Source organism: Carlito syrichta, unplaced genomic scaffold (genome assembly GCF_000164805.1).
Source record: "Carlito syrichta isolate Samal-C Ts95f unplaced genomic scaffold, Tarsius_syrichta-2.0.1 Scaffold309265, whole genome shotgun sequence".
NCBI lineage: Eukaryota > Metazoa > Chordata > Mammalia > Primates > Tarsiidae > Carlito > Carlito syrichta.
Genome location: NW_007253361.1, coordinates 401,284 through 473,372, shown reverse-complemented (window position 1 = coordinate 473,372; position 72,089 = coordinate 401,284). Strand labels below are relative to the sequence as shown.

The window sequence follows — 72,089 nt, the reverse complement described above, 5'->3', positions numbered from 1 at the left end:
CTAGAATCTTGTTGTGAATTTTTAAATCTATGTTCATTAGGGGTATTGTCCTGTACTTCTATTTTTTTGTTGGATCTTTACCCAGTTTAGGTATCAGTGTGATGTTAGCTTCATAAAATGGGGAGAGTTCTGTGTTTCTCAATTGCCTGGAATACTTTCAGTAGGATTGCTATCAGCTCCTCCTTATATGTTGTGTAGAATTCTACTGGAAACATGTCTTGTCCAGGGCTTTTTTTTGGTTGGTAGTTTTCTTATGGCGGAGTCAATTTTCTCTGTTGTTATTGTTCTATTTAGTGTCTCAATGTCTTCTTGTTTCAACCTTGGGAGGTTGTGTGATGTCAGAAAATCATCCATTTCATTTAGATTATCAAACTTGTTTCCATACAGGTGTGCATAGTAATCTCTGATAATCTTTTGTATTTCTTCAGGATCAGTTGTGATTTTATCTTTTGCACTTCTGATTGAGTTTATTTGGGCTTTTTCTCTCTTTTTCTTGGTCATTCTGGCTAGGGGGTCCATCAATCTTGGTTATTCTTTCAAAGAACCAGCTTCTTTGTTTTATTATTATTATTTTTTTCTATGACACTTTTGTCTTCTATGTCTTGATTTTGGGCTTTTACTTTGGTGATCAGGATTCTTCTGCTAAAGTCAGAGTTTTGGTTGTCTTCTCTTTCTAGTTCCCTTAGGTAATTTGTTAGGCTGTTAACTTGTGATCTTTCCAGTTTCTTGATGTATATTTGTGGAGATAGAAATTCCCCTCTTAGAACTGATTTCATGGTATCTGAGAGGTTTTGGCAGGATATTTCTTCATTTTCATTTGTTTCCAGGAATTTTTAAATTTCTGTTTTGATTTCTGTGTTGACTCAGTAGTCATTCAACATCATGCTGTTTAGTGCCCATGTCTTTTTGGATTTGGGGAGGATTTTTTTTGGTGTTGATATTTATTTTCATTCCACTGTGATCTGTGCATGGCAGTATTTCAATCTTATTAAATTTGTTTATACTTGTTTTATGGCCGAGGAGGTGATAGATCTTGGTGTGGTGATGAGTAGAATGTATATTCTGTGGTTGTTGGGTGGAGTATTCTGTAGTTATCTATTAAGTCCACTTGATCAAGTATCCAGCTGAGGCTCCAGATCACTTTGCTGATTTTTTGCCTGATGATTTATCTAGGTTGTTAGTGGGGAATTAAATCCCCAGCTATAATAGTGTTAGAATCAATATCTTTCTAAAGATTACTTAGTAGTTGATTTATAAATACTGGTGCTCCTGTGTTGGGTGTATATATGTTTAGAATGGATATTTCTTGTTGATGGACTGAACATTTGATCATTATGTAGTGTCCTGCCATATAGTTTAAAATTTTTGTTAGCTTAAAGATTGTCTTGTCTGATATTAAGATCACAACTCTTGCCCTCTTTTGTGATCCATTCACCTGGAAATACGATTTCCATCCTCTGACTTTGAGTCTGTGTGCATCCCTTTGGTGAGATGAGTTTCCTGGATGCAGCAGATTATTGGGTCATGGTTTTTAATCCAGTTTGCCATTCTGTGTTTTTTCAGTGGTGCATTAAGTCTATTTATGTTTAGGCTGATTACTGAAATTTGATTGTTTATCCCCATCATGGGGTTCTTATAAAAATTTTATTTGTTTGTTTTCTTTTATTCTTTGTTGATTTTGTTGTCTGTTGTTCTCCTGGGGAGTGCATGGTCATTCTTGTTTCTTTCTGCTGTGCTTAGTACCTTTTTAAGTATCTCCTGTAGAGCTGGTCTGGAAACTGCATAATCTCTTAGTTATTGGATGACTGGGAAGGATTTTAATTCTCCATTGCTGATGATGCTGAGATTGGCTGAGTAGGAAATTCTTTGGTGAAACTGTTTATCTTTGAAAACTTTGAATATTGTACTCCAGTTCCTTCTAGCTTGTAATGTTTCTGCTAATAAGTCTGCTGTGATTCTGATTAGTTTTCTCTGATATGTAGTCTGATCTTTCTCTCTTGCTACCTTAGAAGCTTTTCTTTTGTGCTTACATTGTGTAGGTGAATTTCTATGTGTCTAGAGGTTGGTCTTCTCATTTGATGTCTTGTGAAGGTTCTCTGTATCACTTGTGCTTGGGTGGTCACATCTCTTTTGTGATGGGTATAGTTTTCTTGAATAATTTCTTGGAAACTTGCTCCAAGGTGTTATCCATTTCCTTTTCTTCTTCTGGGATACCAACCAGGCATAGATTCATCCTCTTGATATAGTTGCACATCTTTTGGAGGTTTTGTTCTTTCTTTCTGAGTTTTCTTTATATGCTTTTTATGGTAGGATTAATTCCATGTTTTGATCTTCAAGTTCTGAGATTCTTTCTTCTATTTGATTAATTATGCTTTCCATGCTTGTCATCTTGTTATTTATTTCCTGGATGAAATTTTTTATGGCCAAAATTTCTGTTACAAGTTATTTCAGTGTTGCATCTTGTCTTTCTTGAGTCCTATTCACTTCTTCATCCATTCCCTAATCCCTGTTATATTCAGGTCCCTGTCATTGGTGACTTCCTTTGTTGGGCTCTGAAGCCTGATTTTTTTCAGGTGTTTTCTCTTTGCAACACTGGGGATTACCTGTGCTCTTCTGTTGATTTTTTCTTATTTGTGACAGATCTCTTTCTTCTCTCTTTAGCTCCATTATTCAGTGGCAGTGGGAGAGACATTCATTTCTGATGTTTGCTCAGCCTTCTATTCTTCCCTGATCAGGACTCTGAATTTGTTATATTTTGAAACAGGACTGTGGGTGGGAAGTTTTATTGTCTCTTACAGTTTTGAGAGTTGAATAAGTTGGAGGATGGGGAGCAAGGATTTCTTAATTACTTGCAAATCAAAATGTTCACTGATTATGGTATGGGTTCCCTGAGACTCACTCTCCATTGCCACTCTATATGACAATGCAGTGGGTGTGTGTGTATATCCCCTGAGTCCAAGATACTGTAACAGCAATGAGGATAACAGAGAAAAGTAGAATGGAATAAGATGAACAAAAATTAAAATTAAAATTAAAAAATGTGGAACAACAAATGCAGAAACCAAAGCAGAAACAATTAAACTTACACACACCAAAACAAACTTGAATAATAACAAAGCAAAACAAAATAAACAACAACAACAGGAAAACCAAACACACACACACACACACACACACACACACACACACACACACACACGCCCAACCCAAAATGAATGGAGAAGAAAAAGAGAAACAGAAAAAAATAATAGAAGAAGAAAAAAAGAATTCAAATTGAACTCTTGCACATGTATTCATACACACATTAAACTAAAAAAAGGGAAGAACAAAAAGGTAAAAACAAAGAAACAACAGACCTGAAAGATGAACATTCAATCTTTCATGTAAACACATAAACAGAAAGCAAAACAAAAAAAGAAAGAAACTAAGAAAGAAAAAAAAGGGGGGGGTGAGGGGAAGCAGATTGAATCCTCATATACACATTCATGCATAAAGGAAAATATAAATAAATAAAAAATAAGCAAACAAACAAGCAAACAAAAAACCTGACCTTTTGTGGCAGATTCTGTAATTATTCTCTCAGCTGCCCCTCTGCTGTCTTCTGCAGAACTTTGGACTCCTTCACAATCTCCCCAGTGTCCAGCCCAGGGAAAGAGGAGGGGGCAGTGGAGGTGGGTGAGGCTTCAGTCCTCCCCTCCCAATTTATTATGTTCAGGTGATCCTCTCTACTGGGGAGGAGTAGATTGTCTTTTTCCCAGGTATTGGTGGGGAACATCCCAGCCAGATTTATCTTGGAGTGGAGTCCTCCTATTGTGACTGATGTCCAGGCTCCACCTGGGTTTATCCCTCTCAGTTATGCCCCAGCCATATGGGTCGATGTTCAGAGGTTTGCAGGGGAGGAGGCGGTTGGGGAGGTGGTGGAGTACCTGAGACTCATCCTATCCCTCTGGAGTTTGTTCTTTCAGGATATTCCTTCTGTGCCATGATCAATTCCTGAGTTGTTAATCCACTGGTCACAGAGACCAGGTCAGGTCTGTTGTTCCATTTTGAGCAAGCTGGAGCTCTTTCCTGCCCAGGGTGTTCCTTTCATCTTCTCCAGTGGGGTGCTGCCTCTTGGATCCCTTGCTGTGCTCCCTCCACAGTCCTTGCTGCCAGTGTCTGGTCAGGCACTGCAGTGGTGAGACTGAACTAGAGCTGGCTGTCTCTACTGGTAGCTTCTTCCTGAGAAGGGCTTTGCTAATTTTTAAAAAATGTTGCTTGACTCCTGGCCCTGGGAAGAGCTGGGGCCAAGAAAAGCAACTGTGGCACCAGGCACTTTATCAGAAGATCCCTGGCCACTTGCTCCTGCATCCCTACTCAGTCAGCCACTCACATGCCCACTTACTCACTGACACATATGCAAAATTTTCCATTTACTCACTCACTCACACTAGGACTCACTTAGTCTGATTGACTCCACCACCATCTTCTGGAAAATTCAAGGTTATCTATTTCTGACATAGGTTCCTTGCAACTTTTTTTTATGGATATGGAAAGTTCTTTATTTTATTTCCTAAATACTAGTGATAAACTTTTGGTAACATTTTAATGTTTCATCAGTTTATTTTTTAACAAATTACTAATCAGAAAATTATTAATCAGAAAAGAGACTTTTCTGATTATTTAGCTGAAAAACATATATCTGAAAAAAAAAGTCTGAAACTCCACCTAATACTAGAATTTACTGGATAATTTTTAATATCCTTCACCATGTAAGAGCTTTCTTTATGTTGGAACAAAGAAAAAATTTTTGTGTGTGTGTTGAGAGTTAATGATTATATGTTTAAGAAACAATATATGTGTGTGTGTATGTATGTATGCCAATATTGCTACTGGAGGACTCCTCCCAGACCAGGAACAAGACTGCCTCTTGGGAGATTTCTAAGTAGGTTGAGTGAGGGTGACATTGGCATCCCTGGTCCACATCATACTCTTCTCTTTCCTCTTCATTCTGCTCAACATTTCCTAAGAGATCCTTTGCCTACAACGAATATCCTGAAGAGGAGGATAATATCCTAAAGGTAATATCGAATATCCTGAAGAACTGGAAACTGCCAGCCAGAGAGTAGTGTGTGAAATGACAGAATGATTTAAGTGGTGCTGTGGGTCAGCACACTGCAAGGACAGGGAGATCCAGGCTTTCTTTTAGTATCAGTTGGCTGCAATATCTCCTTCTGACTACCCTCTTACATAGTAAAATTTAGGATTTTGCCAAATCATTTTAACTCTACTGTTGATAGCTGGGATTGGTAGCATAATATTCAGAAAATAAGAGCTTTGTGTATTCTCCTTTGCATTTTCAATTCTCTGTACTTGCTTAACCAATTACCTGTGTTAAAATTCTTTTTATTTATAAACTGATAAGTTCCTGTTTTTTCAGAGAGCAAAAAAAGATAAATATTATCTAGGAGCTTGGTGCTCCAGAGTTCCTGTTCCAATACCATAAACCACTTCCAGAACCTGCTTGAATCTCTTCTTTGGGTGTTTCTTCCTGAAAATGAACCCTACCATTGTGTGTGCACACCTCTACTGAGGAAGTGGTTGATGGACACTGTATCTAAAGTGGACAAAATCTGAATATCTGGGCAACAGGGCCCACATTCATATTTGGAGACCCCTTATGATGAAGTTTGGAACAAGAGAAGAGGTGACCTGTAGGCTGAGGGCCAAAGACCTGCTCTGTTCACACTGATATGTTCTGGTGCATAAATTCAAGGAGTCTGAGGGTTTGAGATTGGCAACTGGCCTTCCAATAATTATGAGGTTATGAGAAGATATTTTACTTATATTTTGTTAGCTTGGCTCATGGCTTTTAGACATATGTTACTTGGGCCTCTTCATTTGTACTCTTGCCCTAGGTCCCACATATATTTGGGGTGAATCTGTCTCTTCTCTCCAGCTCTTGTGGCCCTCTAGGGTACTGAAACAACTTAAAGGAGACAAAGATAAGTATAATTTAAGAAATCATAGGAGAACTGTCAACTTCATTTTTCCAAGACACAACATGGGAATCTAAGGCTATGCACATTTATAACCTAGCTCTAACATACACGTTGTGAATGGGTCAATATAAATTAAGAAATTGTACCCCTTCATTGCCAAAGTTTTCTCTCTGTGTCTTGGAAACTAGAATATATTGTTAGAGAGGAGTCAGCAGACCATTACAACATTTACTCTCAAGTCAGAGAAAATATTTCTTGGCGATGTTCCTCTAATAAACAACTGCTTGTGATTTTTAGGTATTTTAGTATTCATTATTACATTATTATCAATTTATTAATTCAACAGCTATTACTGTGTGCCTTTTGTGTGCCTGGAGATATAGTAGATATCTTGACATTTGAGTCTTCCACTAAGGACTATTCAAATATCTAATTATAGAGTCTCTCAATATCTACTAGAGGGAGGTGAATAGCGTTCTAAGGCAATATGTGAGGCTGGATGATTGGGGGGAGTGGAGCAGGGAGGTCTAAATTGTGGATTCTGTAGTCAAATGATCTCACCATAGTGCAGCTCCTCTACCTGCCAAGGGCAAGTCTTAACCACTCAACATTTTGTCTGTACACTGAGGTCAATAATATAATCCAGAGAGTAGTGTGTCTGTACACTGAGGCCAATAATATAATCCAGAGAGTAGTGTGTGAAATGACAGAATGATCCCTCATAGGGATATCTCAGAAAAACTAAACAAAATGATACTTGCAAAGCTCTAATCAAACAATTGTACAGTTTTCTTTCAGCCTTGTTTCCCTTTCACTTTATCAGAACAATTAATTAATAGTAGCAGCATAGTTATTCAAAATGTAGTGAGTTCTGACCATATGTAGACACTTCTTAGGTGATATACATGTCATCAAAATTATGTAAAAATAATATTTTAAGTGATTTTTTGAAATTTTCTGGTTAAAAACATACTTTTAAGGCTTTTTATACAATCATTTAAAAATGTAAATAATTAAAAATTAGAATGGTTTTAGATTTATAGGAAAGTTGCAAAGATAGCACAAAGAGTATCTTTAAACCTCATGCCACTTTCCTTATTGCTCCTTTACATTATTATGACACATTTATCACAATTAATAAATGAGTAATGATGCTTTATTGTTAACTAAACTCTATCTTTTGTTCAGATTTTATTAGTTTTCCTTAATAGAATGGCTTACTCAAGTTGTTCATTAAATTTATTATTATACCAGTTAATGATTTATTGTCCTTATGTGTTTTGTGTCCCCCAAAAGCTTTTCGTGATTATTCTATAAATAAATACCTTAAAACACTGGATGAGCTTCTGTTAGTTAGAGGAAATAATAAAATCTATAATGCAAATAAAGTGCAGTTCTAGTTTTTGTCTCTTTAATGAACATTTGAATCCTTCTCCCCCCATTTCTGTGCACAGTTTCTTATTTATTTGACAAGTAACCATTGTATTATTTGTCATATACAAAATAATGTTTTGTAGAGGTGTAATTCTTAGCTTTAGTCAGGCTCTCATGCAATAATAAGACTGAGTCAGAGTCTTGATGGTGCCAGTGAATTATACATTTTGCTTGCCAACTTGAACTGCAGCAAATTTTAAAATAAAGTAAAATATTTTAATAGTTTTATAAGTAAATAAGTGTTATTTTATTGATTAATGGTCCAATGTAATGACACATAACCAAAGCATCACTTACACTTCCATCAACTTTGAATAAATTGTGCAAAATTGGAAATGGCCTGACAATTTGCTAGCTAGTTTTCAACATAGCTTTACAAACAGTTATTTAGTGGGATTACATGTGCTCTTTCTCTTTCTAACAATACTCTCCAGCTTCTACTTATTCACCTGCCCAGCAATTCCTTCAGGGTTCTGATGATGCATAAAGACTGCTGAGAGTTTCTACTTGTGGACCAAGATCAGAAGCCATGGCATGGTTGCAAACTCTATCTGTTTGAAAGAGAGAGAGAAGAGAAGAGAAGAGAAGAGAAGAGAAGAGGAAGAAAGCAGAGGGGAGAAGAGGAGAGGAGTGGAGAAGGCAAAGGAGGGTAAGGAGAACACACTCAGGACTTTTTCTTTGGCTGTAGGACAGGAAATGTGGCACAGACATACAAGAAGAATCATTATAGATATCTCAATCTTTTAGTGTGTATATCTGGGTATAGATCACATTTTATATCAGAAGGTGTTTTTGATCTAAAGATCTCAGGTTGTTCAAATTCATGTGGTGGGACCATACTCAAGAAGATAGCCAGGGTAAGATAGCCAGGGTAAGTTTCCCTCTGGAATTAAACCTTCACCATTGCTGAAAGAGGCTAGGGCAATTTTCATGGATGATAATTATATTTAAGAATAAAGTGGAGACTTTAAATTTGTCATCTGCTTTACATCTCTTCTAATAATTCTACTAAGTAATTTAGAAAATATTATATTAGGGTTTAGAGTGCATATCAGTGTTATTGCAATAGGAATTTAGCTCTAGTTTTACCATTGATTGTAAGCCCAGGTAATTCAATTTATTTTCTGTGCCTGATTTGTTTCACTAGTAGTTATATGTATGGGATAAAATCAAGCATTCACTAAGATTCTTTATATCTGTGTAAGTGTAGGACTTAACATAAGCTATACTCCAGGCTAGGAAGATTTGGGGAGATAATTGAAAAGTTCCTCTAAAATAAATGACTTTATGTCAGGAATTAGTTTTTATACATCTTTTTATATTCACAACACAGTACCAGTCATGTAGAATGTACTCACTAAATATTTATTAAGCAAAAGGGCAAATTAATATCACTGTTGTATGAAATATAGAAGATCAAAAAGATATCTTACTCTCTACATGTGTTATATTAACTCGTTTTCATTTGTTTTGTAAAACTTGACTTGCCCAGGTTATTTTTCTTTGTCTTTCAGTTCCACAAACAAGAAGTAAATTTTTTCTCAATAGTGGCCTTTTAGAGGAAAGGATAGGATTAATAGGTAATAATGATACTGAGTGACAAGTGACATGAAAATATGCCCATGTATCATCATTCCTTTATGAGGGATACTGGAGTCAGGGACACTATTGCACAAAAAGATTTCCATAGGATGCAGCTTGCTGTGAGGAGAGACCTGGAATTTTTTATCTCTGCCGTTTGTACATCACTCACAGAAGGAAACAAGTCTAAATCTCTTTCACAGAGGATTTCAGGAGCTGCATTCTTTGCTGTTTTGTCTATTGGGAATAATTTAGGGGGCTTATGAAGTTAAATAAAGACAGCCTTGCTACTTTAACTGCACAGATTCTGTTATAATTAATGTATATTCCTTGGCACTTTCCTGTAAAATTTAACCTTAGAACATGAGAAGACCAGCACAACTAATCAGACCCATAGAAGTTCTGGTCCACAGAGTTTGGATGTCTGGTATTGATATTCCTAAAATTCCACCACTAAAATGGTCATGACTTGAGTTTGGAAGATTTCTTATGTGTGTTCATTATCTTTGTGTTCATTATCTAATTTGATCCTTACTATGGGTAGCATTATTTCACAGAGGAGAAATCTGAGGCTGATAGAAGTTAGGAAAATTATGTTGATGTTACACAGTCTGTAAGGCGCAGTGCTGGGGGTCAAGCCTAGATGATTTATCTTTAAATCCTGTGCTCTTTCTCCTACTGAAAATAGTAGAAAGATCTTGGATGCTAGGTTTTTATTAATTGTATGATCTTTTAAGGGGAATCTTAAATGAAGCTGAGTTGTTACCTCTCAGGATAAATATAGTAGCTGTCCAAACATTTTTGGATATAAGTGCTTGAACTCTTAAAGAAAGCTATGCAAGGGTATGGATAACATGTTGTTGCTACTCCAGTCAAATAAATATATTTGAGAGGATAGTTGTCAACAGTAGATACACTCTCTAAGACTTTGACAAGCATGGATATATGTATCATAATTTATATATATCATAATTTTTGCTGTCTTCATTTTAAAGGGCAGAGCACCAAAGACTGATTAGGTAAATTGTCCTACATAAGTGTGTGCATATATTGGACAATCATATATATATATACATATATATACACACACACACACACACACATACATATATGAGATTTCTCATATATATGAGAATTATGAGATGAACATGGTAAGGAGGTTAGTGTTCTAAGATAACTTATATCTGGGCTTCTGTCTTTCCTTTTGTCCAGCATGTTCTCTGGTAGCTAAGATGGATAATGATGATTACATACTTAACATATGTGATGAACACAGTGCTTTATATTAACATATATTTAATCATTATAACTCTCTATATAGAATTACTTGTCCACATTTTACACTTGAGTAAACTGAGGCAAAGAGAAGTTAAGTAACTTGACTAAAGTCATTCAGTTGGCAAATGGTAGAGCTGGAATTTGAACCTGAGCAAGCTGGGTACCTGGAGTCCTCTTCTTCACAACTTCTTTTCACCACCCTCCCCCGCCATAGTTGCCCTCCTGCTGCAGGAGTGATCTTTCTTTGTTAACTCAGATCATTCAGGATACATTCCTAACTCTTCAGCTTAGCCCATAAGACTCTATGATCTGCACGTGTCTTCTTTTTAGCTTAATCTGATTCTTCCCTACATGGTTTCTGTGCTGAATCATATCAAACCTGTTGGCATTCTCTGTAGAGGGTACCATAATGACTCATACCTTTTATTTTCATATATCCTATTCACCAAAATTGAATGTCCTTTCTGCCCTGTCTACTTTTTTTTGTCCCCACGTTGCAATTTTCTTTGTCATCAGGTTAACTCTAACTCATCTTTCAAAATTCCACTTAGTGATGACCCCTGGAAAGGTGACACTGACTTGCTTAGGCTTTCTTAGCCCTTTCACAGAGAATTGTGATAGTTACTTTACATGCAAACCTCCTCCATTTGACTGTCAACACGTCAAATAAAATAATGTCTGAATTAATGATCAGTATCACATTACTTGTCATTTCATCCCCACTGTAAGTTTAATTTGAGCATAATTGGGCACAAACTGTATATTGTGATGATCTTGCCAGTTGTAGCCATAGTCTTTGTGTTTAAATAGTGTATACAGTTGAAAAACCCAACTCTTCATTCATGATTTGAAGGAAATGAGTCTTTTGACTTTTGTAAAGTTTTAAGACTTTCAAATGAGAAAGAAGATATTTGGTAGCTTTGATGCCATCAGATCCACCACATGCATAATTATTAAAAAAAAAATCTTGAGGTCTCATTGCCTACACTCAAGTACCAACTCTACCAATCACTAGCTCTGTGACCCTGGGCAAGTTACTTTCTGTTTCAGTTTTCTCATTTCTGAAGTGGGTATAATAATAATAGTCTACTTTATAAAATTGTTATGGGAATTAAATGCTATTATATGTCATTTTTATAGTGATAGCTATTATTTCAGAAATAAAATTATATATGAATTTTAATAATTCACAGTGGTTATACTAACTTTTGTATAATAACTGAATAGATCAAATTACAAATTCTATACTTAGAATATTCTTGGTACATAGTAAGTAGTATCTAAGTGTTTTCTATTTACTTAAATGTTTTTCAATACTTATGGCTTTGCCAATTGGTGATGACTGAGTACAATTTAGCTTTGCTGGTATAGTGCATAGAATATTCAAAGATTTTAGGGACATGGAGCATATTTTCCAACTAATGTATCTGGCACCATAAGAAAGGAATTGGTTGTTTAAATTGAGTTCTTTATTTATGAGTTCATGTATCATCTTTCTATCTACATATTTATTTAAGAAGATGTGTATTTGTATTTTCTGGAGTAAGAATACCACAATTCAAATACCAGTCCTTACACTGATTATTATATTGGATAATCTATCAAACCTGTCTTTGGTGCTCTGCCCTGTAAAGTGAAGATAATAAAAATTATACTGTTGTGAGGAGAGAATGAGGTAATATATACAAAGAGTTTAGCACACTACTACACATAGTAAAATGCTCAGCAAATGTTAGCAACTATTAATAGTATGTCCACAATGGAGATGGGAAATAAAATTATATATGATTGTAGTACTGACACTATGTAAATTTTATATAATAGCTGATTAGATCAAGTTGCAAATTCTACTTAGTGGATCTACTTTACAGATTCAAATTATGAAGTAAAATGCTTTGTAAATACATAAAACTTTTCATAGAAGTTCTCATTTTAATTCTGAAATAACTTTCTGAGGCAAATATATGTTATTATCCATCTTTTATAGATGAGAAAACAGATTCAGAGATGACAGATTTGCCCAAAGTTATGGTAGTTGAAGGTGCTCAAACTTATACAACTCAGATTCTGGGCATTGCTCTTTCCACTATCCATGCAGAAAATAAGTGCTCTGAGTAAAAATGACAAACAGCCAGTAACTTGCAATATTTCAGAAAACCCATGTCTATTTCAGGGAACTTAGATCTTGTCTCATAATTCATCTCTTGTAAGATTTTTTCTCTGTTTATTCTTATTCAATATTTTTCTCTGTATGTCTTAAGCACTCCCATATATATATTATGAAATGGTGTCAGACATATTTTTAAACTATCATTTTTAGCATTATTTATATGGAAAATTTTTATCCCTAACTTACCTACAAAGACGGAGACTTATCTGGATTTTTTTCCAAGGTAAAGGCATTGGGAATGGTAGGGACTTCAATAATTTTTAAACTTTTCAACTCTTTAAAACAACACATAAAAAAGTATTTCTCTGTAATAGGTTGATCACTTCTTACTGTCAAGTCAAATGGAACTTTCACATGATAGTCAAGGTTTAGGTCAGACTTCCTCAATGTTGATTTATAAGCATGAATTGTTGATAAGCAGGAAGTCACTGTGTATGCTGTTCTCAGTTACTAACAATGACTCTGTTTTAAATTAAATTTAGATTTTTAATCTAGTTTTGAAATTGGAAGCTGAGTCTTCCTCTTTTTGATTTATTTTTTAACAGGTTACTTTTTAATAGGTGATCTGCATACATTATATCAAAAAAATTCATCTGAAATTTTAGACATCAGATCTTAGATTCTGACTTTATGTTTTTGACTCAAAATTAATTAATCTATTTAATAAACAATTGAAATTTTCACTCCAAGTGAATTTCAGTTGAGAAGAGTTGGGTGAACTGGGGTGTGGGGTGAGTATTATAGAAAGAGAGCACTGGTTACGGAAAAACATTAAATTCATTAGAGAAAAAAATCCCAGGTTTTCTGTATTCTTGCTTGGAGTATAGGAACTGTAATACTAATTGTAAGAGAAATTCAAATGTGAGTCAATAATATGGAAAAAAAATGAAGACAAAAACAACCATGAACTACTTATGTTCAAGAAATATGAAGAATTCCCTCTACCATATTTAACATCACTTAGATATTTTTATAAGACAGTTCCTGTTATGCTTCACCATGCTTACACTGGTTTATAGCATTTGTTTATTTTTGCAGAGAACCAAAGCCACTCCACCAGTCCTGCCTGAGGTCCCATGGAAGTGGCCAACAATGTCACTGAGTTTATATTCTTGGGACTTTCTCAAGATCCTGGAACACAATTGATGTTCTTTGCTCTATTTCTTTTCTTTTATACTGTGATTATGGTGGGAAATTTTCTCATTTTCTTACGGTCTTTTCTGATCCCCGGCTTCACACACCCATGTATTTCTTTCTCAGTAATCTGTCTTTTGTAGATGTTGCCTATTCCTCAGCCACAGCACCCAGGATGATTGCAGATTTTGTTTCGGAAAAAAAGACTATTTCCTACTGGGGTTGTATAACTCAGATGTTTACCTTCCACTTTTTTGGCTGTGAAGAGGTTTTTGTTTTGACTGTCATGGCTTTTGATCGCTATGCTGCTATCTGCCATCCCCTTCGTTATACTGCCATCATGAGTGCCAGTGCTTGTACTCTACTGGCAGTACTGTCCTGGTTAGGAACCCTGGGCCGTTCTTTTGTTCAGACCCTCCTGACCTTCCAGCTACCCTTTTGCAATGCTCAGATCATAGACCACTACTTTTGTGACGTTCACCCAGTCCTAAAACTTGCCTATGCTGATACAACTCTGGTAAATATGTTGGTGGTTGCCAACAGTGGTCTCATTTCTCTGGGGTGTTTCCTCATTCTTCTGGCCTCCTACACAGTCCTTCTGTTTAGTCTTCGGAAACCATCCGCAGAAAGTCGACACAAAGCTCTCTCTACCTGTGGATCTCATCTGACTGTCGTAACTTTCTTCTTTGTCCCTTGTATCTTTATCTATCTTCGTCCATCCACTACTTTTCCACTGGATAAGGCTGTGTCTGTGTTCTATACTACTATCACACCAATGCTAAACCCATTCATCTATACTCTGAGTAATGAGGGTGTAAAGAAGGCCATGAAGCGACTATGGAGTCGCAAGGTCTCCTGGATGGAAAAGCAAAAGGGATAGTTTGTCAGGATTGCAAAATCAGATTATTAGTGTATTCCTCCAATGGTCCCTAATGTATGAATAATTTTAAGGACTGTTCCCTAAGATTCAACTATCCTTTACTTTTTATCTAACAGGAAATAATTGGAGGCTATTGTAGGTGGGCTAAACTTAAACCTTTCCGTCCTGACAAAGCTTATCTTTTCCATTTCTAGAGTGAAAAGGTAAACACTGCTACAAAACATCTCCTTTAACTTCTTTGGATCATTTCTACTCACATCAAATTCTCTTAAACTAAACTCAGTGATTTAGAATGAAGTTATAAGAGAAAAACATTCCAACATAGTCAGAGCATTGCTTTTTAAAAAATAAGTCTAACTTCCAGGAGTTGCATTCTTGATACCTCCTTTTCTGTCTTTCTTTTTTTGTTGTTGTTGTTCTTACTTAGTCTTTTCCCATGGATAGTGCAAAATCCAGCAGGAGAAACAGATTTGTAAGGAAATGATTATAATACAATATAACAAATGCAGCCATGGAAATGTACACTGCATGCAAAAAAAAAAAGGAATTGGTATAAATTGACACATTTTCTGAAGAATGGTTTCTGTAGAAGAGAAAAAAAGAGAGCATTTTACATATGTTGAGGTAGAAAGAATTTTTTACAAGAGTCTCTTGAAAAATTTGAATACTTTTCCACCCTGATACTATGATACTGTTTTCACTGGAAGCAATTTTATTTTTTGAAAAAAGTTTGTAGTGCACAGACTACGTTAATTAAAGAAAATAAAATGAACTGGCACTTGAACTATTGAAATGGCTAGCAAGATGTAGTTCTATGACAAATATTTAGTTGATTTGTTTTCAATTTTTTATTTTTATTTTTATTTTTTTGAGTTGGAGTCTCACTCTGTCACCCAGACTGGAGTGCAGTGGCCGCTCCTGGCCACCGCAGCCTCGACCTGCTGGGCTCCGGCGATCTTTTCGCCTCAGCCTTCCAAGTAGCTGGAATTACAGGCATGCGCTACCATGCCCGGCTGATTTTTTTTTTTTATGTATTTATTGTAGAGATGAGGTCTTGCCAAGTTGCCCAGGGGGTCTCGAACCCGCGGGCTCAGGCAATCCACTCACCTTAGCCTCCCAAAGGTGCGGGATTACAGGCTGAGCCACCGGGCCTGGCTGTTTTCAATTTTTTAAAAGAACAAAACAGAGTAGGCATATTTCCTTTTTATTGTATTCTTAGTAAAACTGGAGGATAACTGGATATTCCCTTTTTTTTTTGGAAAAAAACTTTTTTATTCCAAGGAACTCCTTTAGGTATTATCTCAGGACTCATGTCATTCAATAATTTTTCCCTGATTAGTTTTATTCAGCATTTATTTTCTGTATGCCTTAAGCAATTTTGCATGTAATTTATAAAATAATATAAGCCACTTTTTCTTTTTAATGGATTCTTATCTCATTTCCACAACTTATGAAGAATATAAGTAAAATATATTACTTCTTTTCTACTCTCCATGTTTGGCACAGAGATGGCGGCACAGTAGATATTTGTCTGAATCTGTTGGTTGTCACCCCAGTATTTATTGTTCCTTTTTTTCCTTTAGTAACAGAGACCTGACATTATTTATGGCAGCCCAGCTAAAGTATCGTGTTGGCCTGTCTCAAGTTCTTTTAAGTTTCAATTCGATAATTGAGAATGGAGTCATAAGAAAGATATCCCTTTTGAAACTGGATGTGAGCAATATGATAGTAGTTGGTGGGTGGACTTTTAAAAACTCTTTAAAATGGAATCTTTGTTCTTTAGCAATTCTGTACATGATTACCATGGACATTTTATTGCATCTCCTCCATATTTATTTTTATATTATCTTTTCTTTGCAAAAGTATCATTCTGTTTTTTAAACTCCTGATTTTTAAAAGACAAGCAATAAACAACATTGAAATTCTATTTAAAATGGCAGGCTGCAATCGTTTTTCTTTTCTCCCCTAAGAGCTAAATATAACAACAACATCAACAGTAGTAACAACAGCAGCAGTAACAGCAGTAGTAGCGAAGAGAAGAAAGTTTAGACTCACAAGAACAAAGAAAACAGGACAGAAGTTAGATGCAGATGAGAGGTTCTAATATAGAAGACAAAGGAGTGGTGACTGATTTGGTAGGGTAGAGAAGGCTAAATCTAAAGTACTAACAGAGAGGAATACTGAGAAGAAGAGCACAGTTTCATCTTCTGGAATCCCTGAGCTATTTGGAATACCAGGACACAAGGTCAGAGTGTTATGAAGTTCAGGGCTGGTAATGCAGATTAAAAGAAGGGAGCAGTTCAACTGCCCATACCTCTCTTTCCACATCTTACTCCCAGAGGTTAACAGAGGCATATGCTTCACAAACTGAACATTAGCATGTTTGCTTAAGAAACTAAATTATATTAGAGAAAAGTCACATTCCACATTTGGAGATCACAAATGGAATGTCTGCCTCTCTACAGAAATCCTGGACAGAAGCCCACCAATTAGTAAGCTCTGCCCTGTTGACCCAGAGACCAAGAGATCAATTTTTGGTGCATCATTTTTTTAATATACATAAGACATTTGAAGAAAAAAGTAAGCTTTTATGAAAGCCAAAAGAAATCTGGTGGAATCAGAGCTAACATAGGAAAATAAATTACTTTAGAAAACACTTATGTCTTCATATCAATAAAAAAAATTTGTAGTCTTGAAATGATAACATAATGCTTTGGAAAAATAGAAAAAAGTCTTTTTGAAAACTAAATTAAAACTAAACTAAATGAAAACTAAATTAAAAAGAGCAATAAGTAAAATTAAAACAAAAAACCAACCATGCTGCCCATCGAAGCTGGACTGGATCAAAAAAAAGTGGTACATATACACAACGTTACACAGCCATAAAGAAGGATACCATATGGACTTCGCAGCAACTTGGATGGATTTAAAGTCGATCATACTCAGTGATCTATCACAGAAACAAAGAACAGAGTACCATATGTTCTCACTCATAAGTGGACCTTGAACAATTACAATACTATAAGAAAGGGATTGACAGTAGTGGGAAACTGCCGGGGTGTGGGGTGGGATTGGCAGTTGAGGGAAACTGCTAGGGGAGGGAGGAGCACACCTCATCAACTAGGGTACCTGCATAATCAATGTTTGTATACCTAACCCTGAATTATACCCCACATTCTTATAATAAAATAAAATAAACAACAACAACAAAAATAAGTTAGCAGAAGATTGAAAGACATAAGAGTAGTCAAAGAAGTCATAGAAGAAAATAAGTCTTTATGAAGATAGAATAAAAAAAATCAAAGAAATGAAAAATAGAACAGATAAAAGTAAGAAACCTAAGGAATCAAATCAGGAGGTAGACCATTCAGCTACTCACCATGTGTTCCAGGAGAACAGAGAAAACAGAAGGAACGAATTTAAAGCAAACAATAAAAATAAGTCTCTCAGAACAGAAAGGAATATGTCTCTAGATTTGAAAGATTTACTGAATGCCCAGCACAATGATTAAAGAAAATACAAAGGAACATTATTATGAAATTTTATTATCCTAAATATTAGAAAATTTTTAAGAAAGAAAGAAAGAAAATACATAGACCACAAATGAGCAAAAATCCGAATGACACAAGTATGTTCCATAGCAAAACTGGATTCCAGAATACAATGGAAAAGTGACTCAAACTGATTTTCAACTTAGAATTCTATACAGAACAAAACCATCAATCAGTTTGGAAGATAGAATAAAGCACTTTTAGTCATGCAAAGATTTATAAAGTTTACTTCACAAGTATTTTTTTTTTAAATATGGGATAATGTGTCTCAGAAAAACAAGGAAAAGCAATAAACTCAATAAATCAATGTATGCAATGCAGAAAGAGGCTGAAGACACTTTCCCCCTGTTTTTCCTTTTTTTCTTTTTCATGTGTGATGAGTAATGTGCTGTTGTTATAACAAGGTTTGAAGGAAACAAATCTCAAGCGAGTGTGAAAGCGAAGTTACCATGCATATTAAACACAGAAGAATCAAAAGACACTTTCAAGATGACAGTTGTACAGTAGGCCTAGGAGGAAACAAAAATGAATGGAAGCAGAGGATGGAAGCACCCAGGGTGGAAGGTTTCCAGAAACAGAAAGGATAGGGTGAGAATTTATATTATCTGATATGTTGGAGCATCTTATTGGTAAAGATACAGTCAATAAGATGGAACAAGTTGGTACATTTAAGGATACATTTATTGAAAATTATACCTTGTAGGGTTCTAACAGGAAATTGATGACACATTCAAAATAGGATGATTTGGTGAAGTTTATTTTAAAAAGATATTCTGTAAAGTTGTAAGTATAACAGAGCCACACAGGTCAGTGCCATAATCAGCGGTAATATGCAGCAGAGCGGTTAACATCATTATGCTTGAAGGGACTGAGAAACCCCAAAGGAGACTTAAGAGAGCCATTTGAAGGGAGCAGTGACCTTCAATGGGAGGTCACCTGACAGATGGCCAAGGGAATAAATATCTCTGATTCATTTTCTTCACCTCCTGCCCTCCCTCTAGTTTTATTGAGGTGTGATTGATAAGTAGCTATTGTATATATTTAAGTGTGTAACTTGATATTTTGAAAAATATGTATACATCATGAAATGATCACCACACTTAAACTGATTAACATATCCATCACCTCGCATAGGTATCTTTTGTGTGTGTGTGTGGATAGAACATTTAAGATCTACTTTCTTAAAAGATTTCAAATACACAATACAGTATTTTTTTCCTGTTTTATGAATTTTATTTATTTTTCTTATAAAGTTACTTGTTTTTAAGTTTTAGAATCGGGGTACAAGTGCGTGTTTGATATATGGACGCATTGTGTAGTGGTGGGAGTAGGAAATAGGAAACCCTAGCCCCCCTCTCCTCTTCCCTACTTATTGGTACTCCTAGTATCTATTATTGGTACTCCCAGTGTCTATTAATATGGTGTTGTGTTGTAATACAGTGACCATGTTTTACATTAGTGGTTCAGAATTCATTCACCTTGCTTAACTGAAACTTTGTAACATTTGATCAATATCTTCTCATTTCCCTCTCCCTCTCTCCAATGCTGGAAACTACTCCAAGTCTGAATATTTTAGATTCCACATATAACTGAGATCATGCAGTATATGTCTTGCATCTGTTCTTTAAGGCTGAATAATATTTCATTACCCATATATACTACAATCTCCCCAGCTTTATTGAGATATGATTCACAAATAAAAGCACATATATTTAGGATGTAAAACATAACATTTTTATATATGTATACTTAATTGTGGAAATGATTAACACAATTAAGCTAATTAAGATAATCATGTTGCATAATTACCGTCTGTGTGTGTGTGTGTGTGTGTGTGTGTGTGTGTGTGTGTGTGTTAAGAACACTTGTGATCTACTCTGTTAGCAAATTTCAATGTATGCAATACATTATTATTAACTATAGTCACCATGGTGTACATGAGGTCTCCAGTACTTATTCATGTTATAGCTGAAGGTTTGTATCCTTTGATCAATATATTATCTTTCCCTTCAACCTCCAGCTCCTGGTAGCCACAACTTTACTCTGTTACTTTGAGTTCACATCTTCACCTATAAGTTATATTATACAGTATTTGTCTTTCTGTTTCTGACTTATTTCACTTAGCATAATGTCCCCCAGTTTCATCCATGTTGCACAAATGGCAGAATTTTGCTCTTTTTTAAAGACTGAATACTCTTTCGTTATGTATATATGTACTACATTAAAAAAAACTATCCATGGATAAAAACTTAAGTTGTTTCTATATTTTGGTTATTGTTATAATGCTGCAATTATTGTGGGAATGCAGATATCTCTTTGAGATAGTAGTTTGAGATAGTAGTTTTATTTTTGTTACATATATACCTAGAAGCAGAATTGTTGTATCATGTGAAAAGTTTATTGTTAATTTTTTGAGGGCCCTTCATACTGTTTTCCATAATGGCTGCACCAATTTACACTACCACTAAAAAAAAGAGTTGGTAGCCACGACTTTACTCTGTTTACAAGGGCTCCCTTTCTCTACATACTTGTCAACATATGTTATCTCTTGATTTCTTTTTCTTTTTTTTTTTTTGGAGTTGGAGTCTCACTCCATCGCTCAGGCTGGAGTGCAGTGGCACACTCACGGCCACCACAGTCTCCACCTATTGGGCTCAGGCAATCCTTCCACCTTAGCCTTCCAAGTAGCTGGAATTACAGGCGCGCGCTAGCACTCCCGGCTGATTATTTATTGTAGAGACGAGATCTCGCCAAATTGCCCTTACTGGTTTTGAACCCACGGGCTCAGGAAAACCACTTGCCTTGGCCTTTGATTTCTTAATAATAGACGTTTTAACAGGTGAGATGTCATATCTCAGTAAGATTTTTATTTGCCTTGATTATTACTGATATTGAGTATGTTTTCTTACAACTATTGGTCATTTGTGTGTTTTCTTTGGAACAATGTCTATTTAGATCTTTTGCTCATTAAAAATATCAGGTAGGTTTTTTTTTTTGCTATTGATTTGTATACATTTCATATATATTTTAGATACTAACCCCTTATTGGATGTATGGTATACAAGCATTTTCTTCCATTTTGTAGGTTTTCCTTACACACGCACACACACACACACACACACTCAAGCTGATAACAATGTCAAAGAACTTTTCTACATGTTTTTCTTCTAAAAATTTTACAGGGTCAGATTTTATATTAAGTCTTTAATCCAGTTTGAATTGATTTTTGTGAATGGTGTAAGAGAAAGGTCCAATTTTATCATTTTTGCCTGTGGATATCCAGTTTTCTAACACCATTTCTAGAAGAGTCTATCCTTTTTTATTGTGTATTCTTGGTACTTTTGTTAAAAAAAATTAGCTGAATATATATGTACTATATATAATATATGGATTTATTTCTGAACTCTCTATTCTGAACTCTGTTGGTCTATGTGCTTGTCTTTATTCAATAACATTTGTTTTGATTACTATAGTTTTGTAATAGAGTTGAGATAAGAAAGATACCCTCAGCTTTGTATTTATGCTCAAGATTGCTTTAACTTTTCATCGTCTTTTGTAGCTTTACATGAATTTCAGGATTGTTTTTCAATTTTTATGAAAAACGCTATTGCAATTTTTATAGAAATTGTATTCATCTGTAGATCATTTTGGGTAATACTACTTTTTAACAAGACTTTTTAACAATACTGGTTCTTCTAATCTACAAACATGAGATATCTTTCCACTTATTTGTGTTTTTCCCAATATAGACTATTAATATTCTATGGTTTTCAGTGTACAGATCTTTCTCTTCATTGGTTAAATTTATTACTAAGTGTTTTATTCTTTTTGATGTTTTCATTATAGGGGTTGCTTTCCTGATTTGTTTTTCAGATAGATCGATATTGTTGTTAAGAAATGCAACTGATTTTTTCATGTTGATTTTGTATCCTGCAAAATTATTAAATTTGTTTATTAGTTCTGACAGTTTTTTTGTGTGAAGTCTTTAGAATTTTCTATATACATAATCATGTCATCTTCAAATAGACATAATGTAACTTCTCTCTTTCTGATTTAAATACTTTTAATTTCCTTTTCTTGTCTAATATCTCTGGCTGGGACTTTCAGTCCTATGCTGAATAGAAATGGAAAGAATGAGCACCCTGGTCTTGCTCTTAATCTTAGGAGAATAAAATTTGTTGAGAACTTTTACCATGAAAGGATGTTGAATATTGTCAAATTCTTTTTTCTGCATTTGTGGGAATAATCACGTGATTTTTATTTTTCACTGTTAATGTGGTGTAGCACATTTATTGATTTGCTTATGTCGAGTAATTCTTATATCCCAAGGATAAATTCCACTTGTTTATGATATCTAATTCTTTTAATGTGTTGGTAAATTTGATTTCCAAGTACTTTGTTGAGGATTTTTGAGCATTTATTCATAAGGGATATTGGCTTGTAATTTTCTTTTTCTTGCAGTAGCCTCCGCCTCCTCAGCCTCCACCTCAGGCGATCCTTCCACCTCAGCATCCCAAGTAAGTGACTTTTTTGTAGAGACAAGATTTCGCTATGTTGTCGAGGCTAGTCTGGAACTCCTGAGCTCAAGCACTCTGCCAGCCTTGGCCTCTCAAAGTTCTGGAATTACAAGCATGAGCCACAGCACTCAGCCTCCAGTATAGTCCTTATCTCACTTTGTTTAGAGAGCAATGCTGGCATTGTAAAATGAGCCTGAAAATATTCCTTCCTCTTCGATTTTTTTTGGGGGGTGGGGAAAATTCTAAATGGATTGGTAGTATTTCCTTCTTTTTTTTTTTTAAATTATGGTATTATTTCTTAAACCTTTGCTAGAATTCAGCTGTGAAGGCTTTGGGTTCCAAGCTTTTCTTTGACAGGAGATTTTATTATTGATTCAGTCTCTCTTACTCATTACTGTTAAGATTTTCCATTTCTTCTTGTTTCAATCTTATAGGTTGTAGGTGTCTAGGAATTTATCCATTTCTTCTAGATTATTCAATTTTTTTGGCTTATAAATATTAATTGTTATATCTTATGATTCTGTATTTCAGTGACATCGATTGTAATGTTTCCTCTTTCATTTTGAGTTTTATTTGAGGCCTCTCTTTTTTCTAAGTGTAGCTAAAGTTTTGTTGATTTTGTTTTTATTTTAGAAAATCAACTCATAGTTTTGATCTTTTCTGTTGTTTTTCTAGTCTCTCATTTATTTCTTATTTGATCTTTGTGATTTCCTTTTTTCTACTAGCTTTGGGGCTAGTCTACTATTTTTTTTAGTTCCTTGAGGTATATTGTTAGGTTGTTTATTTGACATTCTTTCTCTTTTTTTGTTAGAAATATTGATTACTATTAATGTCTCCTAAAAGTGCTTCTCCAGTATCCCATATATTTTTTTATGCTGTGTTCATTTTTATTATTCTTGAGATAGTTTTACATTTCCCTAGTAATTAATTTTGTGGCCTACTGGTTATTGTTTTTTTATATGTCCATGAATTTTCTATTTTTCCTCCTCTTATCGAAACATAGTTTTATACTATTCTGGATAGAAAGCCAGATATAATTTCAAAAATTTGTTAAGATTTGTTTGTAGCTTAACAAATGATCTCTCCAGAAGAATATTCTGTGTTGCTTGTGAAGAAATTGTATTTTGATGTTGTTGGATGGAATGTTCTGTGTATGTCTGTTTGATCCATTTGGTCTGAAGTTCAGACCAATGTTTTCTTAATAATTTTCTGTTTGAATTATTCTTACTGTTAAAAGTAAGATATTGGAGCTCTTTTTATTATTGTATAACTGTCTATCTCTTCTTTCAGATCTGTTGATGTTAACTTTCTATATTTAAGTGCTCTGATGTTGACAGCATATATATTTATAATTGTTATGTCATCTTGATGAATTGATCACTTTATCATTATATAATTACCCTCTATGTCTCTTGTGACAGTTTTTGAAAATCAATTATGTCTGGTACTTGGTTTTTATTTTCATTGAATATTTTTGTTGTTTATGCCTTCACTTATAGTATATGCATGCTCTTAAAGGTGAAGTGAGTTTCTTGGAGGAAACATATAGTAGGGTCTTATTTTTTTGTCCATTCAACCACTCTATGCCTTTTGATTGGTGAGTTTTGTTTATTTGTATTTAAAGTAATTATTAATAGGTAAGGATTTACTGCTGTCAAATTGTTAATTGTGTTCTGATTGTTTTTACAGATTCCTTATTCTTTTTTAAAAAATTTATTTATTTATTATAAAGATGTGGGGTACAATTTGGGGTTAGGTATACAAACATTGATCATGCAGGTACCCTTGCTGCTGAGGTATACCCCTCCCCTAGCAGTTTCCCTTAACTGCCAGTCCTTTTTTTTTTTTTGCTGCTTATCTTTGTGATTTAATAATTTTCTTTGGTAGCAAGCTTGGATTTCTATTCATCTTTTGTGTAATTACTATAGGTTTTTGTTCTGTGGTTGTCTTGAAGCTTATATTTTTCATAGCAACTATGAACTTACAGTTATGCCAGTTTATTTGAAGCAGGTAACATCTTAGGTTTGATTGCTGCAGAACCTCTGCACTTTTATTTCCCTTACGCTACAATTTTTTTTGATGCTACAGTTTACATTTTTATGTGTGTCTTTTAAGAACTTATTGTAGCTACAGTTTTTTAAAAAACTTTTGTCTTATAACTTTAAATCAAAGCAATTTACATGTCACCATTACAGTATTTGAGTAGTATAAATTTGGTTTTATACTCACTATTACCAGTTTGCTTTATACTTTCATATGTTTTCATGTTAGAAATTAGCTGTCTTTCATTTAATCTTGAAAGCCTCCCCTTAGCATTTTTTTGTAAGGCAGTTAGTGGTGATGAACTCCCTCAGGTTTTTTCTCAAAAAGTCTTTGTATCTTTATTTCTGAAGTACAACTTTGCTGGCTAAAATTTTGTTGATTGGCAGTTTTTTTTTTCTTTCAGGTCTTTGAAAATGTTATTCCACTTTCTCCTGACCCTCAAGGTTTCTACTGAGAAATACATTGACAATTTTATTTGGGTCCTTTTATATATGAGATGCTTCTTTTCTCTTGCTGCTTTCAAACTTCTGTCTTTGTTTTTGATTTTTGACAGTCTGATCACAATGTGTTTTTGTGGATTCTTTTTTTTGGTTGATACATGAGAGAACTTTGAGTTTTACATAACTGGATATTCATAGTTTTTCTATTAGTGGGTAAATTTTCTGCCATTATTTCTTTAAATAAGTTTTCTGTACAGTTCTCTCTTTTTTCTGAGACTACTATAATACAAATGTTAGCTCTCTTGATGGCATCCTATGGATTCTGTAGGCTTTACTCACTTCTTTTCATTTAAAAACATTTCTTTCTGCCCATGGAAAGTGAACTGGATAAAGAAAATGTGGTACATAAACATGATGGAGTATTACACAGTCATAAAGAAGAACAAAGTCATGGACTTCACAGAAAATTGGATGGAGTTGGGGACCATCATTCTAAGAGATCACAGAAACAAAGACCTGAATACCACATGTTCTAACTCATAAATGGAACCTGAACATTAATCACACTAACACATGGGAAGGATTGACAGTCACTGGACACTGCCAGGGGAAGGAGGAAGCAAAGGGATACACAACAACACAAAGCATACCTGGTCCTAAACCAGAGGAAGTGAGGACCAGTTGGAGGCTCAAACTTCACCTGCATGCAGCCTATTTGTGCAGTTAATCTTGACCTGCACCCCCACATCTCTTTAAAAAAGCCAGAAACTTTTATTCTCCTTGGACTAAATGATTTCCATTAATTTGTCTTTAATATGAATTATTCTTCATTCAAATTTTCTATTTGTTTCTTTTAAAAAATGTTTTCTGTTTCCTTTTTGAACTTCTTATTTTGTTTTTGTATTGTTTTCCTGATTTCTTTAAACTCTTTTTCTGTATTCTTTTGTGGCTCACCAAGATTCTTTAGAAAAATTATTTTGAATTCTTTGTTGACAATTTGTGGATCTTCAATTCTTTGGCATTGGTTATTAAAAATATACTTTGAACGTTAGATTATGTCATATTTCCCCGCTTCTTGGAGATCTTTGGTTGTTATTTTTCTCAGTAGTAAAAGCCGTTGGGGTCCTTTGTGGAGTTAGATGTGGTAGTTTGTGACTAAAATCATTGTGAGTTCCTTGGTGGTGAAAGCTGTGGGATATGTGCAGCCATGAAGGCCACTGAGGTCTTCAGTGCAGGCCACTGGGAACTGCATTGGTTCCTAGCACATGGCTAATACTGATAGTCTTCATCCTTCTTCTTTATCATCAGCCATTTCCAGTTGTGTCAGCTAGGCTGGGCTCCCAGCAATCTAGGAGAGGTGAAAGTTAAGCTGATTGTTTAGTAATGTCCCAATAGGCTGGGTAAATTGGTTCACCCCACTCCTCTTTGCTATGCAAAAGGCACTTGCAAGCTGAGTTGCTCCCTTTCTATGCTGTGCCTGGAGGATGGAATAATGCAGGCAAAATAAAACTGTTTTTCTTTCTTTTTTGTCCAGTTATTCTCCATTTTTTCTTCCATTGCATTACTTTAGCTTCATAAGTGAACGCCTGATCTCTCTAGCTATTTTTATTCATGAGTCGTTGTCCAGTTGTTCCTTTTTGTGGGGTGAATGAAGGCTATGATTTCCTTCATTACCATTGTTGAAGATGTCTACCATATTTTCTTTATCCATTCATCTGTCTGTGAACTTTTAGGTTGTTTCCATATCTTGACTTTTGTGAATAATGTTGCAGTAATCATGAGAGTGTAGGTATCTTTTTGAGATCCTGACTTCAGTTCTCTTGGAGATATACCTAAAAGTGGATTTCTGCATTATATGGTAATTCTGAGTTTAAAGTTTTGAGGAATGAACATACTGGTTTGTTTGTTTTTTTTATAGTGGCTGCATCATTCTACATTTCCACCAACAGCGTACAAAATTTCTTTTATTTTTATTTTAAAGATGTGAGGAACAATTCAGGATTAGGTATATAAGTGATCATTGTACAGGTAAAGTTTGGGCCTCCCTTTGGTCCCTATTTTGCCTAGTTTGAGATCAGGTAACTTTTCTGATAATATGTGCCTCTCCCATCCCCTAGCAGTTTCTGGCTACTGCCAATCCCTTTCTTATTGTATTATAGCAAATGTTCAGAGTCTACTTATGAGTGAGAACATGTGATACTCATTTCTTTGTTTCTCTGATAAATACTGAATATTATAGACTATAAATCCATCTAAATTGCTGCGAAGTTCATAATTTAGTCCTTCTTTATGGCTATTTAATTTTCCATTCTGTATATATACTATGTTTTTTAAAATCCAGTTCACTTTCAATGGGCAGTAGGGTTGGTTCCATGCTTTTGCTATTGTGAATAGAGCTGCTCTAAACATGCATGCTCTGGTATCTTTTTTGCAGAGGGATTAAATTCCTCCAGGTATATACCCAGAAGGGGGATTGCTGGGTGGTATGGGAAGTCAATTTCTAGTTCCTTTAGGAATCACCACACTATTTTTCATAGAGGTTTAACTAGGTTGCATTCCCACCGACAGTGTTGAAGCATTCCCTTTTCTCTGCATTCTCACCAGTATTGTTTTTTTCTTTTTTCTTTTTTTTGAGTTGGAGTCTCACTGTCGCCCAGACTGGAGTGCAGTGGCCGCTCCCAGCCACCGTAACCTCGACCTGCTGGGTCCGCGATCCTTCCGTCTCAGCCTTCCAAGTAGCCAGAATTACAGGTATGCGCTACCATGCCCAGTTGATTTTTTGATTTATTGTAGAGATGAGGTCTCGCTGCCCAGGCGGGCCTCGAATCCGAATCCGCGGGCTCAGGCAATCCACTCACCTCAGCCTCCCAAAGGCGCGGGATTACAGGCTGAGCCACTGAGTCCGGCTGTTTTTTGTTTTTAATGATGGCCATTCTTACTGGAGTTAGATGGGGTATCTCAATGTGATTTTGATTTGCATTTCTCTGATGATTAGCAAGATTGAGGCTGAGCATGTTTTCATGTGTCTGATTGTGAAGTTTCTATTCATGTCTTTTGCCCACTTTTTTTTCTTTGAGTTGGAGTCTTACTCCATTGCCCAGGCTGGAGGGCAGTGGCACACTCATGGTCACCCCAGCACTGACTTGCTGGACTCCAGTGATCCTTCCACCTCAGCCTTCCAAATAGCCGGAACTATAGGCGCATGCTACCACACCCAGCTAATTTTTGATTTATTGTAGAGATGAGGTCTCACCAAGTTGTCCGGGCTAGTCTCAAACCCGTGGGTTCAGGCAATCTGCTCGCCTGGGTCTCCCAAAGTATTGGGATTACAGGCTGAGTCATCGAGCTCGGCCTTTTGCCCATTTTTAAATAGGGCTGTTTGTTTTTTTCCTTTTGACATGTTTGAGTTCCTTGTAGATCCTAGATATAAGGCCTTTGCCAGATATGCAGTTGACAAATATTTTTTTCCCATTCTATGGGCTGTCTCCCTACTCTCTTGATGGTTTCTTTTGCTTTGCAAAAGCTTTTCAATTTGATGAGGTCCCACTTGTCTATCTTATCTCTTATTGGATGGGCTTTTGGGGTTGGGGTTTTAATTAGGTATTGGTTGCCTATTCCAATTTCCATAAAGGTGTCTCCTATGTTTTCTAGAATTCTTAAAGTTTGGGGTTTTGCATTTAGGTCTTTGATCCACTTGGAGTAGATTTTAGTGTATAGTGATTGGTAGGGGTCCTATTTCATTCTTCTGTATGTGGTCATTCAGTTTTCTTAGCACCATTTATTGAATAGGTTCGTCTCTGAATAGGTTGATGGAAGCTCTACATTCTTGCCAACACTTGTTATTTTTTGTTTTTTGATAAGGCCGTACTAGTAGGTATGACGCTATAGTGCATGGCTATTTGGATTTGCATTTCCTCGATGATTAGTGATGTTGAGCATATTTACATATTCCTATTGTCCATTTGCATGTTTTGTTTGGAGAAATGTCTTTTCAAGTCATTCATCCACTTTAAATTGCATAGTAATCATTATCATTATTATTATTTTTGGAGTTGTGTTGATTGATTTTAAGTACTACTGATATATTAGTTACTGTAAATGTATTTTTCCTGTATAATATTTGCCTGTAAACTTGTCTTTATTTTTTAATGGTTTCAAATTGCTTTAAATTTGTAACTTTCCCCCATGTGTGTATTTGCAATTAAGTTTTAAATTTATTATTACCAAATGTGCTATACTTATTTTTCTATTCTTTTTTGGGAGACAGTATGCTTAAGAAATTCTTATGTATAGCCGAGCTCGGTGGCTCAGCCTGTAATCCTGCACCTTGGGAGGCTGAGGTGAATGGATTGCCTGAGTCCGCAGGTTCGAGACCTGCCTGGGAACCTTGGCAAGACCTCATCTCTACAATAAATCAAAAATTAGCCAGGCGTGGTAGCGCGCGCCTGTAGTTCCAGCTACTTGGAAGGCTGAGGTGGAAGGATCTCCGGATCCCAGCAGCTTGAAGCTGCAGTGACCGGGAGTGGCCACTGCACTCCAGTCTGGACGAGAGAGTGAGACTCCAACTCAAAAAAAAAAAAAGAAATTCTTATTTATCTCAAGACAATTTAAATAGTGTCTCTACATTTTTAGTAATTTTTAAAAAATTAACACTTTTAAAATATAATGTTTTTAAAAACAAGGGCAATTTGCCGGTTGTTCCAACACAAATTTATAGAAATGATTTTTCACTTCCAATTTAATTTAAAAGGACAATATACTAATCTGTCACCTACTAAATCCTAGAATACTCAGATATATTATTGTACTTGTTCCTTTTTTTTTGAGTTGGTCTCTCACTCTGTCACCCAGACTGGAGTGCAGTGGCCACTCCCGGCCACCACAGCCTCGACCTGCTGGGATCCGGCGATCCTTCCGCCTCAGCCTTCCAAGTAGTCGGAATTACAGGCATGTGCTACCACGCCCGCCTGAATTTTTGATTTATTATAGAGATGAGGTCTCGCTGCCCAGACGGATCTCGAACCCGTGGGCTCAGGCAATCCACTCACCTCAGCCTCCCAAAGGCGCGGGATTACAGGCTGAGCCACTGAGCCCGACTGTACTTGTTCCTTTAACTTATCTTTATCTTTTGTTGACAGAACCATCTGATGCCTTTATATTTAATTATTTTGCCCTTATAAATATTCTTGATTTTTTTAGTATAGTTGCTTTTCTAGCTGAAATTTAGAATCATTTTGTCCATGTCTCCAAAATCCTATTGAAATATTTATTTGTACTGCTTAAACTTATATGTTAATTTAAGAAAAATTATTATCCATTAATATTACTTCTGACTAGTCAGTATCATATTGTCTTTTATTTATTTAAATTATTTTTGCTTTAATAAAAACTTGTTTTTTGTTCTATCGACTGCCACTCCTTATGAATATAGATACAAAACTTCTCAAAAAAAATTCTAGAAAACCAGATTCAGCAATTCACTAAAATGATTACATACCATGACTACATACCACATAGGATTTAATCTAGGAACATGAGACACAAAATTTAATCAGCATTAATATAACAAATGGAAAAAACAGCACATATGACTATCTCAACAGATACCAAGAAAGCATTTGACAAAATGCAACCGCTTTTCAAGATAAAAATAACAAACTAGGAATAGAAGAAGACTTTCTCTAGAAAAAGGAAAGACTGTTTTCTACAAGCACAATAATTAAAGATCTTTATCCCACCCAAACTCCAATTACACTTCTGTGGTTATTTTGCTTTCTATAAAAGGAAAAATAAAAATAAAAACGGAAAAGTATTTTATTCCAGGCTAATCCTTGCTTGTTGTTTTTCATTATAGGTATGATTACAGATCTCTGAAATAAAAAAGACATATCAGTTAAAAAAAGACTTGCTTTTGTTAATTTAAGCCCTTTGTGCTTTTAAAATTAAGCATTTTTTAGTTCCTTATTATTTTGTTTACATTGGTTAAAATATTGCAGAGTTCTCAAATACAGTTACATACAAAAAATGGATACATGCTATCATGTTTGTTGATCAAACTTTGTATAAGTACTTAGCCAAAATAATAAGAAAAAACATGGTAACTTTTGTAAAATTTAGAATTAAATTAATATTATTTGCATATAATGTGACCTTAAAACTCCAGTTTTTAAAAATTGTGTAGAATATTTCTATGTATAATGTCGTCTATAGAATGTTTCATGTACTCCTCCTTTTCAATTGTTCTTAATTGCTTTTGTATTAACCTCATATTGATTATTTTATTCTTTTATCTCAAATAAGGAAATAAATACTCAGACTCTATATCCTGCTTGGGTATAATCCTCTTCTTTAAAGAATACCTGAAGAAAAAATTTTAGCAACTAGTCCAGATTTTAGGAATTGACATGCTCCTTGTCTACTTTGTCATTGATCTGCCTTTCTCCTGTCTTAGCTGGGGGTTCTATTGTCTGTGCATATCTAACACAAGAAAAATAGATTTCTCAGCATGCTTTACTGTACAATTCTTCTTGCTTTAACTTGCATCTATAGCACTTTAATTGTAGGGATTATCGTTCCTAGAATATATGGGCCACTTCTAACTTTTTTCACTTGGTCTTCTGAAACTTTAATTGTTGTGATTGTTTCCAAATGTGTAAGAGTACATTTGGAAGTGAAAGGCAGGGCCGGTTGCTCAGATTCTCAGAGCCAGAGAAAGTGCCATAAATTTTTAATTGGCCTTGATCTTAAGAAGCAGTTTTAGGATATGCCATGGACTAAAATCTAGGCCATTAAAAATAATTTGGCATTATTTTCTCAGTAATCACTGTTTATTCTTGCAAGAATTTAAAATTCATTATGTATTAGTCTTATTGACACTTTTATTATTTCTGTATCTTCATGTACATTTATAATAATCTGAAGAAGTTCAATGTAATTTTTACAACCATTTAAAACTGAACATAATCTAAACTTTTAAATTTTTTTATGTTGAACCAAACCCTCTGCAAATATGTATTTGTTCTGATTTACCTTTTGAGGCCATTTAGAACAAAGCACATTTTAAGCCCTGTCTGAATCTTTTCATCTTCAATTTAAATACAGGGCTTTAGTAGTTTCAGGAAGAATACTTCATAGACTTTTCATGGATCACTAAAGAGGAAATTATTTTTTTAATTAAAAAGTAATTCTGCTGTCTTCACAACTTTTAAGTTTGGCCATTGAGAATATAATATCCAAGTCATTTTAGGCGAACCATTTCTGAAAAATGTGAGTTAAAAACAGGCTGATAGAATAAAATTGAGATAGAAGTAAATGTTATTTATTATACAACATTTAATTTTTTAAAGTAAGCCCTGTACGAAATTGTTAAATTAGTGTGAGGCTGTGGAATTAAAGATGGCATATGTAATAAAATACTATTGAGTTCACCACACATTCACCTAATATTTACAATGTGCTATTCACTATGGTCAGTGTGGGGATTAGCCCAACACAATTCCTGACCTTCTGCAACTGATTATCTAATTTAGGATTCACATATTCTTATACAGAAGGGTAACTGAGAATGTAAATCTGTTATTTCTAGATGAGAGGTACAGACAACCATTTATATCTAATACTGTAAATGTTAAGTGAGTGTGTAATGAACTAAATTGTATTTTACTACATACAGAATAGATGGAAGAGTCAATTATAGATTTATATATGAAAATAAGGACCCTTTTTTCATCGTTGTATGTCTAGTGTCCAGTATAGTGTCTGAGTATAGTAGAAAATCATTAAGCACATATAGAAGACAATGAATAAAGTTAAAAATATAGTTTAATTAAGGAGTCATTACTTAAGAACTTCTTTGAAAATGGATGAACTGTTCAAACAATGGCACAGTATTGATATTGGATATGAACAGATCTCCATTTCTTTCAAAAATCTAGCATCACTAAGTGATATCATCAGTAGACTTGGAAGTGCAGGTCATACCCTAGAGAGCATATTGCACATGACAACATTTTTCATCCCTAATCCTGGGAAATTAACCATTTTTCTTGCTTGTTTCTGTAACTCAAAAGTTTGCTTCTGTACTCCTTGAATGAAGAACACATCCACTTTTAAATTATTCCCTCAAGGCTTTTATTCCTACCTGGTTTCCCAGGGCCTTCAGAGAATTGATTTTGTAGTTACAACCCACAGTGCTAGTTAGCTCATTGTTACATCAGGGCAGGAGCTGATATATGCCAAAATATAGATGACAAAGCCCTCTGATTTAGATGAGAAAAGAGGCTTCTTCTACTCCTTCCCCATAGCCCCTAAATACTTCAAGATTGGCACAATAATTGGTAGGTGGAATGTTGCTATAATATTTACATAAGCCACTCTATTTCTGAGACAATGGGATAGGTATGATGGTGGGAATAGTTATGTAAAATGCCCAAAGACCAGTGGTAAGAAGCAGAAAGTCTCATATTAGGAAATGACTTAGAGAAACATGGTGGTAGCATAGAATAGATCTTAACAGTGGAGTTGTTGCACAAACTGTGATCCCAACAACTAAAGCACTTTTAAGTTCTAGGCTGAACAGGGCATTGAGAATGCATTTTGATCATTTTTATACTTACAGAATGAGTCATTCTTGAACAAGTTCAGAGAAGGCCGTTCTGATTTATGGGTCTTCAGACAGTGCCAAATCATTAAAATAAACCTCCAAAATTTGAATCCTACTACTTCTGAAAGAAAGTCAGGAACAACCCCAAGATCTTTAGTTATTTCTTATTATGATTCTTCAGGATGAGACCTATGAAGGGCATAAGAAAGGTGGGGCCCGAGATATTTCATTTTGAAGGGAGGTTGGTAGTAATAATGACTTTGAAAATAAATAGAAAAATACAAAAGAAACTTTAAAGAAAAGAGACTTTGAATAAAAAAAGAGACTCTTGCTTGAAAGTAATGTGGGTGAAATAGATATTTTAAAAAGAGGATTCTAGAAAACAAAATTAGGAGTCATAAAACAGAGTCAGGAAAGATTCTAAATGAATTAATAAAGCAGGTAGGTTGGAAAGTATTTGACCTTTTTTCTTTCCACATCGTTTATTTATTCATCTAAAAACCACTTAATCATCCATCCATCCATCCATTCAATAGACACATACGAGAACCAGGGTACTAGGAGCTGCCTTAAGCATTAGATAAGCATATAAATTAAACATAATTTATGACCTCAAGGAACTCAGAGTTTCTGTTGTACTTTGGTCAAAACATAAACTAAAAAATTACAGGGTAGTGAGTTAAAACTTTTACTGGAGGTGTAAACAGAGTACTATTATGAGAGATACAATAATATAACATTTCTGTGGAGCTTGTTCATACAAAATTTATACAAAATGTTAGATACTCTAAAAATAGGCTTATGAGAGTAGCAGAAGGATTTAATAACAGTAATATATTAATATCAACAGTCACATAGGACTTTGGTCCTGGGAAAATGGGAGAAGATGATGATACTTAGAAGTCAGATGTTCTTGTCCTGTCCTTCTTGCCATTTCTTAGACTTAATCTCCCTTTTTGGGACTTTTAATCTCAGCCTACTTTTATTTTCACAGAATCATAAAATTTTAGAGTTAGAATATTCCTCAAAATGCTAATTAAAATCTTATGTCGTTAGAAGGAAATTATTAGGAGAAAAGTTGAATGACCTCAACACCTACAGATTCTTGTTTTTCTCTAAAGAATTGGTTCTCTTGAGGAGAGTTCACAGTTCACCTACCTGGGTGGACTCTTATTGTCCCAGGTATTTCTGCAGTCATCCTCTAGATACTGCATTACTGCAGATTGAGAATGGCAGTTGCTGAGCTCGGTGGCTCAGCCTGTAATCCCGCGCCTTTGGGAGGCTGAGGTGAGTGGACTACCTGAGCCCGCGGGTTCGAGACCCGCCTGGGCAGCGAGACCTCATCTCTACAATAAATCAAAAAATCAGCCTGGTGTGGTAGCACACGCCTATAATTCCGGCTACTTGGAAGGCTGAGGCAGAAGGATCGCTGGAGCCCAGCAGGTCGAGGCTGCGGTGGCTGGGAGCGGCCACTGCACTCCAGTCTGGGCGACAGAGTGAGACTCCAACTCAAAAAAAAAAAAAATGACAGTTCACTAGATGCAGTTACAGTAGGAACAGGTTTTCATCCAAAAACTTGGAGTAGGTGGATGAATGTAGGAAAAACTTAAACCAAGTTGGTCTAAATTCTTTAAAAGTTAGTGTTGGTTTACAACAGATAACCCCTCCTAAATTACAACCTTGGAAAGAAATTCCCTAAAATTCAATCTCCATGGATGGCTTATCTCTTTCAAGAATTCCTTACAAAAAAAAATTTCCTTACTCTCAGTTTTCTTGGCACAATTCCCAGCCTTTTTAAAAGAGTGTGACAGGGAATATCTAAATATGTGTAGTTCATTCAGCCACATTCTAATAAGGATCTGGAATATGCTGAATGAACCTAATTTTAGACACAGAAGATATAAAGTCAATTTTAAAAATTGTCATTATGGAGTTCAAATTCCGGCTGCCTTTGATAGTATGACACTAACAACATAAAATTCACCATTACATCCTGTCAGTTACATCTTCTAAATATGTCCTAAGCAAACTATTCATTCTCCAAATAGCTATTGCTGTATCTTTAATTTAAACCACATTTTTCCCCCTATAATCTTGTCTCCAATTTATTCACATAGCAGCCAGGGTGATACTTAAACATGGCAAATCTTGTTACGCTATTCCCCAGGTTTTATTCTAAAATTTATTGGAAGAAAGATGGAAATCCAGTTTCCTTACTGTGACCTACATTACTTGTTCTTTGACTATCCCTTTATTCAGTTCTTGTGTCACTGCTGATTGCAGGTCTTCTACAGTTCCTAGAAACCTTTCCTCACCATAAAGCCTTTTTGTTTGTTGTTCCCTATTCCTACAATGCTTGTCTTGGAACTTTCAGTTTGTGAAATGTCACCAATTCAGAGAAGGTTTTGTGAACAACTCTGTCACTGCATAACACCCCTTACAATTTACTCTAGCATAATCCTCTTTTAGTTCCTACTTGTATCTTATCACTAGTAGTAATTATTTTTACTTTTTATATTTTATTTACTTATTATTTGCTTATTTATTTTCTGTCTATATAAATTTAGGATGGGTTATTTTATCTCCACTTGAACATGGGTATACTGATAAAAACTTCAAAATGTCACCTATGGAAAAGCCCATATTTAAAGCTCATATGTACCATTAAATATAGAAAGAATGGGGGTTCAGTGAGGCAGAAGTTGTCTTCCTTGTTCATTGTATCTAAGCAGTTAGCATGTAGTAGATAACATCCTAAATACTTGTTAAATAAACAAATAAATAACTTCTTTTCAGAAGTGACACAGAAGCTATATATCTGGAGATAGACCTTTCAATGAAATACATAGGTAGACAGCTTTATCTTGACATGTGTTAAATGACAAATGCTGACTAGAGTCACAATTCTTTTCAACATGATGGTTGTGAGGAGTGAAGGAGAGAAGCATTCACAAAAGACTAAGGAGGGATGAATGCTTTGTACTTTTTCCCCAAGGAGTAAATGAGATTAATTTGGGTTTTTGATGCAAAGTATCTGTCACTAATTTCTAATTTCATGTAGTGTCTAGAACATTGAGCTACAAAAGGAAATCCCTTTGACAACTTTTCTGGAAAAATGACCCTTTTAATTTCATAATACATGATGTGTGTTTGTCTTTCCAAGAAGTCAACACTCATTTATCTACATTCTTTGTAGACTAGTGCCATATTATCTCCTCTTTGGTGACATGGGTACAGAAGAATAGAGGAAAAAGGAATGACGCGTGTGGCAATAATCAGAATCACAATACTACTGTCCCCATGAAAATGAAAATGTTGAAAAAACTTAGGATATTATAATAGCACTTACTGTTTTGAAATAGTCACCTCCTTTCAATAATAAGAGGATAAATTATTTAATTAAGAACAATCAATTCACTTCCGTGAACTGCACTGCAAAATAGCAAGATATATAAATGAGCTAAGTAGTCATAATTTTTTTTGTGTTTTTGGCAGAAGGTTTTTTATTGTTATTTTACTTATCGGTAAATATGAATGAGTTAGTAGGCTGAAAGCTCTAGTTATATACTTCTATATTGGTTATGAAGGCTATGAATCATGTAAGTACAATAAAATAATTGCTTCTGGAACCTTAGAAAATATATTCTGGATAGGCAAATTTTTAAGAAAGTTCAGGAGTAAAAATTGGCAGCATTATCTTTATTTTGGTTAAAATTTTTCTGTCACACTTTACTCTTTCTTGTCTGATTAAATATGCTCAATTAACTCACTGGAGTCCACACAAGGCAATTCTTGTGCAAAAGGATATTTACTCTTTTTCTAAATTGTTCTAGTCTACTGACTTTCTGAGTATTTTTGTCTTTCTGCCTCTGTCCTTGCTGTCAAATTCCTGAAAAACACTGATCTTTTCTCTGTGTATCTACTTGTAAAAGTCATTTCTTCTTCATTGTACAATGCTTCTATAACATTGTACAATGCTTCTGTAATAGTGCTGCCATCATGAATCGACATCTCTGCTGTATTCTGGTGGTTCTTTCCTGGGTGGGTGACTTTGTTCATTCTATAATACAGGTGGCTTTCATTGTTCGACTTCCCTTCTGTGGGCCCATGAGTTAGACAGGTCATATGTCTATGTTAAAATTATGTGCAAATTGAGCCAGTAGATTCTAAAAAATTTGATTTTTTTAGTCAATAGTATACATAGTGTCATAATGCATGGATACTATCATATCTATTTGATTTTATAACATTTTAACTCTTTTTAAATATTTGATTTGTATGAAGTAATGTTGAGGAGAGGCAATATTATAAAATATCATGTCGGTAGAAAAGAAACAACTTTCTTATATTGGCTGTTGGTTACAAAAAATATTTTAGTGTGGCAGTATTTAAAAAATAAAGCATATTTGGTAAGATGAACAATTATTTCATTTTTTTGGATAAGTTTTGCTCTACCTCTTTGTGTCAGGTTCAATAGTGGGACTTAAGCAAAATTTTAGAAAGCATCTTGTTTTCACTATCAGCTTGAAATGGCAGAGTGGATCAGTATGGGATCAGACTGGATGGCAAGCATACCCATTTCTCAGATAATTTCACCTTCTTCCCACCTTCCTGAAAGAGTGAGCAAACTTTGTAGTCAGTGTAGTATTGGGTTTGAGGAGTCTAGTCACAGCTGGAAGAATTATCACAGAGGGCCCTTGCATTGCTGTATGTTGTGGCTGGCTACTTGTTACCAAAGATTAAGCTGTACAAGTTTTTCCACCCCAAATTTTATATTTTTATTTTAAAGATGTGAGGTACAATTCAGGGTTAGGTACATAAGTGGTCATCATGCAGGTAAGGTTTGGGTACCCTTACTGATATTTTGTCCCCCACCCCCCCGGCAATGTCCCACTGCTGCCAATCCCTTTCTTATAGTATTATAAAAAATGCTCAGGGTCCACTTATAAGTGAGTGCATATAATACTTAGATCTTTGTTTCTGTGATAAATCACTGAATATTATAGACTCTAAATCCTCCCAAGTTGCTGCGAAGTCCATAATTTTTATTTTTTTAATACTGCATAATATTCCATCACGTATATGTACCACATTTTCTTTACCAAGCCCACTTTTGATGGGCAGCGTGGTTGGGTCCATGTTTTTGCTATTATGAATAATGATGCAATAAACATACATGTGTAGGTATCTTTTTGATAGAGTGATCTGAGTTCCTCTGGGTATATTCCCAGAAGCGAGATTGCTGAGTTGCATGGCAGGTTGATTTTTAGATCTTTTAGAAATCACCACACGATTTTCCACTGATGTATTAGTTTACACTCCTACCAACAGTGTAAAATTGTTCCCTTTTCCCCCACATCCACTCCAGCATGTTTTTTGAGTTATTATTATTATTTTTCTTTGGAAAAAAAGTCCATTCGCTACTCGTGGAACTTTGAGATCTCTTTTTATAGATTATAATTAAAATGATACCACATAAGTATACATGCTATTAGACTGCAAGCCTTTTTAAGTTTCCAAATTGGCAAGAATACTCAATAAAAAAGATCTAGAAGAAACAGGCTGCATCTTCAATTACCAATCTAAAGTTTGGCTTCATTCAGAAATATTTGCACATATTGCTTACTAATATAGATGTCTAGGGTAAGGATTAGTACATTGTTGATCTTCATAAAGAATAGGACACTGACATTAACAAGCTGAGATTTAGGTTTCAGATACATGACACACCTCATATGATTTCAATGTTTTGAATTTACAGGCTCATCACTTACTCTCTCCCTATGTTAGTTTATCAAATATAAAATGGTCAATCAAATGTATCTTAATGCAATTTCTTAATGACAAGGCACATATGACAGTTTTGAAAGCAGTGATATAACTCTTGCTAAATGCTACTTAGAGTAATTATAATTTCTTTATTTTTCATAGCTATATTATGAAAAATTGAAGAAATGGAACCTGCAAATTACACCAGGGTGACAGAATTTGTTCTTATTGGCCTATCTCAGGCTCAGGAAGTGCAACTAGTCCTATTTGTTATATTTTTATCCTTTTATTTGTTTATTCTTCCAGGGAATATCCTTATCATTTGCACCATTAGGCTTGACCCTCATCTGACTTCTCCCATGTATTTCCTGTTGGCTAACCTGGCCTTCCTTGATATTTGGTACTCCTCTATCACAGCCCCTAAAATGCTTGTAGACTTCTTTGTGGAGAGGAAGGTAATTTCCTTTGGTGGGTGCATTGCACAGCTCTTCTTCTTGCATTTTGTTGGGGCTTCAGAGATGTTCCTGCTCACAGTGATGGTCTTTGACCGCTATGCTGCTATCTGCCGCCCCCTCCACTATGCTACCATCATGAATCGACATCTCTGCAGTATCCTGGTGGTTCTCTCCTGGGTGGGTGGCTTTGTTCATTCTATAATACAGGTGGCTCTCATTGTTCGACTTCCCTTCTGTGGGCCCAATAAGTTAGACAGTTACTTCTGCGACATCACACAGGTTGTCCGGATTGCCTGTGCCAATACCTTCCCAGAGGAGTTAGTGATGATCTTTAGCAGTGGTCTGATCTCCGTGGTGTGTTTCACTGCTCTTTTAATGTCCTATGCCTTCCTTCTGGTCATGCTGAAGAAGCAATCAGGCTCAGGTGAGAATACCAACAGAGCCATGTCCACCTGCTATTCCCACATTACTATTGTGGTGCTGATGTTTGGCCCATCCATCTACATTTATGCTCGTCCTTTTGACTCTTTTTCCCTAGATAAAGTGGTTTCTGTGTTCCATACTGTGATATTCCCTTTACTTAATCCCATCATCTACACATTGAGAAACAAGGAAGTAAAGACAGCCATGAAGAAGTTGGTTAACGGGTATATTTTTTGCAAACAGAAGTGAAAGATAAATGGTATATTTTATAGCTCTCCTGAGGATCTTTGTCCTAAAGTAGGTAACAATTCTGTGTTCACTTCCTCCTTTCATCCGTATTTTGAAAATTTCACTATGATTTTCCTCTGTTCCTCTTTATGGTGAAAAACAAAGGCATTAAGATGAAGATTAATTTACTCATATCTACTGTGTAATATCTGGAAGATCATTGCTAGAATTTAAGATATAATAATGGTGTGTTAAAATACCTTTTTACTAATTGTTTATTTAGTAACTATGCTGGAAAGATTTTGACAACAAAGAGAATGTGTTGAAAAATATAAAAAATGACCTGGTAGACTCATTCATTATAAATATGAAAAAGGAAATGACAAGCATGTGAAAACGACTGGCTTCAAGTTAGAGAATTCAATATTGTTGTCTTCTTTCTTTCTTTTTTTTTTTTTTGAGTTGGAGTCTCACTCTGTCGCCCAGACTGGAGTGCAGTGGCCGATCCCGGCCACCGCAGCCTCGACCTGCTGGACTCCGGTGATCCTTCCGCCTCAGCCTTCCGAGTAGCCGGAATTACAGGCACGCGCTACCATGCCCGGCTAATTTTTTGATTTATTGTAGAGTTGAGGTCTTGCCTGCCCAGGCGGGTCTTGAACCCGCGGGCTCAGGCAATCCACTCACCTCAGCCTCCCAAAGCGCGGGATTACAGGCTGAGCCACCGAGCCTGGCTTGTTGTCATATTTCAACATTGGCTCAGTGGGATGACATTTGGTTAGCCATTTTCCTGGGTTGGAAAAATTGATTATTTCTTGCTCTTCCCAGAGTTAATGATGGAAACAGAGGATTTATTTATACAAGATATTACAACTCGTATTTCAGGTGGTAACTCTACAACAGTATTGGTGAAAGTTTAATGTTTTCACTTTATAAAAATATTTTTTCACATTAAAGAAACAATTGTTATGTCTTCAGGGCAGACTGTAATTTGTTTGCTACGCTAGATTCCCCTTATTCCAGATGAAGCCTCCAGACAACTAGTGATTTTTATAGCCAGTTTCTGCTTACATTTTTCAGAGTGAAAGCAGACTAGGGGGAAAAGTGTTCTAGGTTGACTGGGATTATTAGCTGTGTATTTTTAAAAATTGTTTCCTTTTGTCACCTTTGTGTGTTTTCTGTATTTGCTAATTCTACTTCTCATGTTAAACTTAAATTGGTATGGTGCTACTTACTTTAGTTAGCACTTTCACTCAGAATTTGTTCCTATTAAGTTATTTTTTATAAGTAAATTTATTTTATTATAAAGATGTTGGGGTATAAGTAAGGATTAACTACACAAGTCACTTGCAAGCAGATGAAGTTTGGGCCTTCAACTGGCCCTGGTACTCTTTGTATTATGTTCCATCCCTCCTTCTCTCCCTCTCCTGGAAGTGCCCAGTGACTGCCAATCCCTCCCTTGTGCTAATGTGATTAATGCTTAGGTCCCACTTATGAGTGAGAACATGTGGTATCCAATTCTTTTGTGATAGATCACTAAGTATGATAGTCTCCAAGTCTATCCAATTTGCTGTGAAGCCCATGATTTTGTTCTTCTTTATGGCTGCATTCTCAATTGTATATATGTATCACGTTTTCTTCATCCAGTCCACTTTGATGGACAGTCAGGTTGGTTTCACATTTTTGCTATTGTGAATAGTGCATGTGTAGGTTGTCTTTTTGATAGAGTTAATTATGTTTCTCCACGTATATTTCCAGGAGAGGGATTGCTGGAACATATGGAAGGTCAATTTTTAGTTATTAGGAATTGCCACACTGCTTTCCATAAAAGTTGAACTAGCTTACACTCCCACCAACAGTGTAGAAGCATTCCCTTTTCTCCATATCCATGCCAGCATCTGTTGTTTTTTGATTTATTAATAATGGCCATCCTTACTGGAGTTAGATGGTATCTTACTGTAGTCTTGATTTGCATTTCTCTGATGATTATTGAGGCTGAGCATTTTCTCATGTATTTGTTGGCTGCTCATACATCTTCTTTTGAAAAGTGTCTATTCATGTCCTTTGCCCACTTTTTAATAGGGTTGTTTGTTTTTTTCCTTTCAGTTCTTTTTTGTTCCTTGTAGATCCTGGAAGTTAGGCATTTGTCAAATACATAATTTCCAAATCTGTTTCTGCGGGTTGTCTCACCATTCTTTTCATGGTTTCTTTTATGTGCAAAAACTTTTCATTTGATGAGGTTCCAGTTGTCTAGCTTAGCTTTTATGACATTCACTTTTTGGAATTTGATCAAAAATTGTTTGCCTGCTCTGATGTGTATAAGAGTGTTTCCTGTGTTTTCTTCTAGGATTCTTATAGTTTGATGTTTTACGTTTTGGTACGTATTTGATTCATTTAGATTTGATTTTTGTATATGGTAATAGGTAGAAGTCTTAATTTATTCTTCTGCATGTGGTCAGCCAGTTTTCCCAGCACCATTTGCTGATTATATCATTATATGCAGAAAATGAATTTGACAAAATCCAGCATTACTTCTTGATGAAAACTCTTGAACATCCAGACATAGAAGGAACATTCCTCAAAACAGTAAGAGGCATCTTTGATAAACCCACAGCCAACATTTTGTTCAATGGGCAGAAATTGGAAGGATTTCTGCTAAGAATAAGAATAAGACAAGGATGCTCACTCTCACCCTTCCTGTTCAACATAGTGTTGGAAGTCCTAACCACAGCAATCAAGTAAGAGAAGGAAATTAAAAGTATCCAAATAGAAAAAAGAGGAAGTTAAGCTATCCCTCTTTCCGGATGCTATTATTCTATATCTGGAAAACCCTAGGGAGTCTGTCAAAAGCCTTCTCACACTGATAATCGACTTTGGTAAAGTCTCGGGGTAAAAAAATCAATGTACAAGAGACAGTTACATTTCTACACACTAGCAACAGCAGACAAAAAAGCAAATAAAAGGCATAATTCCATCCACAATAGCCACACACACACATAAAATGAAATACCTTGGCATCCACTTAAACAGAGAAGTAAAAGATCTTTACAGCAAGAACTACAAAACACTGCTCAAAGATATCAAAGATGACACAAACAAATTGAAAAACATTCCTTGCTCATGGATTGGAAGAATCCATATTTTCAAGATGTTCATCCTACCCAAGGCAATCTACAGATTTAATGCAATAATCATCAAATTACCAACATTATTTTTCTCAGACCTGGAGAATACAGAAATTCATATGGAAATAAAAAAGAGCATGAATAGACAAAATAATCCTTAGCAAAAGGAACAAAATGGGAGGTACCACACTTCCAGACTTTGAACTTTACTACAAGTCTACAGTAACCAAAACAGCTAGTACTGGTACAAGAGTAGCCACATATGCCATTGGAATAGGACAGAATCTGGAAGCAAAAACTCAGTCTTTCAACCAACTAATCTTCAACAAAGCCACCATTAAGCTATTTTTTTCACTGCATGTGGAAGAGACCTGCATATATTAATTCCCATGATCTTTTAGTGAAATAATTATTAGGAACTGATTTCTTTTCCCCTGACACTGAGAACTCAATTATTCACTATGCTTCAGAATGTAAAAGGTAGATTAGACCATTTGAGTTTGTAGGATGTGTTCATTTACTTAAATTTAATTTTCAGTCTCAAAACTAGGGAGTTCTTTCACCAAAGGGCAAGAGTACTTTGTGTGCATTCAACTTTTATCTTTTATTTTGTTTTATTTTATTTGTAATGTGACTAAACTTTGAGGGATTTAGATTCTTGTCAACATCAGGAATTATTTATACAAATAAATGGTACAAATAAAGTTGGAGTTACCATTTACATACAGATATTCTATTTACTAACTGAGATGGTAATTTTTGCCAGACCCAGACCCAGTGTATCTCAGATATGCACAATGGAATGATGGTACAATGGAATGATGATTGATTTTTTTGTTTTGGGAATTTTCCCCTGTAATTACCTTCTTCCATCTTCGTGTTACATGACTTCTTCTCTGCGAACCCAAAGACACAGATTAAAGTTATAATTCCTAAATTTTTTGTTGAGTTCTCATCACCTGGAAATGAGTTAATCAGTAGAGTTCTTTAATTATTTGCAACATAATTTAAATAATATAAAATACAAAATATGAGCCTATACATAATAAAATAATGAGTTATGTTTCTGGATCTTATATTATCTTTGGTCATTTCTTAATAACTGAATCAGTCTATTCTATTCTATTTATTTTGTCACTTATCTTTTATCAAACTAGGATTAGTGGTCTTTGGAAAGAGACCACTGACTTGATACGCTCTTCAAACACCAGTATGCTGCTACTACTACAGAAGGATGTTTGCTGAAAATATTGATGCTAGCAATAAATAGGAAAAAAGCCTAAAACAGTAGTATGATAACTACTTGCTTGCTTACTTAGAAATATTATTTGAAATTAGACTCTAATATTAATGAAGAAGGAGAAACTTTTGTCAAACTAATAAATAACCTGTAGCCTGGTTCGTGCAGGACAGGGTTGAAATAAGGACTGGGAATAATTTTACCCCATGCTCCTGAAAGACATTTGGCAATGCCTTGAGACCTTTCTAGTGGTCACAACTAGGAACTGATACTGGCTTCTTGTATTCTTAAACATCTTACAATGCACAGGACAGATCTCCCCTCCACCAATCTCTAAACCCCACAAATTACCTGGCTCAAAATGTCAGTAGTGTCAATACTGAAGAACTCTGTCAGATTGAAAGGCTCTAACTTAAATAATGAGCAGAGATAAGGCTGGCTAGTGTAGAAGAAATAGATGTCAACCTCATATACAATCCTGGCACATGCAGTGCTGCCTCCAAGGAACCCAGTGTCCTCAGCAGTCTTTAGTAAATCAGGCTGAGGACTCCTTTCATCCACATTCTTTCTCATTTCTTCTTAGTTACTTAAATATCTTTTAATCATTTTTTTCTTGCCTCACCTTTTCTTCCTTCCTTCCAAAACTGCTGTTGGGCTTCCATTTTTAAAATCAGTAATAACTGAATTGAGTAAATTGTCTTTAGTTAAATATTGTGATTATGCTTTCAACTATACACTGACTTTCATGAGCAATCATAACCCAAGTTCCATCCATTTTTGTGGCACTTCGCTAATCTCAATATTAACAAGATATATTTTACTATTATATCTGGTTTTAATAAAGGTTTATTATGCAAAGAAAATTAAAGTTTCTTGTTTTTTTTTTTTGAGTTAGAGTCTCACTCTGCCCAGACTGGAGTGCAGTGGCATGCTCCCGGCCACTGCAGCCTCAACCTGCTGGGCTCCGGTGATCCTTCCGCCTCAGCCTTCCAAGTAGCTGGAACTACAGGCGTACACTACCACACCCGGCTAATTTTTTGATTTTATTGCAGAGATGAGGTCTCGCCAAGTTGCCCAGGTGGGTCTCGAGCCCGCGGGCTCAGGCAATCCACTCACCTCAGCCTCCCAAAGAGCGGGATTACAGGCTGAGTCACCGAGCCCGACTAGGTTTTCTTGTTTTTTAATTACAAAATAATGTATGTTCACTGAAAATTAAAATATATGAATTTATAAAGAAAAAACAAATTTAAATGAAATTTTTAAAAATGGGATTTGGATTTTTCTTTAACAAAGTTTATAAAGTCTCACTCACCCATTTATTGGAAGCAGATCAGTCAGTGTATTATACATTGCTCCATAATACAATTACTATCTTTATGTAAATGCAGTTGGGGATAAAGACAAGTACATGATTCTTCAGTCAAGTCAGTGTCAAACTGGCATTTAAACAAAAAGGTTCCAAACAGTTTTAAATATGTGAGGAAAATCTGAGAATGTTATTTCTTAGATCTCTTTTGAAGAAATTATCAGAGAACAAAATTCAGTCAACCATGTGAGGCCTAAGAAACTGACTTCCAGTGGATGACTAAAACTGTAGATAGTATCAAACCTTACATATAGACTATGTTTCTTTCTATACATACATAACTATGATAAAATTTAATTTATAAATTAAGCACAGTAAGAGATTAATAACAATAGCTAATAATAAAATAAAACAATTATAGCAGCATGCTAGCGTCACTACTCTTATGCTTTGAGGCCACTATTAAGCACAATAAAGTTTACTTGAACACAAGCATTGTGATAATCTGACAGCTGATATGATAACCAAGATGGCTAAGTGACTTGTGGGCAGGCAGCATGTAGAGCGTGGATGTGCTAGACAAAGGGATAATTCACAACCCTGGCAGAATGGAGCAGGACAGCTCAAGATTTCATCATGCTACTTGGAACAGTGTTCAATTTAAAACTTATGAATTTTTTATTGCTGAAATTTTCCATGTACTATTCTTGGACTGTAGTTGACCAGAGATAAATTGAACTGTGAAAAGCGAAACTATGGAAAAGGAGAGACTACTGTATTTAATATGATATTAGGTTTATTAAAATATAACTCTAAGACTAAAACTGATGTGGGGATTTGCAAGGTAAAGCTGCATGAAATGTTAAATTCTGTGAGGTTGCAGAAACTACAGGACAGCATTCTGTTTCTGTCTGGTGACACACTTAGATAGCTTTACTGCATCTCTCACTAAAAACAAATACACATTTGGATAAGTATCTTTTTAAATATTTTTATAAGTTGGCAAAAAAAGTACAGAACATTGAGACTCTAAGTAAAATTGAAAAGCCAGAGAAATAAATAAACACAAATCAGCTTTTACAATGAAACTTGTGTTCTGTTTTCACACCCACGAAGGTGAGTAGTAGGGGTGGAAATAGATAGGAGATAAATCCCAGGGTTCTCCCAGTGATGTACTCACCCAATGATATATACCACAACTAGCTAAGGTGCCAAAGAATATATTCTCAGAGGAGTGGAGAAATAGTTTTGAAAAAGCTCACCACCCAAAGATGCAAAAGAGATAAAAGAAGAATTAATGAACCATAAATAGGCTCACATATATTTTTTGAATTGGAATTGCACTGCAAGCTGATAATTTTCTTTTTTCACTGTGAGCTGATAATTTTGTTCAAAGTTTTTGGTTCCAAAGTTGTAATATCTCTCGACAGAAAAAAACAGCAATATCCTCTTGAGGTTCCTGTGTTTATTCCAGGATTCAACTCTTCCACAGGTAAACTTTCAAGACATAGAGTCTGCAGTCAGATGGAAGTGAACACACAATAAAGGAAGGCTCTGTGAGTCAAAAGAACAGACAGAAGAATAAAAATCATAGAAGGCCTATAGCATATAAATTATGTAAGCTTAGTATGTTCAAAGAAATGAAGAAGAGATTGAAAAAATGGATAAATGCAAAAACACTATACAATGAAAAAAATATAAGTTAAAGAACTGCAGATTCAGATAAAAATTCAATAAATGTATTTGATTTTAAGTTAGAACATGAGATACAGGGTAAACTAGAATATAGAGCTGAGAAAATAAACTATGCAGGGCAGAAACAACATTGGAAAAAAATGAAGGAGCGGTTAAGAGACACTGAGAGCAGAATGAAAAGGTCTAAATATATCTCATCAGTTTCAAAGCAGAGGCTAGCCAAAATGTGATGGAAGCTGTATTGAAGAAATAATGCTGAAAATTTCCCCAAACTACTAAAAGACACCAAACTCCATAATTAGGAATGCTGCTAAGATATTAATTGACTAATTTTTAAAAAATGCATGAACAGACACATCATAGTGGGATTCCAGATCAATAAAGACATCTGAGCAGAAGTTGAAAGCATCTGTGGAGAGAAACAGAAATCATCTTCAAGGGAAAAGGAGTCAGGATAATATCTGACTTATTAAACAGCAGAATTTTAAAGCAGCGAAGAGTTATAATCAGTGTTGCATGAGAAAATAATTGTCATTTCTGTGAAAATATAATCAAATTAATACATCCTCAAAAAAACAAACAAACAAAAATACAGGAACAGAGAGTTTGCCAAAAGTACACAATCACTGAAATAAGTTTCAAGGGATATACTTGAAACAAGAAAGTGGTCACAGACGGGAGGTTTGAGAGGATAGAGAAAAAGAACAAGTCTGTGGGCAAATCTAAATAAACATCTACTGTCTTGGAAAGCAGAAACAACACAGTTCTAATGTTTAGAAAAAGAAAGAACGGCAGTACATAGAAATATCATTTATATAAGCCAAGGGCAATGTTTTGTAGTTTTTGTTGTAAAGCTCTTTCACTTCTCTGGTTAGGAAGATACCAAGATGTTTCTCTTTTTTTGGTGGCTAATTTGAATGGGATTGTGCTTTTTATTTGGTTCTCAGTTTGTTGTTGATGTATAAGAATGTGACTGTCTTTTGCACATTTATTTTGTACGTTGAGACTTTGTCAAAGTCCATTATCAGTGCAAGGAGGTTTTTGACAGATTCCTTTGGATTTCCAAATTATAGGAGCATATCGTCAGCAAGGAGGGATAACTTAATTTTCTCTTTTCGTATTTGGATATCCCTGATTTCCTTTTATTGTCTGATTTATCTAACTGTTATAATACTATAGGAAAACGACTGTCAGTAGTGGGAAAATGCTGGGGCTGGGGAGAGGCACATAACATCAGTAAGGGTACCTGATCTTAAACCAGGCAAAGTGGGGATCAAAGGGAGGGGTAAACTTTATCTGTACAATGACCACTTGTATATTTAATCCTGAATTGTACCCCACATCTTAAAAAAATAAAAAATGCAATAAAAGCAGCTATAATCATAAAAGTTGATAAATGGTACCTCAGAAAATTAAAAAATGGCTCATTAAGATACACCATTATACAATTCATAATGAAATCACACACCGGAAGAAAAATTTAGTCTCTCTTTTGTGCCAAGTAAAACAATCAGCAAAAGATACATCAGAAAAGAAGATATATAAGTGATTAGTAAGTTCCTGAAGAAATGTACAACATTATTAATTATCGGGGAAATGGACCAGAACACACAATCAAGCATTCAGGCAGAGTACTCTTCCACTACTCTGAGAAACTGGACAAAATAGCTCAGTAGGAAAAGAGGAAAGGGTTTATTAAGTACGCTCAGGAACACATCATGTCTTGGAGACTAGATGTTTTCATAGAAATGACTCGATGGATCAGACTCATCTAATAGCACTAAGAGTAGTCACTCCTCATCCCTGTTCTCATCTAGGAACATGTCTAGAAACTGATGTAGTCAGTTATTTTTACCCATACAACTCTAGGTGCTCTGTCCTGGACCCTGGTTGCTCCACCAACATGGAGAAATATGTTGCGTGCCTCCAGGTGCTCAGTCCTAGATTGCTGACACTCTAGACTATGTAGAAGCTCTGGGAGGACTCAGCTTTTTCAGCTCTGTGATTTTAGGTTGGGAATCTGTGGCAACTACTGATAAAAACACAATGCAGCAGCCATCAAGGTATAAATCAAGGTTCAGGCTCTGTTGCCATCAAGGTTGCTGCATTAATTGTTTTAAAGGTACTCAGAATTTACTTTAATCATGTCTTACCATGCAGTCATGGGAATGACTGTCATAAGGGAAGATGTTTTTAGACTCACAAATACCTAGAAACAGAAGGTGTGGCATACCACACAGGGAGTCTCATGGACAAGCACAAGGTTAAGTGTATGGGAAGATATGAAACGGTAGGCCAGGACCTTTATTGTGGGTTCTGTGGAAATGAATGGGTGAGGCAGGACAAGAAGGTTTAAGATTGTCTGGGTTGACACACAGATTGTCAAAGGCCCGAGAGGATAGGGACTGTCTCTAATTGTTTGATACTTGGTCCTGGGGTGATTAGGTCAGAAAGATAGTGGCCTGAAGTGCAATAACCCTATGGATGCCTGACAAAAGAAGTGGTTGGTGTATGGGCTCTGGATTAGGTGATGCCTTTACTCTCTCTAGAAATTGGCTAGCCGTGAGATTGGCAGTACTTCCAGTGTGAGAAAGCCTCAACATGTCAGAGCACCAGGTATGCAGAAAATAAAAAGGCGTGATTAAAACATAATACCAAATGTTGGTGAGTTGGTAGAGTAACATGAACTCATTGCTGTTGGAATTTATAATCATTAACTATTTACAAAACTGAATAGAAATTTCAGATAAGTTCAAGTAGATGTAAACACATACCTACTTCATATCCAATAATCCTATTTGTAAGTGTTTAGCTAAGACATATCTACAAAATGACTTAAATTAGCAAGCTTATGAAAACCTCCTTTGTAGCCTAAGATTTGAAATAACCCAAATGTACATAAAAGGATAAAATGATTTAAAAAAAACCTTTGGGTTGCAAACATACAACGGAACATTATTCAGCAGTAAAAACGGATAACTGCAGATAAGGCAACAACAGGCATGAATTTCCAATGCTGAGTTTAAAAGCCATATACAAAACAATACATTCCATATGCTCCTATTTTATAAAATTCAATAACAGGCAAAATGAATCTACAATATTAGGAATTAAAATGTGGTAGCTCACTATGGTGCTAGTTAGGAGGCACAGATGGCAAGGATCATAAAGCAACTTTCTGGAGTGATTTGGAAACATCCTTTATCTTGTTTGTAACTGTGATTCCTCCAGAGTATATATTAAACAGAAGCTAACAAGTTGAATACTTAGATCTATGTATTTTAATGTACATAAACCATATTTCAAGAAACATAACAAAGAATTCATTTTAATGCTAGTTTGTAAACATATATAATTTCTTGAAAAACTAAAAAAATGAATATTAGCTTTCTGTTCTGAGATGTAAGGTGAAAGGGGCAAATGGAAGATTTATATGGGAAGGGAATTTCTCACTGTATGAATTTCTTTTTATTTAAAAAATATAAATATACCAACTATTTCAAATGAAATACATTTAAAAAACCAAATTTGTTTAAAGCAGATTGCCTGAATTCCAAACTCTTACCTGATCCAGTTATCCCCACATTTGTAAATTGCACAACCATCTACATAGTTATGCCACCAAAAATACTTGCTTCCCAAAAAACAAAAACAAAAAAACAAACAAAAAAAACTTGCTTCCATACTTCTCATATCCAGTCCGTCAATAAGTCCCATTGGCTATCTCTCTAAAAATTTATCTTTGGTGTAAGTTGTTTCCCCCATCTCCTCTTCTACTTCTTAACCTCTAATTTACCATCATCTCTTTTTATAGTACTTCAAATGCTCTCTAACTGGTATCCTTGCCTTCACAATGTATTCTATAATCCATTTTCCACACAGTAGTACCAGAACAACATTCTAAACATGCAAATCAGACAGGGGCACTTCTCTGCTTATTACCTCATCAATCATAAAGATTGATGACTGATTGTCATTTGGCCGATATTTGGCTTAAACTTGCCATCTTGTCTTACATAATTTTCCATTTGCTCATTACTGTCTTGCTACACTGTCCTCCTTTCTGCTTCTTAGTGCACTGGTTCCATCTTTCATGGCTTTTTGCTATCTTCAGGTTTTCATAGAGCTGGCTTATTCTAATCATTCAAGTCTTTGTTGAAATGTCATCTTGCCAGAAAGACTCCCTGGTCAGCTCATTTGGAATAGAATTCTTTTCCCCTATCTGTGCTATATTTTTGTCATAGCACTCATCAAAATCGGATGTGATGGGATTAACAGTAGCAAATATCTGTCTGGGGATGGGAAAACACTTCTTATCAACAGGGTGCCTGAATGAAACGTAATTGTACACCTAACCCTTAACTGTACCCCACAAAACCATAATAAAAAATACTGATTAATAAAAAAAAATTGGATGTGTTTTCTCTAGTGTATTTGTTTATTGTCTGTTTCCATGAGTCAGGATATAAAATTCTCAGGAACAGGGACTTTTTCTGTCTTGTTCAGTGCTGCATTGCAGACTCCATAATATAGCTTAGTTCATGGTTTTTGCTTCAAAAATTGTCTAAGAAGACAAATCTTTCCCAATAGGAATAACAAGCCTCCATCCTGAGGACTGATTTAGGTCATCAAGCTAATTTCATTTAAACATTTTTTTATTTTAAAGATGTGGGGTACAAGTCAGCATTAGGTATACAAGTGGTTATCATACAGGTGAAGTTTGGGCCTCCCATTTGTCCTCACTTTTTCTGGTTTGGCATCAGGTACTCTTATTGATGTTATGTCCCCAGTGCCTTCTCTGGCAGTTTCCCGCTACTTCCAATCCCTTTCATGTAGTATTATGGTAAATGTTCAGGGTCCACTTATGACTGAGAACATGTGGTGCTCAGTCCTTTGTTTCTGTAATAGGTCATTGAGTATGATAGACTCTAAATCCATCCAAGTTGCCAAGAAGTCCATAATTTTGTCCTTCTTTATGGCTGTGTAATATTCCATCAAGTATATGTACCACATTTAAAAAAAATTCACTCCACTTTCGATGGGCAGCAAGGTCTGTTCCATATTTTTTCTATTGTGAATAGGGCTGCAATAAACATGCACAGGTATCTTTTTTGTAGAATGATTTGAATTCCTCTGGGTATAGTCCCAGAAGGGGGAGGCATTCATATGGAAACATAAACTACCAAAAATAGTCAAAACAATCCTTAGCAAAAGAAACAAACAGGAGGCATCACATTTCTGGACTTTAAACTTTATTATAAGGCTACAAGAATTAAAACAGCCTGGTACTGGTAGAAGAATAGGCATATAGACCATATTGGAACAGGATAGCGGTTACAGAAACAAAACCTCAATTTTTTTTTTTTTTAGTTAGAGTCTCACCCCATTGCCCAGGCTGGGGTGAAGTGGCAGGCACGCCCATGGCCACCCCGCGTCGACCTGCTGGGCTCTGGCAATCCTTCCGCCTCAATCTTCAAAGTAGTCACAACTACAGGCGCGCACTATCACGCCCGGCTAATTTTTTTTTAATTGTAGAAATAAGGTCTCACCAAGTTGCCCAGGCTGAACTTGAACCCACGGGTTCAGGCAATTCACTCGCCTCGGCCTCCCAAAGTGCTGGGATTACAGGCTGAGCCAATCCTGGCCGCAAAACCTCAATTTTAAACCAATTTATCTTTCACACAACCTCCACTAATTTCGTTTTAAGTATCATGAAAAATGTTATAAAGAAAGGTCTCTGGGTATGTTTACAGTTAATGAAAAAAATCACTTTTTAAAAGTCTCTGGTGGCATGAAAGAGTGTAATAATATACTACAAGATGGGACTGTCTCTCCACATATGATTCTTTAGATCTGTCACTTGTTTTTTTATTTTTTTAAATACATAACATTAATTTATATGTTGAGTTTATTTTGTGTATATAGTTTTTCAGAAAACACATTTTTAGGTCTCTTAGTCTTTTAATATTCATTTTCTATTTTTCTATTACTGTCTTTGCATTTGTTTCTGCTCTTTAATTTGCCCTTTCTCTTTATCCATATTTTTATCTTCATAATTTTGTGTTTCTCTTTTTCCCTCCCTTTCTCCCATTTTCCACTCCTCTCATTTCTCCTTTTCTGGGACATAAATTAGAACAAAATATGTTTATGTATGCATCGTAATTTATTCAAAATTTGTTTAAATGTTTAGTATTTTAATTTTTAAGATACAAATCTTTCTCTTTAAGATGAATCAAATATACAAAAATTTAAATTATATTTCTTTCTACTATATTATTCTTATTTTTTTCTGTTTAATAATGTTTAATTGAAAAAGAAATAGTTCTTCATCATTGCTTTAGTGGAACATAAAAGACCCCTATTTTCCTAAAATGAAAACGACAAATGCCACGACCACAAGAAGGTCTATTTAGGAAGCCAGTTCCTTGTTAGAAATTGTTCCTACAATGTGCAGTTCTCTCTAAGAAGGATTATGCCAGATGAGTCTTTGTGAACATCATGTATTTGCTCTTTGCCTATCTCTTTGTCACTAGAGATATGCTGAATCTAACATACTTACTGCCTACTTGACTACATTACTTCCTTTCTTAATATACCAGTGATTTGATCAATTATATAATTTTCTCTTTTTCAAATTGAAAGTAAAAAATAAAATAACCTTCTTGGCTTTTTCCCATATAGACCTAATAAGCATGCTTGTCATTTGATAATCTGTGTCACTGATATAACACTGATTTTAGAATTTGGAAGTGACACAGTGGCTCTTTAACTTACATATATATATTATATATATATATATATGATTATTTGTATCAAACATGTTTCTATTATTCTTTGACTATATCATACTGGCATTCTAACAATTCCCATTGAAAGTAGTCTGTAGATTTGTTAGTCTTCAAATTCCCAAAGTACATTTTCCATTGCATCACAAATTGGTTGCATATTTAAAAGTGTAAGAGACGCTTCTGTGAGAAGAAACATTTAAGAACAAAGGCAGGAAAAATCAGTTATTGTCCCTTCCATTAGAGGGAAGTGATATCTGCTGTGTGAGAGTAGCTTTGGATTGCATAAGAGGTAAACTTTTTTTTGCCATTCTTCATATTTGTCAGGAACACAAAGAAGAAAGAAGTGAAAACAGGTATTGAAACACTTCAGGTGGGGCATCTGTTGTCTTAAAATGCAAAGATCAGAGACAGAATAAGATGTGAGGTCTGAATGCAATAATATAGCAACAACTTTGACCTGTTCTCAATAATAGAACTCTCGTTCCTCCTGATATTTAGAATTACTTTATTGGGAAAATGTAAAGCCTTTATTAAAATTGCCTTGGAATTGGTAATACTTGGTTTTAAATTTATAGAAAATATACTAATGGAAAGAAATAGAACAGGAATCATAGTCTGTGCAGAAATTCTAGGCTGAGCGCTACGGAGAAAATCTTCACCAACTTCATGATTTTTCAGGAAGCTAGTTCTGATTAGATCCCACACATACTGGGATGAGAAATTATTTTATGAATGGTCCTACCATATACCAATCTGAGCCTTTGACAGATTTCTGATGTGAAATTTCCATAAATTGTTTTCTTGTAATCTCTCAGATTTATACAGCTACCATTACCCTAGGGATTTACTCCAAAGGTAGAGACAGAGAATTTATATCATGTATTTACTTCTTTGAAATTAAAGTTCCTCTAAATATCTACATTTTTCTAGGTTTCGTTTCAGTTTAGTTATACTTAAGTATGTTATTATTGTTATCCTCATCTTATTAGAGTCTCAGTTCAACAAAGTGAGTTAATAAAATAACTCAGGTTAAAGAAGATTGAGTGATCGTCCCTAGATCTCATGAATAAGAAAATTGCAGGATAAAGAACTTAAACACAGATAGATATATTTCCAAAGGAAGGCTTTTTCTATGACATTCATTACTTTACCTAAAAATCAAGGCATTAAAGATATTTAGAGGCTAATCATTTCATATACTTGCATAGTTCTTCTAGTGCCATAATCAACATTGGCATCAATTAAATATTTGATGATGTTCTTTAACTTTATTCACATTTCCCAGAACACACAGAAGCTAGTAAGTATATATGCCAATAGGTTACAAACTATGTAGCACATATTAATAGACATAATATTCTTATTTGGAGGAAGTTTGTTAAATATTTTTTTTGCTGATAGGGCAAATCAACAAGGAATTTCTTTCAAGCATAAAAGTAAATTGCTCAATTTTTATTAAGATTAGTTACAGGCATACAAAATATTTGAAGGAATGGAAAATAATTTAAAAGTGGTTACACAGAATATTTTAAGCAGGCTACTGTTCAAGGAAAATGATTTAGAACTGAAAGGTGTATTAAATACTTTTCACCTCTAGAATAATTAGAGTGAAAGAACATCATTTACTGTTCACCTAATGTTTCAAAAGAAAACAAAAATAGAATTAGTGGGATGTCAAGTATAGGTCTAGTAAGGGAAAAATAGAGAGTGAAAAAGTATTTCAAACTAAAAAAATACAGAGAAATCAAAAGAACAGAGGAGAAAAATACACGTAAGATGGAGAGATGTGGAAAGACAAGAGGAATAGTTAGAGAACAAATATGAGATAGCGTGAGAAGATAAAATGGGAGGGAAAATATAACCAACTCAAATGTAAACGTATAGCTTTAGAAAATAAAGTACAAAAATATTTAATGAGAAAGAAGTGGAAGATAATAAATATTGCAAAAGGAGGTCAAGGAAATAGACAAGTGGGTTAATTAGTGACTGTGAATGGGGATCAGGTCTTCAAACATCTGCTCCATGAACTTTCTGACGACAACCTGGATTCCAAGCACAAACAGTGCATAGATGACACGTATGTGTGCTCTACACCCTGCACTCTTTTCTCCTCTGCACTGCTCCAGCATTGTCAGCATCAGATAAAATTTTATATCATCTAAAATAGGAATATAGAGTAGAGGGAGTGGCAAGCATTCATATTTCCATTTCAGCTTCCACAGTGATCATTAATACAGTTAGAATAGAAAACTTGTCTTTGCAGAGATTTGTGTGCTTTTATTTCTCAAGGATTTACCTCATTTTACCTAGAGAAATGTTTCTCTTATGAAATATATCTTCTGTCTCTGGATCCATAATGAGCATGATGTGAGCATTATAGGTACCATAAAGAAGTGTAGAGAGAAGTACACAAAGGGAGCATAGTGAATCAAAAGTGTTCAATGATAATGCGTCTTATATGTTAAGGAATCAATAGGAGAACAGAAGACTGGGTGTGGAGGCTCATGCCTGTAATTCCAGCACTTTGGGAGGCTGAAGTTAGAGAATTGCTTGAGCCCAGTTGTTGGAGACCAGTCTGGGCAACATAGTGTCTCTACAACAAACACAAAATTAGCCAAGTGTGGAGGAAGAATACCTAGGGCCCAGGAGATTGAGGCTGTGGCGAGCCATGATTTTGCCCCTGCACGTCAGCCTGTGTAATAAAGGGAGCCCTTGTGCAAAAAAATAGCAGAAGTAGATAATAGGGAATGATAAGGAGTAAAATGCAAGGAATAGTGCACAAACCTATAATCTCCAATCTCAGAGATACTTCAAAATTTCTTCTATGACCTAAATACATCCTCAAATTTTGAAAGAGTGAGAAACAACCAACTGCATAATAACATGAAAGATGCACACAACTGCAAGCAGAGAGTTATTTCTGACTTACTTCAGCAATAGCAAGTTTCATGCACAGAAGAAATGATAACTATTAAGGTCAATAAATGGATAAGCACAAATAATCAGAAAAATGAAAAAAGAAAAGAAGAAGGAAAAGAAGAATGACTCCATATGTAAAGCTTTGTGCTTTGGTTTTGTTTAGGATACGATGTGTGTGTGTATGCATTTATATATATTTGTATGCACATATATGAGTCTATGTGATGTAAGGCGCTTCTTTCATAATTCTCAATTTTGACTACACATGGAAGCCTCAGTTATTATTTGATCTATTAAAGCTAGATATACAAAAGCAGATGCTTTGAAAACATATGACATTGTAAATATTTCCATGAATTTCTTAATTTGGAATTTTATTGTTTTTCTTTTCCTTCCTTCTTTCTTTCTTTGATTCTGTCTACCCTTTCAGTTAAAGATAATAAATTCTTTTTTCCCTCCACTCTTCACTCTATATTCCATATGATTTAAAAGTAAGTATGCCATGTAATTTTCCCACATGTGAAATATTGTTCTGTATCACATTGTAGTATTTTGTTCGTCAAGAGCCTTTAGCTTTTTAATTTTTTCATCTCAACTACAAACCATTTTTGAGCAAGGATCGGCAATATGTATTTTCTTTGTATATTTTGTATTCAATTATACCATAATTCTATATAATCTTAAACCTCTCAAAGATAAAGCTTCAAAGAAAGGGATGCAATAAATTATGTATAGAAGTTCTATTGTTGTTTTCATACTAAGAAATTATCAAATGTAGCCCCTAGGGTGATCAGTTATCACTTTGACGATCACTTTGGCGATTACAGATATACCCCAGATCTTGTTTTTTCCAGAGTGGACAAGGGTATTTTTATTTAGACCAGGTTGATGGGTAGATGTTCTATAGTAGTAAAGAAAATATTTCCAGTAAATACAGTTGCTTTAGTTAAAACCTTTTAGATCAACATTCCTAAGGTGCCGTTTATATATCATAAACTGTACCATGTAATTCAATTAGTTTTGACATATATAACCATTATAATACAAAATAAAACATCTCTGTTTCCATAAAAATCTTGATCACTCTTTGATGTTAATCCCAGTCCATCTTTCATTCAAATAAAAACCTGAAGAACTTCAGTAACTAGGGTGAATTTTTTCTCAGTCAGAAAATTTGATTCAATGAAATAAAATTAATTAATATATTTTTTAGCTGCATTTTGAGTTTTCACTCTGTCACCCAGGCTGAAACAGTGGCATAATCACTGCTCACTGCAGTCTCTACCACCTGGGTTCAGGTGATCTTTCCACTTCTGCCTCTCTAGTAGCTGGGTCCACAAGCATGCACCACCACACCTGGCTAATTTTTTGATTTTTTGTAGATACAAGGTCTTGCTCTGTTGCTCAGGCTGGTCTTGAACACTGGAATCAAACAATCCTCCCTCCTCAATTCCCCAAAGTGCTGGGATTATAGGTGTAAGCCATCATGCCCAGCCAAACAGAAAAATTTTAATACATCTCATGTAGATCAGGAACAAAGCAAGGGCAGTGGCATACCACAGTTTTTGTTGAAAGAACAATTAAATAGAAGCACAGGACTTAACTACAAGAGAGTGTGCCTTCAGGCTCAGGGTGGTGGCCATTATAAAATGTAGATGCCTAAAAGGTAGAAGAGATTTCTTAGGTGTGAAGACAGACGCTATAATATAAATGTGACATATCTTGCTTTAGTTGAAAACCATAATCTAGATGGAAGATATGGAAACAAACTATCCTTAATGTTCTTTAGGTAGAGGAGATGAAGATAGAAAACAGCACAGTAGTGACAGAATTCATCCTCCTTGGTCTAACCCAGTCTCGAAATATTCAGCTCTTGGTCTTTGTGTTAATCCTAATTTTCTACCTCATCATTCTTCCTGGAAACTTTCTCATCATCCTCACCATAAGGTCAGACCCTGGACTCACAGCTCCCCTCTATTTCTTCCTGGGCAATTTGGCCTTCCTAGATGCATCCTACTCCTTCATTGTGGCTCCTAGGATGCTGATGGACTTCCTCTCTGAGAAGAAGGTAATCTCCTACAGAGGCTGCATCACTCAGCTCTTTTTCCTGCACTTCCTTGGAGGAGGAGAGGGATTACTTCTTGTTGTGATGGCCTTTGACCGCTACATCGCCATCTGCCGGCCTTTACACTATTCAACTGTCATGAACCCCAGAGCCTGCTATGCAATGCTCTTGGGTCTGTGGCTTGGAGGCTTTGTTCACTCTGTTATTCAGGTGGCTGTCATCCTACACTTGCCTTTCTGTGGCCCAAATCGGCTAGATAACTTCTTCTGTGATGTCTCACAGGTCATCAAATTGGCCTGCACTGGCATCTTTTGGGTGGAGCTTCTGATGGTCTTCAACAGTGGCCTGATGACACTTCTGTGCTTCCTGGGGCTTCTGTCCTCCTATGCAGTTATCCTTTGCCATGTTCGTAGGTCAGCTTCAGAAGGGAAGAACAAAGCCATGTCCACATGCACCACTCACATCATTATTATATTTCTTATGTTTGGGCCTGCTATCTTCATCTACACTCGCCCCTTCAAGACCTTACCAGCTGACAAGATAGTATCTTTCTTCCACACAGTGATCTTTCCATTGATGAATCCTGTGATTTATACCCTTCGAAATCAGGAAGTAAAAACTTCCATGAAGCGATTATTGAGTCGCTATGTGGTCTGTGGGATCGATTTTATAATGAGAAATTGAGAAGAAAGAGTTCTGGCACAAATTCATTAAATCATTTAACAAATACTGTTTTTCACTGATAACACCTATTTGTCAGGCACTTTATAGGCAATTAAGGAGTAGTTATGCATAATGAGAGAATAAACTTGTTTATTTAAAGACTATAAAAGAAACCTCAGAGTGGCTGGAATATAATGAGTTAAGTATGAGAAGTTTAGGAGTTGAATTTTATGTGAGTGTTTGGGTCAAATTACTAAAGTATTTTTGAGATACAGATTTTTATTATATTTTAATCACAGTTAGAATCCATGTTAATGTTTTAGGTATGAAGTAATTCATCTATGATGAATGAGAAATTAGGTACTTATACAATTTTTTCAAGGGACAAGATTTTTCTCTCTGTTGGGTAACCAGAAATGATTGCCAGAAAAACACTGTAGAACTAACTGGCTAGGTGACCTATTATACTGTAGAGACTGGTAACATCAAAAGTCACTTTCCCAGGATTTGGTTCCAGGAACATGCCAATGGACCATGGTTTAGAATGAGGAGATGGATAGAGAGGGCATCTCATGTTATTGTCTCTTTCTCCAATTATTTTTTTCTAAATTCAGGTTTTACCTCAGTTCATTGATAGAATATGGAGCACTCATTGCAAAGGTTCCAGACAAACCTATTTATATGTTGACCACTTTGTCAGAAAACAAAACAATATAAAAATGGTGGTAAAATATAGGATAAAAGTTTTACAACCTTGAAGATGAGAAAGGCCAATAAAGTATGAAAATTGAAAGAAAATTACAGTTACATGTGAAATGCAAAAATGAAAACAAAGTATGTGTAAACCAAAAAGTGGAAGAGTGCTGAAAATATGCCCACTACATCTGAATGTGTAGATTGTACATTTTGCACTATTATAGAAATTTGCATGGAAATTGAAATGAATGTTCCCTCCCTACCCCTCCAGGATTGTACAAGAGTGCGTTTAAGCTTAAAAATTAATATAAAATGCTATTAACCAAGGAAATTTATATAAATAATAAAAGGTTAAGTCACTTAACACGTAAAATTTTTCCTAGGTTAATATGAAATAGATATATATCAGAGGAAAATATGGGCAATAAGAACAAATAGACAATTAACAAAGGAAAAAATAGAAGAGTTTATAAACATAAATATAACTTTATCTTCAAAAACCAAGCACAGGAATAAAAATCACCGATTCTAGTTGGCATGTAAAAAAGAGTTTCTTATGTATTATTAACCACAAATAGTACAGAATAAAAATTATGCTTTTCTGGGAAGTGATCAAAGAACAGATGAGCAAAGAAGGCTTATTCTATTGAATTCCAGAGACAGCAAAATCTTTATATATATGCAGATTGAAGTGTAAGCTTCCATACATGAGGGCAAGTGCCTAGTTCAAATATGGGTAGCTGGATGAGTGATCCTAATATAGATAGAGATATTTTGTAGACATAAGAAAAAACAAGCTGAGCTTTTTATGACACATGGGTCATAGATCAGAATCTGGAAAAGCTCCAAACAGAAAAATATAAGTTCACTTTTAGAAATCTCTCCCCACTAACACCTATACTAATAATTTTCCCAGAAAAGGAACAGTGAAGAAAGAAATGAAAGTCAAAGGGAATTTTTACAATCCTAGCCATTATTTTAGTGCTTGGATGTTGGTACCTAATCTATTTGGTAGAGGGATTTCAGCTACCTTCTTGTGGTCTTTGGCTGTGTTGGTATTCTCCACATCATCTGGGATAAAAACCTATTAATAGTTTTGGACTTTTTTTTTTTCCTGTTCATCATTGAAATGGCAGACAAATCTTCTGTCACTTTAGCACATCTCTTCCTTCTTCATTGTATCTGCTGTAGTCAAAGAATTTTTCTCACATTTGGACCAAGGTGGAAGTCCCTTAATTTCAGATTTTTTTCTGCACTTCATTTACACAAATGAATGTTTTCAAAGTCATTCTTAAAACAAGTCACTTCCTTGCCCTCAAACCTACAGATGTTCCTCTCCACCTATAGAACACTGGCCAGACATCCTAAACTGATACTTAGGTGACATTATCACCTGTTACTAATTTTACAGCTTTATTACTGCCACTGATATCTCAGAAAGATTCTGCTTTTAGCTAATCTAGGCTACCTGCAGGTCCCCAGCCATATAATAAATTTTCTTATTGGCATATCTTTGCTCTTGCCTTCTAATTAGAACAGAGTTATTCACATCTCCACCATCTTAGCTCTTTCTTCCCAAAATTTTACTCACCAAGGGTAGTGACATTTTCCTGATACATTAATTCCACACACATTTGTTGGGTATCTGTAAAGCAGGATCTTATCCTCTCAAACTTTCATTTCTCAAATTACAGAGGAAGATAAGGAAGACAAACAAGTTCTTATAATGGGGCAGGTTGGACAATAAGTACCACTTGCATAAAGGCACAAAGATCATGCTGAGAACCAAGAAAGCATTGGAGAAAACCTTCCAAATCCTGCCAGCTAGAATTTATCCTTGTCTTCACATGGCCACATGACCCCTATGACACAGTGCTCTTTGATGTGTTAGAAATCTGATGGCTACTGCTTGATTGTTCCTTCAAGTTAGAACCACGTCTGAGTTTTATTTCCCCTCTCAGCATTGTCCAATATCTTGTATAAAGGTGTTCTATCAGTGTTTATGGGACAAAGGAAGAGGAAGGAGAAGTTTTTTCCTTTCACTTGCTCAGTATCATTTCGATTTCCATATGAAAAGTGTAGAACACATTCAAGGTACCCTCATCTCAAAGAAAAATCCAAGACTGCCATTGACTGGTTGTATCACCTTTCAATGGATTCCCTGGTAAAAAAACGTGTATCTTTCTCACACTCTTTTGTTCTCAGTTACTTTCTCCAGGCTCTAGCCATCTCCCTTAGCTGCAGCTTACTCAAACACATATGCATTCCTGTTTTTGAGATTTTAGTCTATGGATTATCCAGCTAGATATTACTCCTCCTGTGTACCAGGTTACACCTTATTTACTGATTAGTTGAGGGAGGGTTTCACTGATTCTGTCCCCATACCCTGGCAGAAAGACTTGGTCACTCCTATGATCCATTTGGGCTCCTTTCCTGGACAACTACTCTCTTATTCTCAGAGGACTTGTCTTCATTTCATTTCTGTAGTGCAGTGGAGCAGGTTATTTGTAGCTAGCAAATATTATGAGAAATAACACCCAACCCTCCCTTCAAAAAAAGCCCCAAGTAAAAGCACAACTCTGAAAGATTATGGCTATGAACTCTTTCTAGTGGACATAAATTTTTGTAGCTATATCTCAATTGTTCCCTCTGTTTCTTTTGTGACTACAGAATTATTTTTTTGGTAAGGAAAAAGAATTCTGAGTACTTGGAGAAGATGGTGGTCGGCCATTTGGATTATGTGAGTCCAGGTGTGAATGAGTCAGTATATGGGAAATTTTGTGCACCTGCTGGTGAGTGAGTGGGCATGTGAGTGACTGACTGAGTGAGGGCTAGGGAGCTAGCAACCAGTGTTCTCCTGGCGCAGCGGCTGGTGCCACAATTGCTTGGCTTGGACCCTAGTGATTTCTGGGTCACAGAACCCGAGTGCCATTTTTTTAAATCAACAAAACCCTTCCTGGGAAGAAAATGTTGGAAGAGACTGACTAAGTTGGGGCTCATGAACAAGTGGCCAGGGCCCTGGTGCAACAGCTGGTGCTGCAGTTTCTCTGCTTGGCCCCTGGCTCTTCCCAGGTTACAGAAGCTGAGCCTCATGTTTTTTTAAACAGACAAAAATTTTCCTATGAAGAAGTGGCAGGGAGAGACTACTGCCTGAGGCTCTGCCTCACCACTGCAATAGGAGAGACTGCTGGTTCTAGGCTTGGCCTCACCACTTCAGCATCTGGTCAGGCACTGGCAGCAGGGACTGCAGAGGGAGCCAGAGGCAGAGTCCCACTGAAGAGAAAAAGAGAGGCACCCCACCACCATCTTGAAGATGGGACAAGAAAGTGCTCTGACTTGTTTACCAAGGAGCAGCAGAACTGATCTCTGTGTCTGGTGGATCAACTACTCAGGGATTGATTGTGACCCAGAGGGAATATTCTGAGAGCACAAACTTCAAAGGGACCTGACAAGTGCTGAGTCCCAGGTGCCCCACCATTTACCCTGATCCAGCTGTGGGACAAAGGGGGTGTCCAGTAAAATGACAAGGAAGAACTCTAAAGAGATCAGTGGTGAGTCTAAGGTTGACCTAAAACCCTTCCTCCCCAGCAATCCTCTGAACGTCAGACCCACACAGCTGGGCCATGACTAAGAGGGATAAACCCAGGTGGAGCCTCGATGTCCATTGCAATAGGATAACTCCATTCCAGAATAGGTCTGGCTGGGGCACTCCCTGCAAGTACATACCTGGAAGAGACAATCCTGCACCTCCTCACCAGAGGAGATCTCCCTGATCCATGAGAGTGAGAAGGGAGGACTGTAGTCCCACTTACCTCCACTGCCCCTCCTCCTTCTGGTCACTGAGGAGAGAGTGAAAGAGGTGAGGGTAGGAGAGAGTAGACTAGAGGAACAATTACAGAGCCTGCCACAAGAGGGCAGGGTTTCAAAAAAATTTTTTAATTAAAATAAATTTTTGCCTGTTCGTTAATCTATTTTAAAAAATATTTTTCCTCTGTGCATGAATGTGTATGAGAGGGTTTGATCTGCATCTCCCCTTTCTTTTCTTTTTCCTTTTCTTTTTTTATTTCTTTTTTCTTTTGTTTGTTTTTCTGTTTATGTGTTTATGTAAATGATTGAGTGTTCATCTTTCAATTTAGTTGTCGTTGTTGGTTTGTTTTTGCTCTTTTGTTCTACGTTTAATTTTATTTATTTTTTATTTTTTATTTTAAGGCGTGTGTGAGTTTAATGTGAATTACTTTTTTCCCCCTGCGGTCTTTCTGTTTTTCTTCTCCATTCATTTTGTGTTAGGTGTGTTTGTTTGTGTGTGTGTGTGTGTGTGTGTGTGTGTGTGTGTGCATGTGTGTTTCATTTTCCAGGTTTTTTGTTGTTGTTTGTTTTGCTTCACTTTGTTATTTCAGTGTGTTTTGGGGTGTGTGTGTATGTCTCTGTGTGTGCTCAATTTTTTTTTTGCTTTGGTTTCTGCTTTAATTGCTCTGGTTTTTTTTCTTTATTTTTAAAAAATTCTTGTCCATCTTATTTTTTAAAAATTCTTGTCCTTTCTATTTTTCTCTGTGCTCCTCATTGCTGTGACTATCTCAGACTCAGGGGGTACACACATGTAACCCTTGCATTGTCATATTGAGTGATGGTGTGGAGTGGGTCTCAGGGAACACATAGCACAATCAGAGAACATTGTAATTTGCAGGCAGTTTCTGAATCCTAGCTCCCCATCCCCAACCTAATTCAACTATCAAAACTACAAAAGATTGCAAAGCTTCCCACCCACAGTCCTATTTCAAAATAGAACAAATCCAGAGTCCAGGTCAGAGAATAGAGGGCTGCATAAACATCAGGAGGGAAAGACTCTTCCACTGACACTGAATAACAGAACTAAAGAGAAAAACAAGAGATCTGTCACAAATGAAGAAAAACCTAAGGAAGACCACAAGCAATTTCAAATGTAACAAAGAGAAAACTCCTGAAAATCAAACCTTGGGGCCCAAACAATGAAAGTCACCGATGACTGGCTCCAGACTATGATAGGGATTAGGGACCAGATGGAAAGATTGAATAAGACTCAAGAAAGACAAGATGCAACATTGAAAGAAGTTGTAACAGAGATTTTGGCAATAAAAAATTTCATGCAAGTAATAAATAACAAGATGACAAACATGAAAAGAAGAATTAACCTAGCTAGCTGAAGAAAGAATCTCAGAACTTGAAGATCGAATATGGAATTAACCTTATCTGTAAAAACCAGAGAAAGAAGACTAGAAAGAGAACAAAGCCTACAAGAGACTATATCAACAGACTGAGCCTATGCCTGATTAGTATCTGAGAAGAAGAAAGGGAAATGGAAAACAACTTGGAGCAAGTATTCCAGGAGGTAATCCAAGAAAACTTTCCCCATCTCACCAGAGATTTGACCAGCCAAACACAAGAGATACAGAGAACCCCAATAAGACATCAAATGAGAAGACCAACCCCTAGACATATGAAAATTCACCTACACAAAGTAGGCACACACACAAAAAATCCTAACAGCAACAAGAGAGAAAGTTCAGACTATCTACCAGGGAAAACCAATCAGAATGGCAGCAGACCTATCAGCAGAAACACTACAAGCAAGAAGAGACTGAAGTCCAATATTCAAAGTCCTCAAAAATAAACAATTACAACCAAGAATTTCCAGCCAAACCAAGCTCAACTTCATCAGTGATGAAGAATTAAAATCCTTCCCAGACATCCAATTCCTAAGAGATTATGTAGCTTCCAAACAAGCTCTACAGGAGACACTTAAAAAGGAATTAAAGAAAGAAGAAAGAAAACAAAAGAATGACCATATACTTCCCAAGAGAACAGCAGAGCACAGAACCAACAGAAAATACAGTGCAACAAGAAACTGGAAAACACACATATACATCAACCTGTAAACCACAAGAAAGCAAGCAAACAAAGGAAAAACTTTGTTTTTATGAACCTCATAACAGGAATGAACAATCACATTTCACTAATCAGCCTGAATGTGAATGGACTAAATGCACCACTGAGAATTCATGGAATGGCAAACTGGATATGGAACCATGACCCAAGTATTTACTACATGCAGGAAACTCATCTCACCACAAGGGACTCACACAGACTCAAAGCTAAAGGATGGAAAATGAGATTCCAGGCAAATGGCTCACAAAGGAAGGCACATGTATGTTTATCTCAGCATTGTTCACAATAGCAAGAACCTGGAAGCAACCATGCTGTCCATCAAAAGAGGACTGGATTAAAAAAATGTGGTACATATACACAATGGAATACTATGCAGTCATAAAAAAGAACAAAATCATGAATTTTACAGCTGCCTGGATGGAACTAGAGCCTATAATACTGAGTGATCTCTCACAAAAACAAAGATCTGAGTATCACATGTTCTCACTCATATAGTGGACCTTGAACATCCAATGTAATACTATAAGAAAATGACTGACAGTGGTGGGAAACTATGGGGGGGAGGGGAAGGGAGATGGGATTAACGGTAGTAAATATCTGTCTGGGAATGGGAAGACACCTCTTATCAAAAAGGGTGCCTGAATGAAGGATATTTGTATGCCTAACACTTAACTGTACCCCACAATATCATAATAAAAAATATTGATAAAAAAAAGTCAACAGAGGAGAAGCAAGATGGTGACGGCATAGGTGAACTGGTGAGATTCTCTGAATGTGAGTTCCCAAAAAGGCTATTACTTCTCTTCCCCCATCCCCCAGCCCACCACCAACTATGCTGGTGCCAGGCCCGGGAACTTCGGTCCCATGCAGGGCCAGATATTGTGCCCCCCTACTGCTGTTGTTCTACTGCATGTGTGGGAGTCTCTGGTCCCAGTCCCCTCCAGATCCCTCCCCGGTTGCATTGTCTCCGCCCGGCACCTGGCACTAAGCCACCAGTCACACAGGGAGGCTCTGGGCATCCGCCCCTCTGAGACACTGGTCCCATTCCTGGCTGAAGTACCCTGTGGGGGGCTCAGAGCCACTCTCACTGCCCACTGCCTGCCCTTTGGAGCTTTGGAGCTCTGGAACTCCGGGCCCACCCTGGCTGAGGCACTCAGTGTGAGACCCCAAGCCAGGGGACCCAGACAAGCGGAAAAAAAACAGATCTGCTTAAACTGCCTCGCCATACTCCTGGCAGAGACTTCCATTGATCCGCCCACCTATCAACAAAGTTTACCTCATTTCCTAAGGTCAGATATTGCAGCCTCCTGCTGCTGCTATTCCACTGCATGCGTGGGAGTTTGGGGTCCCAGCCCCTTCCGGCTCTCTCCCTGGCTGCATTGTCTCCAGCCCAGCACCTGGCACCAAGCCGCTGGTCACAAAGGGAGGCTCTGGGCGCCCGCCCCTCTGAGACACCGGTCCCATTCCTAGCTGAAGTAACCTGTGGGGGGCCCAGAGCCACTCTCACTGCCCAATGCCTGCCCTTTGGAGCTTTGGAGCTCTGGAACTCTGGGACCACCCTGGCTGAGGCACTCAGCATGAGACCCCAAGCTGGGGAACCCAGAAAAGTGGAGAAAAATAGATCTGCTTAAACTGCCTTGCTATTTTCTAGGCAGAGACTTCCATTGCCCCACCCACCTATCAACAAACTTTACCTCAGGAAGAACAGGTCATTGCAGAAGAGATATAAAAGCAACCCCACCTTCCCTCAAACACAGAATTGAAGAAGGAGAGGGAAAGGGGGAGAGGGAGACAAATCTACAGAAATGAAGAAAAACCAAAAGAAGAGTATGGGTCTCTCCCAGATGCCTGGGAGAGCAGACACTGAGAAAGCTGACTTTGGAATGCAAACAATGAAAAGCCCCCAGAATGAAGGGTCTCAAACTGCAAATGTAGATATCAAAACAATAATGGAGAGATTATAAAGAATTGAGGAGACACAAGAAGAAACTAAGAAGGAGCTGATATCTGAGATAACAGTAATAAAGAATACTGTGAATGAAATAAATAACAAACTGATAAGCATAGAAAGCAGAATTACCCAAGCAGAAGAAAGAATCTCAGAGCTTGAGGACCAAAATATAGAAATAACCCAAACTCTTAAAAACACAGAAAATAAGCTCAAAAAGACAGAACAAAACCTTCAAGAGATGAGTGACTACCTCAAGAGGCCTAACCTAAGAGTAATCGGACACCCTGAGGCAGAAAGAGAAACAGAGACCACATTGGAACAAACTTTCCATGAGATCATTCAAGAAAACTTCCCTTATCTAATCAGTGATGTAAAAATTCAAACACAAGAGATTCAGAGAACCCCTGCAAGACAACAAATGAGAAGACCAACTCCTAGACACATAATAATTCACCTAAATAAGTAGGCACAAAAGAAAAAATCCTAAAGGCAGCAAGAGAAAAAGGCCAGATCACCTACCATGGAATACCAATCAGAATAGCAGCAGATTAATCTGCAGAAACCCTGCAGGCTAGGAGAGCTTGGAGCCCTATCTTCAAAGTCCTAAAAGATAAACAATTTCAACCAAGAATAACCTACCTGGTCAAGCTAAGCTTCATCAGTGAGAGAAAATTAAAATCTTTCCCAGATATCCAATCCCTAAGAACTTATGCTGCCACCAAACCATCTCTACATGAAACACTTAAGAAAGTACTAAACACAGAAGAAAAGGAAAAAAGAACAACGTTCTTCACAAGAGTACAGGGAAAAGAATAAAATATACAAGAACCAACCCCAAAACCAAAAGAAAGACAAAAAAAAAAAAAAAAGAAAGAAAGAAAATACCAAGTGGAAGAACATCAACTCAATAAGAACTCCATGATAGGGACGAACTCTCACATTTCAATAATTAGTCTGAATGTGAATGACCTAAACGCACCACTGAAAAGACATAGAATGACAAAATGGATAAAATATCACCAAGCAACAATATACTGCCTTCAAGAGACCCATCTCACTAGAAAGGACATACACAGACTCAAAGTAAGAGGATGGGAACAAATTTTCAGGTGAATGGAACACAAAGGAAGGAGGAGTCGTGATCCTAATTTCGGACAAATACATTTAGCTATCAAAATTAAAAAGATACAGAGGGCCACTACATAATGATAAAAGGTTTACTCCATCCACAAGAAATATCTATCCTAAACATATATGCACCCAACATAGGTGTGCCAACATTCATAAAGCAACTTCTAGGAAAATTAACAACAACATTGACTCTAACATCATCATAACTGGGGACTTTAATACACCACTCACAACCCTAGACAGATCATCAGGACAAAAAATCAGTAAGGAGATCTGGAACCTTAATGAGACTCTGGACCAAATGGACTTAATTGATACCTACAGAATACTCCATCCAAAGACCACAGAATACACATTCTACTCATCACTGCATGGAATATATTCTAAGATCGACCACATAATTGGACACAAATCAAGCATAAGCAAATTTAAAAGGACTGAAATTCTACCGTGCGACTTCTCGGACCACAGTGGAATAAAAATAAACATTGACACCAACAAGGTCCCCCAGAAACCCACAAAGACATGGACACTAAATAGCATGATGCTAAACAACTCCTGGGTCAATGATGAAATCAAAACAGATCAAAAGATACTGGAAACAAATGAAAATGTAGAAACATCTTACCAAAATCTCTGGGATGTCTTAAAAGCTGTAATAAGAGGGGAATTTATATCCCTACAAACACACATGAGGAAAATGGAAGGAACAGAAATTCACAACCTAACTAGCCACCTAAAGAAGCTGGAAAAGCAAGACCACAAAAACCCTAATTTCAGCAGAAGAATCCAGATCATCAAAATAAAAGCCCAAATCCAGGACATAGAAGACAAAAAGATAATAGAAAAAAATCAATGAAACAAAAAGCTGGTTCTTAGAAAGAATAAACAAGATCAATGGTCCCCTAGCTAGACTGACCAAGAAAAAATGAGAAAAAAACCAAATAAGGACACTCAGAAACACAAAAGATGAAGTCACATCTGACCCTGAAGAAATACAAAAGATCATTAGAGACTACTATGTACACTTGTATGGAAACAAATTTGAAAACTTTAAGGAAATAGAGGACTTTCTGACATCACACAACCTACCTAGGTTGGAAGAAGAAGAAATTGAGACCCTAAATAGACCAATAACAATCAAAGAAATCGACTATGTAATAAGAAAACTTCCTATGAAAAAAAGCCCTGAACCAGATGGCTTTCCAGCAGAAATCTACAAGACATTTAAGGAGGAGCTGATACCAATCCTACTGAAGGTATTCCAGGCGATTGAAAAAGATGGAACGCTCCCCAAATCATTTTACAAAGCCAACATCACATTGATACCCAGTAAGCTAAAGATCCAAAAAAGAAAGAGAATGACAGGTCAATATCTTTGATGAACATAGATGCTAAAATTCTCAACAAGATCCTAGCAAACCAAATTCAGCAATACATCTCAAAAATCATCCATCATGACCCAGTAGGCTTCATTCCTGGATGCAAGGCTGGTTCAACATTCATAAAACCATAAATGTTATTAAATACATCAACAGATGTCAAAACAAAAACCACATGATTATATAATTAGATGCAGAAAAAGCTTTTGATAAAATCCAGCACCCCTTCTTGATAAAAACCCTTGAACATCTAGGCATACAGGGAACATACCTCAAAATAGTAAAAGCCATCTACGAGAAACCCACAGCGAGCATACTCCTAAATGGACAAAAATTAGAACCATTTCCCCTGAAAACTGGAATTAGACAAGGATGCCCACACTCACCCCTCCTGTTCAACATAGTATTGGAAGTCCTGGCTTGAGCAATCAGAGAAGAGAAGGCAATCAGGGGTATCCAAATAGGAAAAGAGGAAGTCAAGTTATCTCTCTTTGCAGATGATATGATTGTGTACCTTGAAAATCCAAGAGAATCTGTCAAAAACCTCCTTACACTGATAAAGGCCTTTGGTAAAGTCTCAGGATACAAAATAAATGTACAAAAGACAATGACATTTCTCTACACCAATAATAAACAAACAGAAACCCAAATAAAAATCACAAATCCATTCACAATAGCCACAAAAAAAAGGAAATACCTTGGCATCTTCCTAACCAGAGATGT

At 36.0% G+C, this 72,089-nt stretch overlaps 3 protein-coding genes across 3 annotated transcripts; all 3 read left to right on the top strand.

The window, feature by feature from the left end:
* Nucleotides 1-9,359: 9,359 nt before the first annotated feature.
* LOC103269461 (olfactory receptor 4S2-like) lies at nt 9,360-14,458 on the top strand. The gene is given in 3 exon segments (XM_008067040.1): nt 9,360-9,423; nt 13,483-13,653; nt 13,656-14,458. Coding segments are annotated over 3 exon segments (1,038 nt in total).
* Nucleotides 14,459-39,478: 25,020 nt separating this feature from the next.
* LOC103269452 (olfactory receptor 4M1) lies at nt 39,479-40,582 on the top strand. Its single transcript, XM_008067033.1, has one exon. The coding sequence runs from the start codon at nt 39,566-39,568 to the stop codon at nt 40,505-40,507; it is 942 nt and encodes a 313-aa protein (XP_008065224.1). The 5' UTR covers nt 39,479-39,565; the 3' UTR covers nt 40,508-40,582.
* Nucleotides 40,583-59,273: 18,691 nt separating this feature from the next.
* LOC103269451 (olfactory receptor 4N4) lies at nt 59,274-60,447 on the top strand. The gene has a single exon (XM_008067032.2). It carries the CDS (start codon nt 59,355-59,357, stop codon nt 60,303-60,305), a length of 951 nt encoding a protein of 316 aa, XP_008065223.1. The 5' UTR covers nt 59,274-59,354; the 3' UTR covers nt 60,306-60,447.
* The last annotated feature ends 11,642 nt before the right edge of the window (nt 60,448-72,089 follow it).

Excerpts from the sequence above, each read along its gene's own strand:
- LOC103269452 (XM_008067033.1), top strand. The coding sequence starts at position 39,566 with ATGGAACCTGCAAATTACACCAGGGTGACAGAATTTGTTCTTATTGGC.
- LOC103269451 (XM_008067032.2), top strand. The coding sequence starts at position 59,355 with ATGAAGATAGAAAACAGCACAGTAGTGACAGAATTCATCCTCCTTGGT.